At 35.7% G+C, this 72,089-nt stretch overlaps 2 protein-coding genes and 2 long non-coding RNA genes across 4 annotated transcripts; 1 reads left to right on the top strand and 3 right to left on the bottom strand.

Moving 5' to 3' along the window:
* Nucleotides 1–26,742: 26,742 nt before the first annotated feature.
* Nucleotides 26,743–26,979, bottom strand: LOC133819499 (uncharacterized). The gene is made up of 2 exons (XR_009886379.1): nucleotides 26,929–26,979; nucleotides 26,743–26,816 (listed from the first exon to the last, which is right to left on the bottom strand). It is a non-coding gene; the product is annotated as an uncharacterized LOC133819499 (long non-coding RNA).
* Nucleotides 26,980–43,451: 16,472 nt separating this feature from the next.
* On the bottom strand, nucleotides 43,452–44,696 carry LOC133819432 (uncharacterized). Its single transcript, XR_009886343.1, has 3 exons — nucleotides 44,571–44,696; nucleotides 44,177–44,268; nucleotides 43,452–43,546 (listed from the first exon to the last, which is right to left on the bottom strand). It is a non-coding gene; the product is annotated as an uncharacterized LOC133819432 (long non-coding RNA).
* Nucleotides 44,697–44,856: 160 nt separating this feature from the next.
* Nucleotides 44,857–50,257, bottom strand: LOC133803760 (DUF21 domain-containing protein At4g14240-like). The gene is made up of 9 exons (XM_062241901.1): nucleotides 50,234–50,257; nucleotides 47,342–47,425; nucleotides 47,120–47,233; nucleotides 46,781–46,864; nucleotides 46,568–46,639; nucleotides 45,965–46,032; nucleotides 45,309–45,396; nucleotides 45,090–45,163; nucleotides 44,857–44,998 (listed from the first exon to the last, which is right to left on the bottom strand). Exons 1-9 carry the CDS (start codon nucleotides 50,255–50,257, stop codon nucleotides 44,857–44,859), a joined length of 750 nt encoding a protein of 249 aa, XP_062097885.1.
* A 17,945-nt stretch (nucleotides 50,258–68,202) lies between these two features.
* Nucleotides 68,203–69,278, top strand: LOC133819363 (uncharacterized). The gene has a single exon (XM_062252621.1). It carries the CDS (start codon nucleotides 68,576–68,578, stop codon nucleotides 69,155–69,157), a length of 582 nt encoding a protein of 193 aa, XP_062108605.1. The 5' UTR covers nucleotides 68,203–68,575; the 3' UTR covers nucleotides 69,158–69,278.
* Nucleotides 69,279–72,089: the final 2,811 nt, after the last annotated feature.

Raw genomic sequence — 72,089 nt, 5'->3', positions numbered from 1 at the left:
TTCGCAGGGTCAAGTCGCGACCGAGTTCATGCAAGTCGCGACTTGGACCTATTCCAGAGCCTCCCCTGGGCTCTGTTTAGTAGGCGCGCTGCGACCCACTACCCCTGGTATCCCAGGCAGAGGGGTTTCTGCCTTGGGGGCGCGCCGCGGCCCTTAGGGGCAGGTCGCGGCCCGCCTCTCCCTTTTGTGGCATGATGGGTTTTCAAGGGTTTTAAGAGCGGATTTTCATTTCCTAAGGCTATGGATCGAATATGCTAACTATTTTAGTACGATTTGAGGTCCCGGGAGCGGGGTTTTAGACCATAAGCCTTTTATGATTTATTTTATTAATGGGATTTCATATTTGGTTATGACTAGGTGACCGCTAAGGGACTTAAGGACCGATCGTTCTCAAGGGTTGTTCTTTTATTATTTCACGCTCGAACCAGAGGTAAGAAAACTGCACCCAGTATGTGATATGCATGGTTATTGATGAGGCATGTTTAGTGCTCTATATATGGACATTGATTGCATTGTAAAAGCATAGCAGCTTTGCTTACTTGTGAATGGCACTAATATTAGTATCTGTCATGAACCTGACTTATCAGTCAAGATCAGCAGTAATAGTGAGCATTGGTCGTATGGTATTGGCTTATGAATCAAGAACGACATTAATGTGTTTAACACGGGCCGAAATGATTAGATCTAATCAACATGAGCATGAAATGCTTGACCGACCTAAAGGTCGAAGAAAACTAAAGCGCTTGTCTAGTCTTAAGGCTAGTTACTTAAAGTCAGGGACAGAAGGCTCAGGTGACTGAAACGTCACATGGCTTAGGGTGCGGAGCCCCAGAGTGTGACTCATTAGTCACCTATCCAGAGTGTGACTCATTAGTCACCTATATAGAGTGTGGCTCATTAGTCACCCATCCAGAGTGCGACTCATTAGTCACCTATCTGAATAGGGCTGCAAGCCCTAGAATGGTTACATGATCGTTTATTGATATTACATACATGCACTAATAAGTTTTCTTGTTGAGCCTTGGTTCACAGGTGTTATGTGGTGCAGGTAAAGGATAAGAAAGGTTCACCCAACCTTGAGTGAAGAGCTTAGGTGGCGATGTGAACATATGCAGCCACTTGACCACCACGGCCAAGGTGTTTCTCAAAGGAACTAGGGGTTAACCCTATTTTTGCCGCTTAGGTCAGCGGGTTGTAATTTTTATACTGTAATGACCATTTTGGATTGTAAATAATTTTGTAAACACTTTTATGGGCCCATGTACAGATTAATGTTTTAAATAAAAATATATTCATTCCTTTTAACCGCGATTTTTCACCCTGGCCTATTAATGACACCTAGATGCACGTTTATAACCAAATGACTCGTTTAGCTAGTTAAGCACTGTTCAAAGTCCCCAGTAACGGTCCTGGAGTAATCGAGGCACTACACCTCCTTAGCCAATGCAGACGACCTTAGGTACTACTAATCCATGAGTTATTACATTTTTTTAAAATGAAGAAGATTGTATACTAATTTCTCCTGTTATAGGTATGCGCAATAGACAGAGAATAGTGAGGTAGGATGACTATACTCCAGCAGCCAAGTGACCAAAGTTCAAGGACCTATTGTTGATTCATTCTTTAAAGGAATTGGATCAAGAAATGTTGACAACTTTAACCAATGGGTACTTGGTGAGATTGAAAACAGCAGACCGAGGAAGTTGGAAGGTTGTGATGGCACCCTTGTTTGGTTCCTGAAGTTAAAGGTGGGAAAAGAATGGTCGGCAGAATGACATTTAATAGTAATGGACATTTAATAGTAATGTACATTTAAAAGACTTCATAAATTAACTTACAATTCACAATCACATGCCTATTTCTAGGAAAGTAAGCTCGGGACCACTTATCAAAACCCATGCCTTCTAGATACTGAGTGATAGATGGGTCTTTTGATTTGGTTTTGTCGAAGTGAGCGTGGAACTCGAATTTCATAAAAGCATATGCCACATTACACATCAACACATGACAATGATCAGTCTTAAATTTAGCAATCACATCCATACTAATGTGGTGGTAGCAAGAACCGTGATAGAAATCGAGGAAAATAGTTTCCAAGGCAAGTGTAATACTTGCATGCCTGTCAGATACAAACGCCAGGTCCTTGACTTACCCAAGCGCTTCCTTTAGCTTTGACATGAAATAATTTCAAGAATCTTGATTCCCACTATCCAAAAAAGCAAATTCAATTGGATACAGATGGTTATTTGCATCCAATGTGACTACACATAACATCTGCCCACCATATTTTGTCTTTAAAAAAGTGTCATCCACACATAACACAAGGTGACATGTATGAAACTCTCTTCTATTAACTCCAAGTGAGAAAAAGCAATATTTGAATCGATCCTCCTTAGTGACAAAATCTGTCAACGTCTCGGGATTTTTCTATTATAGCATGAACAAGTACGAAGGTAACTTTTGGTAGGATGCTTCCAGTATCCCCCTGACATAAGTAAGAGCCATCTCTCGGCATCTCCAGCCTTTTCCATATGACAACTCAATGCCATAATCATTCTTAATGTATTCTCTTATGCTGTTTTCCATGTACGCATTCGATCCAGTCTGATATTTTATCTTTATGCAATGACCAATAACCCAAGGTGTAGCTTGGCGGTGGCCTTTATCTCGGAGTTCAAGTGAGCAAGTGTGTTTATTGGTGAAATGAGTGATTAGTGGTGAAAAATGCACATTTGTTGATTTTAATTGTCAAAATAAATTAAGTTTTAATTAATATTTCCATGGAATTAATGTGATATATTTTTACATTGGAAATATTTTATCTTAATTTAATTTATTTATATTTTGTAGAAAATAAAGTGTATTTTGGAACTTGGAAACAAAGAAAAAAGAAAGCAAGAAGGGAAGAAGTAGAACTGAAAATATAGTATAAATGTGGCATTTTTGAAAGAGGAAGCCCAAATAATAGCCCAGGCCCGCCAGCCTCCTTGCACCTCAGCACGCCACCTGGCGTCCTCTCAGAGCGCCACCTGTCCACAGCCTTGCACCTTCCAGCAGCTCCCTTCAAAGACCCACGTTAGCCTCCTTGCCTCCTCCAGTGGCCCAACAAAGCTGAGGCCCAACGTAGCTTCAACCATGCTCCCTAGCAGCCAATGCCTCACCCAACACAACAAGCCCAGTCCGAAGCAAGCCCAACGCCAGCAACCCTCTTCTTTCAGCTCCCCCTGTTGACGTGGCGTGCCCTCATTGTCTCAGCTGGGTCAATGGACCAGCTCCCAACCAGCCACCTTTGGCCCAACCTTTCATGCACCTTAGGCCATGCACATTGCCATTTTGAGCTTTAAAACTCATCTTTTTTGGTGTTTTTGAAAAAGAGTATTTTGACCATACACCAAAATAACTAGGTTAATATTTATAATAAGATTTGATTTTTTCAAAATCATATTTTATTATTAATATTTTAGATTTATTTTGTAAACCCCATTTTGTTGTTTAATTTCTTTTTAGTCATTTTCTCCCTCTATAAATAGGGACTCTTTCTTCATATTTTCTATGTAATTTTTAGGTAGCAAAACTCTACCAAATTTTAGTCTCATTTCTCATATTTTCTCTCTAGAATTTCATGAAAATGTCTAGCATAATAGGCTAACCTTCTTAGGAAGGTTAGGATGATCCTATATGCACTATGAATTTATTTGGTATTTTTGATTCACCATGTGCTTAAAGTTTATATATTTGAGTGATTTAGTTTCTTTCATCTTTATTTCTTCATCTTGTTATCTATATTTATGTTTACTAATAGTATATAGATTTAGTCAAGCACTTTCTATGTATTATCAAATTAGTGAAGATAATATCTTTATCATTTTCTCCATCTCATTCATATATATTTACTTTTGCTAAAATCTATATAGAATTAGTCATGCTCTTTCTGTGTATTTTATAAATAGTAAAAGTAATATTTGTGTTAGGTTTTATGTCCAATCTCTTATTGCATTATTTCCAATGGTATAATGTCATTTTTAGATTTCTCATAAGAATTATCTCATCTTTCCATGGTAAAGAATAATAATCACTTGAATACATTTTTGTAAAACATATTTGTGCTTTAATGTTAAATCTTCCAAATGAATAGTTGGGATGTGAACTTCTCATTTGTGTAACTTTTGTGAATCAAAGATCCAAATAAAAAAGTATGCATATTGGTGACTCTTGATCCTTCCTACTTGTTACCTATTGTTACATCACACTTTATTCTATCTTTATTTCTCATCTTTAAATTTCAAAAACAACAAAAATATCACTTGTTCTATTTTTCTCACATTATTTATCTCTAAACTTTATTTATTGATTAACTTTATTTATTTGCCTCCTTGTGGAATCGACCGCCCGATCTATACTACAACTACCGCTAAGTGGAAGTCACGTTTGGGCGTTAAACAATGAGTTATCTCGAACATATCAGATTTATGCATTCTCTTCCCCCTCAATCTCCACCCACAATCAGGATCCTTGCAAGTGATATACTAAACTTTAGTACCTGACTTCTTCACCATAAACTCGAAGTTCTTCTTCATTGCATACAAGTGGGCCTTCGTCTTCAACTCTAACTTGTTCTCAAAAACCTTCCCAACTTCTACTCTAGATAACGTGGGGATAACATAAGAGGGGCATGAGATATCTTCACCAGTATATACTAGAGAACTCCATCTATTTCTATCATTTTGTGTGGTTGGACGACTGCTTTCTGAGGCAGGAGTCCTGCGTCCTTGGCTTTCTTGGCATCTTGGCAAGGGTCGTACATATAAATTATCCACTTGCTCCACATGTAGCATGGGTAACTTATATTTGGAGTTATCATCAGAACTACTGCACCTATAACGACCCAAATTTACTAACAAGGCTTAAGGGCCTTGATTAGTGTGCCGGGAAGGCATAATTGGATTTTATGTAGTTTAATGATTTAAAAGCATGTTATATGACTATTTGAATATTTGTGATGCATGATTATGTGTATTAGTATGCATGTAGGCCCTAATTAGGTTGGAAGGGCATAATCATAATTTTGGCCCGTTGAGGGAATAATTGTATATATATGTGATAAATTGATGAGACCACATTATTATGTGGATATATTTGTAATCTGTGACTCAAGACGATCCTAGTGAGCGATTTAGCGGAAAAGTCACGGCGGGGAATTATACCCGGCTCGGGGCGAGCCTGGGGGTATTTCTGGGAATTGAGAGAATATATTGGGGTCAATTTTGACATTGAGGAATATAATTGGTGATTAGTTAGGAGTCAGGAAGTAAGTGTTAAATATTAGAGTCACTCGATGAATTAGCGGGAATTTGGTGAAATGACCAAAATGCCCCTAGGTGGATTAAAAGGCTTAGGAATTAGGGGAGGGTATTGTGATCATTTGGCTTATAAGGGATAAGATTTTGGTGCTGTTTTGGATTTATGCCTTAGGGGGAAGTCTAGAAACTGAAGGAAAGAAAGGAAAGAAAAAGAAAGAAAATGAGGAAAAAAGGGAAATAGGAAGTCTATCTTTCTCTCTCTCTCGGTTTAAGCTTTTCTCCATCAGCTCTTGAGGTCTTTTGGGGCAGAAACTCAGGGAGAGTCAGAGTAGAATCTTGAGGCTAAGGTCCTTGGTCTGCCTGAACAATTAGCAAGGATTTAGCAAGGGCAATCCATTCATTTGAGGTAAGGTTCAAGGTAGTTTTCAGTTCCTAGTATTGATGTTGAGCTAGTTTTCCTAAGCAAAATTATGTGGGAATTCTAAGGAGTTGAGTCTGAAGATTTGAGGAGGAGAAGGCTAAGCAAGAGTGGGACATAGCCTAGGCTAAACTCATCCATCAGAGGTAAAGAACTCTACCTTTAAGCTTTGTGATTTCTGTGGTTTTAAAGAGTTTTTGAGCTTTAGGTTCAGCCATGGTGAATTTTGTGATTTGGAGTGCATGTGATTGTGTTTTGCGTGGTTGGGATATTTGGGATGAGTGGAGGATGTTGGTAGGATTTTTTTTTTTTTTTTTTTTTTTTATGTTTGGTTGATGTTTGGAAGAGTTTTGGTAAGGTTTGGCTCGGGGAAAATCGAAGGAGGAAAAGGCAGGTTTTGTTGTGCTGTGACTAGCGCTACAACGCTAGCCATTGGGCGTTGTAGCGCTAGGCTGAGTGGTCTGGGGCACCTTAGGCTCTGTTTGTAGCGCTGTAGTGCTCTCTTTAGAGTGCTGTAGCGCTACCCTGTTTCCAGAAAGGGGTTTTTGGGTTATTTTCAAGGGTTTTCTCCCGGGGTTTCGGCGTTTGATTCCACCACCCCGTTTGGTGGAATTAGAGTTTTCCAAGGGCTCGGGATTGCTCCCGAGGCTAGGTTTTGGGCATGAGTTTTGGTGATGACTCTGATCTATGGTTGTGACTAGGTGTACGCTAGGGCTCGGACGGGATCGTGCTTGTGGATCAAATCGAACAAAGCTAGAAAATCTAAAGGTAAGAAAATTGCTCCCGGTTATGTGTTTGTGATGGGACTAAGGGCTCCCTATATCTGTATAATGTCATAGATGGTATTATGCCATGGGACATGTGATAAATGACCTAAGGGTGTCATAAATTATACTTCCGTACAGGGCGCGGCTCCGCCACTGGTAGCCGAGGACAGCTTAATATTCACTGAGCTCGGTTTAAGCGGGCCGAAGTCAGTGGGATAAATAGAGGGTGCGGCCTAAGGGCGTTAACCCTAGTTATCATATGTGGATTGATTATTGATGTGAATTGATATATTTGGTATGCCGAATACTTGATTAACATGAATGCTTAAACTGTTGAGTACATGCTTATGCGGTATGAGTTATTTGATTGTATGTTGAATGATTGTGCTCTGTTATTGTGTTTTCTTGCTGGGCCTTGGCTCACGGGTGCTACGTGGTGCAGGTAAAGGCAAAGGCAAGTTGGGCCAACCTTGAGGTGGAGAGCTGCGGGGCTGAATGTACATAGTCAGCTGTTCGGCCGCCACGGCCGAGGAGTGGAACAGGACGGGATATGCTTAACTATCTGTTTTGCCTTAGAGTGGCTAATCACTGTATTTAAATCTTGAATCTTTTGTAAATAGTCTTTAACTTATTACTTTTGGGATCCCGTGTAAAAAGCAAATGATTATTTATAAGAAATGCGGCTTTTGAGACCAAAATCTTTTAACCCTAGTTCAACCATAGTTTTAGTAACACGTTTTGTATTAAATGACTTGATTAGCAAGTCTTGCACCTTTATAAACACACAGTGTAACGGTCCTGGCTATCCAGGGCATTACAGCACCCCTTAACTCTTTCATCATCATCACCCAAATGGGCAATTGGATCCTCATTGACATAAGGCTCATACTCATACCCATCATCATGTAGGAAATTTGTTTGGGGAAAAGGGATTTCAATTTGACTAGGATCTCTGATGCATACATTTAGCCCAGGAGTTTTTTGTGGAAAAACTGTGCAAGATTGATTATGATTATCGTTATTAACACTCGCTCTAGGAGATGGATCAATAAGAGCAATGTTCTTTGCAATTGAACTGACGCATAAAGGAACTCGATGTTTTAAGGACTTCGAATTGTCAAGAATAATAGCACTCACTTAGGAACAGCCTTGGAACAACCTAATTACTTAGGAGCTCTCAGAAACTAAGTCATTCACAAAAATACATTCTCTCAGCTCACACACTCTCTCTCTCTTTCCCTTAGCTTGTTGGAGTTCTTGGGTTCTTTTGAGATTAGCTTACGAATTGAAGGAGATTAAAGTTATGAAATGATTAGGAAGTAGCCTGAGTTCGTATCTACTCCATTGAGGTAAGAATCCTCCTCTGTCTTGGTGAATTCTATAATGGGTTTAAGTTTTGTTAAGTTTTAAACTCAAAAGTGGGCATTGGGTGTTGTTGGAGTTTTAATGAAGTTTGTGGGTTTATTTTGATGTTTATAGTGTATTAGTGATTCTTCGGGGCTAGCCTAGCCCCACGGTAGTGACAGGCCAGCTTTCTAGTGCTTGCTCTCCTTTTACTGTATTGATTGACTCTGGTGCTACACACTCGTTTGTTTCTAGTAAGGTGATTGATAGATTGTGTAGACCTAGTGAGTATTGTACTTCAGAGTTTGGGACTATTTTCCCTACAGGAGAACTGGTAGTATCTAGGAGGTGGGTAAGAGCACTGCCAGTGATAGTAGACGGTAGAGAGTTGTCAGTAGATTTGATTGAGTTGAGTATGGAGGATTTTGATATGATTTTGGGTATGGATTGGCTGGTTATACCAAATTTTAACTAACCCTAACCACATGTTTTAGTCCAAATAACTCTTTTAACTAGTTAAGCACAATTTTAAACACATAGTGTAACGGTCCTGGTTTAGTAGGGCGTTACAATCTCTACCTTCACCTTGAGTACATCCTCGAGCTCCTGGCCTACCCGGGCTTCTTCATCCTCTCGAACCGCTTGGACGTTAAGCTTTTGAATGTTAGGAAAATATTGTTTTGCCTCAATGGAAATGATTATAATATTACAACTCTATGCAATAATATTACAAGTAAATATAGATTGATTAAATAAGGTTACAACTCTATAACTGAAAATACAAATAAACTAAAGAAAGGAAGAAGATGATGATGAAGGAAAGAATGGTGAGAATACAACTCTAAGCAAAAGATTACAAGTAAAATAAAGTGTTTAGACCAAATGAAAAGATTACAACTCTTAAACAAAATATACAAGTAGATAGAACAAGAGAATAAGAAGAAAAGCAATAGAATAAAAAGAAGAACAGAAACACAATCAAACTCTCACTTACACAACCTAAGTGAAGAGGATTGGAGATCACCAACTTGAACAAGGTTTAAAACATTTGTCCAAAAGCTTATTTCCCCCTAACTCAAGCACTAAGGGATCTCTCTTAGATATTGGAAAAGCTTTTTGGAATTATCAAGCCTCAAGGTGTTTCTAGCCAAGTGCTCTAGTGGATAGAAAAATTGTGTCTTTCAAGTGAGCTATAGGCTCCTATTTATAGAGTTTAGAGACACCCTTTGAATTTCAAATTCCACCAACCCCATGGCTGTTACCAATGTTTAATTGGATTAATATGGAATTAAAAAAGAGATTTGGGAGTTATTTGGGTTTTTTGAGCCGTTCAACAAATATTGAAAAAACTGAAAATTGGTCAGTTTTTTGGCCTGTGGCCGCGGCCACCGGTCTCTGTCCCACAGGCTGCGGCCACTGAATGTTGGTGGCCGCGACCACTGACCAATTTCAGCACAAAAAATTGTGCTGTTTTTCCAAACGATTTCAAACCCTCCCAAATGATTTTGTAACTCCCAAAACACATTATTGGGGTTAAAATCATATCTCTAACAGCCATATCACATATGGCTTTATGAAATTCATCTCAATATTGTGTAACAACAATTTTACACAATAAAGGGTAATATTTGGAAGTTACAAATTTGTAACACCAAATATGTTACATTATTTGGATATATCTCATATATCTAAATATTGTAACTCTCTATTATATGTTACAATATGTGACACACTTTGTCACATTTATTTAATCTAAAACATTATATTATAATATAATATAATTTTTACATTATATTATAAAATAATATAACATTCCCCCACAAGATTAAATAGTTATCTATTGTAACACTTATTTAATCAATCATTATATTTTGAAATATAACATGTCCTCGCTGATTCCATAATGTTTCATTATGTGCTCCAAGGCAAGAGAATGCTTAAGCTTGTTGAGGTATTGCTCCGCCTCAAAGCCCGCAGCTTCATACTTTTGAGTGGGATAAGGAATGAGAGTTTGGTTCACGTCCTCCTTAGTTAGTCCATGTTGTACCTATGACGCGGGCCTCTTGGCAGCCAAAGCCATTTGTCATACCACTGGCACTTGTGATGGTACTTGGGCCTCCACCCAAGTAACTTCTTGTGGCCTATGGTCTTCTCGAGTCATGGTCAGTATCTCATGATATAAAGAGTAAAAGTCTTGTTGGTGTAATTGTTGGAGCTCCTCGGACATGTGAAACAAAGCAAAGCAGTTAGCATCTTGACCAGAAGAGAAAAGGCCGAAATACGAGAAACCCTAAGACAACTACTCAGGAAGTGGAGAAGGAAGAGAAATCTAAGTTACTAGGGTGTCTCGGGAGCCTCTTGGGTCCTATTCCTTAGAATAAAATGGTTTAACCAGAGTCTTGAAATTTTCCAGATTCCGTTCGAATGTCTGAAAAATGAAAAAATAACGCAAAGAGACCTGAATGGTCTATTTTTCGTAGCCATATTGTGAAAATGGACCTAAAAGGACCACAAAAGGGTTGGAATGACCTCTAAAACTCTAAAGAGCATAAAATACCAAGGCATGCAAACTACAAATCGTCGAGAGAACCCTTGAAAAAATAGAGAAAATGCTTACCTGAGATGAACCAACGATAGGTGCTAAGTCGTGTCCGAACGCGAAAATATTTAGTGTCGTTGACCTAGAAATAACTTGCTTTTCTTCAGCCGTCCAGAATTGCTGGTGAGGAGGTTTCAGATGAGGATTTCGATCGTGGGACGATTAAGGGGTTTGCGTGAGATCTGGTTTATGGAAATTTCAAATGTTAGTGCAGAAGAATGGGAGGCAAATTTTAAGTTTTATATACCAGACCTTGGAAAGGAAGTAACTCTTTCCTGATCGTCGATAGCCTATGGAGTAGGTATCATAGTGTGATCCAGCGGTCACAAATATCAAGGCATGGATTGTAATTCCTAATCGTCGATAGCCTATGGAATAGGTATTCGAGCGTGATCGAACAGTCACAAATATCGAGGCAAGGATCGTAATCATAACACGAGAAAAGGACGACTTGAATGCAGTGTGAAAGGACACTTAGGGTACGAAATAGCTATATTGGGGTGTGGACTAAACCCCTTCATTAAATGGAGTCGGTTGATGGGTCCAGCAGTAGAAAGCCAACACATGGCATCACCTTTTGGTAAGTTTGATGTCTTCCCTCGAGTTCGTTCCAATACTGCTCTCAGTCTAAGTCTCCACTATCCAAGGACAAGTGAAGACTTATAGGGAAAATGTTGCCTGTGTCTTCATGGGCATGTTTATTATGATTTAAAAATATGTTAAACACTCCTTATGAGAATGTATAAGTTTTCTTGCTTGGCCTTGGTTCACGGGTGCTACATGATGTAGGTAAAAGGAAAGGAAAGCTAGACTATCCATGAGTTGGAGATCTTAGGTGGTGACGTGTACATATGCGGCGCTTGACCACCACGGCCAAGGTTTCTCATAGGAACTAGGGTTAAACCCTATTTTTGTTACTTAGCTCGGCGGATTATAACTTTTGAGTTGTAATGACCATTTTGGATCTGTAAACAACTTTGTAAATGTTTATTATGGGATCCAATGTACAGTTTAATGATTTAATGAGATATCCATTTCTTTTGATCGAAATTTTTAACCCTGGACAATTAGTCACATTTAGATGCATGTTTATGACCTAATGAGTCATTTAGCGAGTTATGCGCTATTTAATGGGTCCTGGAGTAACCAGAGTGTAACGGTCTTGGCTAACTAGAGAATTACGGATGGAAAATCTGAGGGGACAATTCAAATATTAGAGGACATGCTGAGAGCATGTGTGCTGGACTTTGATGGGTCTTGGAATATGTATTTTTCTTTGATAGAGTTTTCCTGCAATAACAACTATCAGTCGATCATTGGGGTTGTTCCTTATGAGATGATGTATAGTAAGAAATGCAAATCTCCCATTCATTGGGATGAGACAGGAGAAAGGCAATTCATGTTATATTATTTCATATAATATAATATTAGATTAAATAATGTGACAAAATGTGATTTGTCACACAAATGTGATTTGTCACACCTTGTAACATATTATTGAGAGTCACAAAATTGGACACATGTGTGTGTCCAAATGTGACATATTTTGGAGTTACAAAATCAGTTACAAATTTGTAACTCCCAAATATTACCCAATAATGTGTATATTATATGTTACACATTTGAGATTGGATTTCATAAAGCCATATGAGAAATGGCTGATAGAGATGTGATTTTAACTCCCATATTGTGTATGGAAGTTACAAAATCAAGTGGGAATAAATTGGAACGTTTTGGAAAAAACTAAAAAAATTGGTTGCTGAAACTGACCAAGGGCCGCGGTGCTTGAAACTAGCGCCGCGGCGCTAGTGGCTGACAGATTCATACTAAGTCGGTTTTTATCCAATTTTGAACGTTTCTAACAGCCAAGTAACTCCCAAATCTCTATTTTTCCATAAAACACCCAATTTATCATTGGTAACAGCCATGGGGGTTGGTGGAATTTGAAATTCAAAGGGGTATCTCAAACTCTATAAATAGGAGCCTAATGCTCACTTGTAAGACACACCATTTTTCATCCACAAAGCACTTGGCTGAAAAATACACCAAAGGGCTTGATAATTCCAGAGAGCTATTTCCTAGAGAGATCCCTTAGTGCTTAGAGAATAGGGGGAACTAAGCTTTTGGACAAAGGTCTTGAACCTTGTTCAAGTTGGTGATCCCCACTACTCTACACTTTGGTTGTGTGAGAGTTTGTTTGTGTTTTTCATTCTTGTGTTCTTCTTATTTACTTGTATTGTTATAGTATTGAGTTTGTAATCTTCTTCTTCTACATCTTTTTATTTACTTGTATTTTGAGCAATTGAGTTGTAATACTTATTTAATCAATATTATCTTGTCCATTGTATTTTTGCATAGAGTTGTAATTGGTTTTTCCATATTTCCATTGAGCAATAATATATATTCTCTAACAATTCAGAGGACCAATAAGGCTATTGAGAAGATCAGAGCTCGGATGCTCGCTTCTCAAAGTAGACAGAAAAGTTATGTTGATCCCAAACGTAGGAACGTGGAGTTCCAAGTGGGAGACTATGTCTTCCTTAGAGTTTGACCATGGAAAGGGGTGCGGAGATTTGGGAAGCAGGGAAAGCTAAGCCCTAGATTTGTGGGACCATTTGATATCCTGGAGATGATTGATCAGGTGGCCTATAGGTTGGCCTTACCTCCGGCACTGTCGACCGTACACAATGTATTTCATATTTCAGCTCTTTAGAAATATGTGTCAGACGTGACTCATGTATTGACTTACGAGGATTTAGAGCTTGAGACAGATCTCTCCTATGAGGAACAGCCAGTCCAGATACTAGACAGGATGGACAAGGTCTTGAGAAACAAAACTATACCTTTGGTTAGGTTATTATGGAGGAGCACAAAGGTTGAGGAAGCGACCTGGGAGCTGGAGTCAAATATGCAGGATTAGTATCCCGAATTCCTGTAAGGAGGGGATATTTGTAATGTCTCAAATTACTTAATAAGGCTTAGGGCCTTGATTAGGGGGTCAGGATGGCAAATTATGAAAATTATGTGCTTATGTGATATATATGTGTATTATGTATGGTCATGTGAGTTATATTATAATATGATTTGATATGCATGTTTAGGTGTATTAAATATGTGTTGTGTAAAATCGATACGCAAGTGCACGTAATCATAACAAGTAATAAAGAGTAAGTGAGATCGTTCCCACGAGGACTGTATATTAAGTACCAAAACTTAACTCCTATTTCTATTTGACTAACAATAATTGAATCACAAGAATTAACTAAAATTATAAAACAAAAACCTGAAATTAACTTTAATAACTGAAAATAAACAACGTTAAGAAAGTTCAATGGATTAAGAACTAGGGCAATCAATTTCATCAACCATCCTCTTTAATCCTTATTAACACAAATCTTACTATTCAATTTTTCTATTGTGATAGCAGGTCAACACTAATAACTTATATTCGTACTAGGATATATAAGTCTCAATCTTATGCAAATTTTCTACATCTCTGTGATAAATAAACATAAGATAGGCATTAAGATTAACAACCCTAAAACTACATAGACCATACATGTACTCTCGTCCTAATATGAAATCTATGTTTATTTAATTACAGCATATTCAATTCTCACTTCTCAGATTTCGAATCAAAATCATATATTTTATGTCAATGGTGATCAATCACTCACAAGCATTAGATTCAAATTGAATAAATCACAAGATAAAATTGAAATCATAAAACTTGCATTAATTTAAATTAAAGGTTCAGGAGAATCCATTAACACCCTAGAAAAATAGTTTAGTTCATGACAAAATTCATAATAACCATACAAGAAATAAGAAGCATCCAAAAATATAGAAAATTCCAAGTAGAAAAAATGAAAACTATGATGAATTCTTTGATTCCACTTGCAATCCTCCACAATGTGCCTCTAGCCGTCTCCTAGGGTTAATATCCCCTTAAAAACGTCATTAAGAAAGCTTTTATAATCCTTAATAAATTATGTGCGAAAGGACAAAATTGCCCTTGAAAAATGCCCATAAGTTGGCTTTCGTACGGACTGGCGCCGCGACTCCATGTGATAGAGCCACAGCTCTAATGCATTTTACGATCTGGATTCCGTCTCTGGATGTTGTAGCGCCGCAGCGCTGCTTGATAGAGCTGTAGCTCTAATTCGGATTTTAATAGAGCCTCAGCTCTGTTTGATAGAGCTGTAGGTCAAATTCTGGCAGATTTTTTTTCTCTTCTCTGAAACACTTAGGGCTGCGGCTCTACACCATAGAGCTGCGGCTCTAATTCCAACTTTTCACCAAATCATCAATTTGACCCCCGGTTTCGCCTAGTTTCCATTCCTTAGCCCGTTTAACATCGTTTCTTCAAGAATTAAGCACTTTTCCTCCAATTTCAAGATATTTCCTTAATAACCACACCTAATCCTGAAAACACAATAAACACCGGCATAATATCGCACAAAACCAAATAAAAGACTAAAATTGCATCTTAAAACATGCCATAAAAACATACCAAAACTAGTCCTAACAATATGCATGTGGGTCCGTTTCTTATCAGAATGGAAATTTTCATAATTTGGCCCGTTATGGGTATATTTGGCATATGTGTGATATATGTGTGAGACCACATTATTATGTGGATATATTTGGGTTACTCGGCATGAGGCGATCCTAGAGAGTAAGTTATTGGGAAAGTCACAACGGGATTAATACTTGACTCGGGGTGAGTGAAAGGGTATTTTGGGTATTTATTACATTACCGAGATATTAGGTAATAGTAATGAATATTTGAGGATATATTTGGAGTTAGTGAGATTAGGAGGCAATTCTCAGAATTTTGACTATTTTACCCTCAGGGGCATTTTTGGGACCCCACACCTTCGGTTTTACTTAAGGTTACTTGAGTTTGAAGTAACCTGACAGAAAGAGAAAAGTACGTTCAACTCTCTCTCTCTCTCTCGTTCTCCTTTTTATCGTTCATTGCATTTTCAAAGGAAACTAGAGTTTTAGGTCTCGGATTCAAGCAAGGTTAAAGTCGTAATGATTCTAGGGAAGATTAGAAGCTTGATAGCAGGAGGATTTAGCGCGAAACAACATAATCAGAGGTAAATTAAGATTTAAATTTCTGAGTTTCCATTTTCTTAAGTTTTGAATTGGATTTCACGGTTTTGTGAGTTTTTGACCCATCCGAACCGCAGGGTTTGATGCTTGAGAGTTTCTATGGATGTTATGTGATTGAATGGTGAGTTTGGTATGGATTTGGGGATGATTTTGAGAAGATTTTGGGCTGAGAAATCTGAGTTCACGGGGTCGTGCTGCGACCCTCATTAACTCAGTCGTCTAGGCTGGGCTCTCTGGTTGTGAGAGTCGCAGCTCTTAGCGTGGGGCACTGCAGCCCTAATAGGGTGAGTCGCAGCACAAATGGCAGTTTTTGGCCAATGGAGGTTTTGAGTGTGGGAACTCAAAATTTAGGGCTCAGGATCGATCCTACTTCCCGATTTAATAGAATTCGATGTCCCGGAGGCTAGGACTTGGTCCTAAAGCCTGTGTTTGCTTGTTATTGATGGGATTCTATACTTGTTTGTGACTAGGTTATCGTTAGGGGCTCGGGATCAGGATAGTGCTTGAGAGTCATTCTTATATTACATTACACTTGGACATGAGGTAAGTAAACTGCACCCATTACGTGATGTACATGATTAGGGCTTGGCCTGAATGTTGAATATAGTTTAGATTGGGCGTTGGCCCCTGCAAATGCGGATGATTATGCCTGATATTATTGATTAAGCATGTTGAGTGCTCTTTATATGGATATTTGTTATGTGATGAATGCTTGTTAGCATTGTATAATGGGAAAAAAAAAAAGCATTGACTTATCAGTCAAGGACGGCAATAGCGTTGAGTGCTGGTCGAACAGCATTGACTTATGAGTTAAGGGCGGCAATTGCACGTAGAGCGCTGGTCGATATGGTTAGATCTAATTAGGAGCACATTATATGCTTGTTCGACCCAATGGTCATGGAAAACTAAAGCGCTAAGAACGTTGGGCCAACTCCAAGGCTGGTTATTTAGAGGATAGGGCAATAGGCCCTAGGGTGACTTATTAGTCCCAGATCCTAAGGCGTTGAACCCCAGTGTGAATTATTAGTCATGTACTTGGGCAGTGGGCCTCGATATGATTCAGTTATTAATTTAATTAGGGCATTTGGTCCTATATGAAGTTGTAGTCATTTTTATAAATAGTATGCGTGCATGAGCAGGGTTATTACTACAGGGCATGTTTATTATGATTTGGAAATGTGTTATTAACTGCCTATGAGCATGTTTAAGTTTCCTTGTTGGGCCTTGGCTCACGGGTGTTATGTGGTGCAAGTAAAGGGAAAGGAAAGCTGGACCAGCCATGAGTTGGAGGGCTTAGGTGGCAACTTGTACATATGTGGCTGCTTGACCACCACGACCAAGGTTTCTTAGAGGAGGGTTAAGCCCTATTTTTTCCGCTTAGGTCGAAGGGTTCTAACTTTTGAGTTGTAATGACCTTTTTGAAACTATAAACAACTTTGTAAACGTTTATCATGGGATCCCATTTACAACTTATCATTTTAATGAAATCTCCATACCTTTTTATCGAAATTTTTAACCCTGGACCGTTAAACACATTTAGATACACGTTTATGGCATAATGACTCGTTTAGCGAGTTAAGCATTATTTAAAATACACAATGTAACGGTCTTGGCTAATCAGGGTGTTACAGTCACTGTGCAGGAAGTCCAATTTATGCTTCAAAGCCAGGAAATGAGGCTAGAACAATTGAACTCCTCCACTGACATTCCAGTGTCCCAAGCAAGCTTTGCTACCGCAACCAAACGAGGTTACAACAATGATGGCCACCATGGTTTTGGCTCCTTTTCTCATACTCGTGGCTAAGGTAGAGGTCGTTGTGGTGGACGATCTAGCTCTAACATACCCATTTTTCAATTGTGCTTTCCTTCCGGTCACTCCGCTCCAAAGTGATACCACCGATTTGATGTGCAATATACTGGTCCGCCACATCATTCGTCTAACCCACCCATTAATAGCTGACCTCATACCACCAATACAACATTCATACATTGTAGCTACTGAACCAAATGATAATGTCTGGTACTTTGTCAGTGGTGCCTCTGCCCATGTCACCAATGATCAAGCCACACTCACTGACACTCATGCCTACAAAGGCAAAACACAGCTGGTCTTAGGTTATGGTTTGTCTCTTCCTGTATCTTACACTGGCTCTATGCTATTCCATTCACATAATAATCACCCACCATTGCATCTTTCTAATGTTGTTTGTGTCCCACAAATTACCAAGAATCTCATCTCTATTTCCCAGCTCACTAACTCCAATAATGTTGTTGCTGAATTTTTTTCTGACTGTTGTTTCATTAAGGATCGAGCTACGAAGCAGGTGCTCGTCCATGGGCAGCTTAGCAATGGTCTTTATCAACTTACATCATCACGTGCAAAGTCATGCCATTCACTTTCTCTTTCTTACTCCACCGATGCGTTTAATCCTAAGTATGTTGTTAGGTTTTTATCTTTCCATCAAAAACTAGTCTCATCCAATGTTTGGCACATGAGACTTGGACATCCCATTCAAAATATATTCCACAAAATCAAAATCAATGAAAAGTTAGCTTGTGCTTCAACTTTTGATTTTTGTTATGCATGTCGTATTGGATAATCTAGGCACTTGACTTAGAAACCATCTAATAAACACACCACAAAACCATTTCAATTAACCCATATTGATGTATGGGGGCTTACTCCATCACTCTCTCACAAAGGATACATATATTATATGCAATTTATAGATGACTTGACAACTTTTGTTTGGATTTATCCAAGGTGTCTCAAATCTGAAGTCACCACAATAACTCTTAATTTTCTATCCTATGTTGAAAGACAATTCAACAGCCCATTTTCACCTCAAAAGGCATCAAATTCACTCACCCATGTCCACACACTCATCAACAAGGAAAGCCTAAAAGAAAGAATCGCCATATTATTGAACTAGGTCTCACACTTTTTTCCCATGCTCACAAGCCTCTCTTGTGCTGGTGGGAAGCTTTTCACACTGATGCCTTCTAATAAATCATCTTAGTACTTATACCCTACGTCATAAGTCACCTATAGAACTCATCCACAACAAGAAACCAAATATTCATTTACTGTGAGTATTTGGTTGCACTTGTTACCCTCACCTTCACACTTATAATAAACATAAACTTCAATTTCAATCAGTCCCATATGTGTTCATAGGATATAGTCCTAATCATAAAGGGTATAATTGTTTGCACCCTAGTGGCAGGATATATATTGCACAAAGTGTACACTTCAATGAAGCTGAATTCATATTCAAGAATGGTTTTCCAACACCTCAAAGTAAGTCATCCTTCACTCATGTTTCTGACTCTTCATTTAGTTACTCTCAATGGGTTCCTAACTACACTATATCTCCAAGTGACTTTGCACCAAGTGATGATGTTCCTAATTCAGCCACATGCTCTACCACCCCTGTAACATCACCAAGTTTTTATTTTAACTCAGAACCTTGCAACAATCAGTCAAAAATTCAAACATCATCACCCCCTGTCGTCCCTATACACATCCAACTCCCATCAATCCCATCCCCACCCAACCCTCTCAATCGCCTCACATCTTCAAACCACCAACTCAATCCATTCACCTAATGACCACCAGAGAAAAGGCTGGCGTCTATAAACCTCGGGCCCTTATTACATGCCCTCACGCTTTTACTGTCAATACCATATTCAATACACCATCATTTGTCTCTGAAGCACTTGGACAATTGTAATGCCCGAAATTTCCTAATGAGGTTTAAGACCTTGATTAGGAGGCCGGGAGGGCCATAATTGATTTATTGTGTTATTAAATGATCATATGCATGTTTAGGTGCATTAAATATGCATGTGAACTCATTTCTGAGTAATCGGGTGATTTTCATATTTTGGACATTTCAGGCATATTTGGCATATATGTGATATGTGTGTGGTGCTTTATTATTATTTGGTTATGCCAGGGTTACCCAGCACGAGACGATCCTAGGAGGTAAGCTAGTGGGAAAGTCACAACAGGATTTCTTCTTGACTCGAAGTGAGTCAAGGGGTATTTAGAGCATTACCGGGTTATTGGGTAATCGGAATTAATATTTGGTGATAAATTGGGAGTTAGTAAGATCAGGGGGAAATTCTGGAGGTTTTGACTATTTTGCCCCCAGGAGTGTTTTCGAGACCCCGAGCGTTAGGATTTGGTTGAGGCTACTTAAGCTTGAAGTAACCTTTTAAAAGAATAAAAGAACGTTCTGTACGTCTCTCTCCCTCAAGGTTCCATTTTTGTCTCCCGATATCATTTTCGAAGATAACTTGAGTTCTAGGACTCGGAATCAAGCAAGGATTGAGGCATAGCGATCCTAGGGAAGATGAAAAGCTTATTAGCCGAAGGATTTAGGTGGAAACAACTCAATTGGAGGTAATTCAAGTTTTAAGTTTTTAAAGCTTTTAAGCTTGAATTGGACTTTGTGTTTTGATGAGTATTTGTTAGATTTGAATCTTGGGTTTTATGGGTTTTGGATCATGGGGATGTTTGGGAACTTTGATTTTTGGATTTAGAGGTGTTTAGGTATGTTTTTGGGAGGTTTTAAAAGGTTGGAAATGGAGAAAAATGGCTGGTCCGAGGTTGGGCCGCGACCCTGTTCTTGGGCACTGCGGCCCTAGCTCGAAGAAGCAGGTGGAGGCATTTTGGCCTTGCTAGGCACCGCAGCCCTGAGTGAGGGGCGCCGCGGCCCTTGCTCCTGGTGTGGCTGGGGGCCGTGGCTCAAGGTGCTAGGGCCGCGGCTCAGGCAGGGTGTTGAGCCCGTTTGGATGTTTTGGCCTCGGGAACTTGGTTTTAGGCCTCGGGATCATTCCTACTACCCGGATTGGTGGGGTTTGTTGTCTTGGAGGCTAGGTTTTGGTTCCGTGGTGGGTTTTAGAACTTAAACTCATTGGATCATCATTTGTGGTTGTGACTAGGTTATCGCTAGAGGCTTGGAATCGGGATCGTGCTTGTGGCTCGTTTATTGGTAACCTGTGCTTGGACCAAAGGTAAGAAAACTGCACCCTGTGTATATATGACATGCATGGTTATTCTTGATGCATGTTGGATGTTTAAATGTGACATGCATGGTTATTGTTGAGGCATGTCAAGCGATTAAATGTGATGCACGAGAAACATGTGATTAGGGCATGCTATGAATATTGAATATGAGATGGTTCAGAGCTTGAGCCTCTGTGTTTGTGCATGGTCCTAATTATGTTAGCAATTGTTAAGTAAGCATGTTGAATGCCCTGTACTCGGATATTTGACATATGGACATTGATAAATATGGACATTGATTGCATATTAAATGCTTGCGAATGTTGTTTACTTGTATATGGCACTGATTAGTCAGGGACGGCACTGGTCACACATCACTGACCTAAGAGCCGAAAATGGCATAAGCGTCATGAACGCAGGGCCGATAAAGATTAGATCTAATCGATATCAGCGTTGAATGCCTCTAGGGACATTAATGTTGGATCGACCCTAAGGTCGATGAAAATTATAAGCGCTTGACTAGTCTAAGCTAGTTACTCAGAGCCAGGGCCAAAGGCCTAGGTGGCTGTTTGTCACATCGCTAGGGAGCGGAATCTCATGGTTATGACTCTGTGGTCATGAGGTAGGTTATCTTGGTGACTAGTCATCATGCACCTATCCTGTTTAAGCTAGTGAAAGGATCACTTATCTATAAGCCTCGATGACCCTATCGTCACATGGCTATTGGGAACGGAATCGACCTTAGTGACTATTACAACTATCACTCTTCTATTTTGGGATAAAAGCCCTGGATGATTATTATGATCATCGGTTGATGTGTTATACTCAACATTACGTGAACTCATTTTCCTGCTTGAATAAGGATGTATTTGCTAGGCATGTGCCTTATGATTTGATGACATGTTATAACTGTTCATGAGCATATTGAGTTTTCTTGTTGGGCTTCGACTCACGGGTGCTATGTGGTGCAGGTAAAGGCAAAAGAAAGCTAGACCATCCTTGAGTTGGAGAGCTTAGGTGATGATGTGTGCATATGCAGAAGCTCGACCACCACGGTCGAGGTTGGAAAGAGGAACTAGGGTTAAACCCTGTTTTGCCGTTTAGATCGACCTGTTGTAAATATTTTTCTTGTAATAGACTCTTAAATTATATTTTTGGGATCCCAATGTATATAATAAACGTTATATCTTAACCAAAAAATTTAATCCCTAAACTGCTAATCATACTTAGTGTTTACCGAGTTTTTCGAAAACTACAATAGTAAAAGATAAGAGAGACTAAAGAGAAAGGGTTTAGAAGTTGTAAGCCAGATTTTTACGTGGTTGGGGCGTTAACGAGCCTTAGTCCACGAGATAGTTGTATTAGAGCTTAGAGAATCTATAACAATGAAGTTTCTTATCATTTTCAGCAGAGTAACTGTATACACGCTAAAAAGATCCCTTTCTCCAGTGCCCTGTTACATGTATTTATAGGTTCACAGGTGCACTAGGCTGGGGCAGGGCTGACCCAGGCCCAATAAAGGAATAAATACTACTGGCTTCTCTATCGGAAGCCCAATACAAAGGATTAAAACATAAAAGAAATACATTAATCTGAGCCCACTGGGCCAGCCCAAACCATATCTATCATGTGACAAATTGGAGCTTTGGTCTGGGCATCTCGAGTTATGAGGCAGATTCAGGGGACAAGATCGGTCAGAGTAGTGGCGGTGCAAGTCTGAACCAACGGCGTGCAATCCCGAGGTGGCCTTTTCTACAGGTGAAACGTGGGGACAACTCCCCGCTTCATGGGAGGAAGTCAGGGTCACGGATGCTTTATCCTGCCGACACTACTACAAAAAATGATTTTTAGGACTAGCATTGCGAGTCTTAAAAAAGTTTTTAGGACTCGTGGGGCGCGAGTCCTCTATGTGAGAGTCTTAAAAACTAAGGTTTTTTAGGACTCGCGTTGCCAGTCCTAAAAGAATGTTTTTAGGACTCGTGTTGCGAGTCCTAAAAAATCTGGTGTGAGTCCTAAAAAATCTGATTGAGTGCCTTTAATTAAGTTTTTAGGACTCACATTGCGAGTCTTAAAAGAATGTTTTTAGGATTCGCAATGCGAGTCCTAAGAAATCTGGTTGAGTGCTTTAAGTAATTTTTTAGGACTCGCTTTGCATGCCCTTAAAAGTAATTTTTTTTAAAAAAAAATGCTTCTACAATTTTCATTTTGATTTAGAAAAAATATATCTCTTTGAGTGTCCAAAATGTATTATATATGTTAGATTTCTAAAATTTCAAAAGAAAATACAACAAAATAATTTTTTATTAATTACTCAAAAATATCATTTCAGTATTTAGTCTACTCGGCTTACAAAATCATATTACATGATAGTTTATACTACAATCAAATTTTATCATCACCAAATATTAAACAAGAAATGTATACAATGTTAGTGAAATATATTTTTTATTCTAAAAACTTCAACTGTCAATGTTGTCTAGTATTGCGCCAAAGAAATGCATCTCAATAGACCTGCACATTATAAAAAAGTTCTTTAATTATAAATATATTATAATTCAAACTTATAAATAAGTAGACACACACAACAATTATAAATATATATATATATAATAAATGCAAGAATTAAACTATCATTATCATTATAGGTATTCATATAGTCAAGGAGCAAACAATATCTTGTTAGATAGTACTATTTCATAAAATGTTATTCATCCAGTACATAAATGGCAGAACAAACACCGTTGAAGGATCTTTCTAAGATTAATTTTCAGAATGTTATATTATATGTATGATTCTAAAATCTCACGGATGGTGTTTATTCAGCAACCTGTTTTACTCATTTGGGAGAGAAAAGATGAGGATTTTATTCAAATTCTAGAAAGACCTCTCCTGCACTTATAATCTCGAAAGCACAAATCTGTGATAGCATTAGATCACATAGTTACTCTAAATCGGCTCTTTTGAGGCTCGGATTAAGCAAATTTTGTGATTAGTAGCAAAATTTAAATTCAACTTAATTATTAATTAGGCGGTCAAATGTTAAATATCCGGATCACAAATTTATCATTGTGGCAGCCATATTTTTCATATTTCCACACAAAACTAAGTACAAAAAAATCTATAGAAAATCGGACAGCACATCCCCTAATTTACTAGCCTAGCCATATGTCACAATCAACACCAACATGTCAAACAAATCAAACAACACACAGGTTTTTATCCATATATCACCGCAGCACACAAAATTCTCAGAACCTACTTCACTAAGACATGCAAGTTTTCAACCTTCCGTTATCACCGCAGCACACAGAATTCCCTGAACCTACTTCACTACGGATGAATATCTAAGATATTCAAACTCCACTAAGTACAAAAATATTTGACAGATAGCCATAATTAAGAAGTCTTAACGCAACAAGGAAACTATTTTTTTATAATTCAAACTCAGATAAGCTCTAATAAAAATCTTTAAAATATATGAAAGTAAAACTGCAATCAATTTTGAATTACATGAAACATGTTTGGTATTAATTACCTATTCTACACCTTGAACTGAGGACCTTTCCTTTCTGGAAGCATCACCATGTTCAGCTTCAGCAGCTAAACTGTCATGGACGTCCACATCATCCTATTAACAGTGGCAAACGTGAGAAGTAAAGGCAGTGAGAATATTTACAAAAGCAATTCATAGTGCTTATAATAACAGACCAATTTCAAGAAAAAAAATAGTCTAAATGTTATTGCTGCAGTGCAGGAATAAAATCCACAATAGCAAGAACTACTAAAAAAGACTCCAGCAATCAAAACCATCACACAAGAAAAAGAAACTAACAATTTATTCTTCCTTATGATACTACAACAAGTAGATGTAGCTGTTTTGCATATGTATATGTAGAAAGAAAAAATTCTAACACTGTACAACTTCTAGTTCTCGTGCTGCTCAAAATAATGAGTTAATGAAAGCATCAAAATATAAATTAGTAAAATATAACCATGGCATGGTCCAAGATATTCCTATATTAATTATTTATAATTACACTTATTAATTTAGAGATGAGTAGTCTGTAGACCACAACAATAATTAAGGTAAATCAAATCATAAAGATTAGTTAAATATTAATTGAGTTTTGAGTATAGCTAAGCTAAGGAGGACTGAGTCCACTTAAGAAGCTATATGTGATTGTTTTACAGTAGTACTACTAGTTGTACATTTCAAGAAAAATTACATAATCCTCAGCTCTACAAATTCATGTTATACAGTTACAAAGGAAGCCAAGATATGAATAACAACTAACATTTTGTGCACACAAGTTTCAAATTTGGACTAATATACAGTTTAAAGAGATCACTAATTTGGCATGAAAAAGATCACTCATAAAGCCTCCTTAGGACATTCCTATCATTGCCGACATAACTCACTTAAAAATAATAAAATTGTTAATAGAGATTGAGTGTACCAAACTTCAATGGCGTGAAGTTTGCATTCTTAGGCTTCACTTTATTTTACCAATCCTTATTTATATTCTACATTTAGGATTGACTAATTTCTAAAATTACATTCACATGAAGACAGATATTTCAGTACCAGATGTGTAGTAGAGTTGTGCTTAATTATACCTGTTCCATTTCTATACGAAAGATCTAATACTTTGAGCTTTGCTCTCAGAATTTGCATGATCACCGCGAGTAATCCAAAATGCCCTTTCAGGTCTCCAATCTGAAAGTTTGCATTAAAATCAAATGAAGTTTGAAACTAATAAACATTAATTTGAAATCTAAGCTCAATTAATTAAACCATATTTTGTAATCTTACAACTCAGAAATTACTTTGGACACTGTAATTAATCTTTCATAAGCATTATTATTACAAGGGAGAGCCAATAATTTTGAAGAAAACTTTGATTTCATGAATATTCAAACACCTGACAACTTGAGCCTAAATGATGATTGAAAATTAATCAAATTCTTAAGTAATTCTTGTTATTATTACCTTCATGAATTTGGGAGCTTCAAAGTATTCTTCTTGTTGAAGACGTCAATATATATACTCATTAAATAAGTTCTTAGAATAATGAAGTCAATATATATACCCATCTCCATCAAACCTGCACACAGAGCAAAGGAAACAAAATCAGTGTCCAAATCTGACACCTAATATACAAGTTAGTTTCAAAGGATCAAGATGACAACACTCAATTCAAGAAGACTTTATTTTTATATAAAATACAAGGTTGTTTATTCAGTTATTAGTCCTAGGTTTACTAATTTTAGTAAGTTTGGTTAAGTCCTATGTATAATAACCAGATCAGTTTCTTATCTGTAGACTAGCATTTTACATTATTCAAAGTAAGAAAATCATTGAGAGAGTTTTGAAAGCTCAAGACTTGTTGTTACTCTTTTCTCTTTTTTATTGCTTTCAATTAAGTTAAATCTTTTGTTTCCAACTATCAGATAACCACCTAATAATCGTTTTACACCTGAACTAGTTTATTTATTTATTTATTCTGAAAAATTATTAAGCTATGATTTTTCCAATAAGGAGGTTAAATGACAAAAAGAGAAATGTGACCCTTCGAAACAAAATAAACTAAGCTCAAAATCTATCAAAAAAATGGTTTTCACTACCTATAATTTGATTAATACAACTTATAAAATGATCAAAAGAAAAGATGTGAAGATACCAGTGATATCCAGCTAGTGGAGCAAACTTGAGACCAACTTGAAGAAATTCTCCATTTAAGCACTCCTGCATATGTATAGTATAGCATATATATATATATATACATTATATACACACAAATAGCTACCATGTTATATACTAAGAAAAAGCTCAATATAATAAAGAGAGGCCACGAAAGAGTTATATAATTATAAATATATATTATATAACAAAAGGCAGTAGTAATTTGAGCACACAATAACTAGAATCACTCATAGTTTCATTAAATCATATTCTGTAGTTTCTTTGCATCAATTTCTCAAACACTTGAAGAGCATCAACCATTAGTTTAAGAGATTTATATGCCCTGGTTTCCTTACACTACTTTCCAGCTCAAGACAAAAAAACATCCAAAAGATAATATCAGAAACTAACCAGAAAATATCCTAGAGTTACAAGAAAATTTTAAGATAAACAAGCAAAAATTTAAATCCCAAATCACACAGCCACCAAGCCAACGAATCCCAAATCTCAAAATACACCAAGCCAAATAATTGGAATACATCAAAGCCTCCAAACAACTTCATACGAAACCTTACAAAACAGAATATATAGGCATTATAAATCTATTCATATATATAATATTTATACATATATTTCTCAAATCTATATACATATGGAAAAACAAATGTTAAAGAAAGCATACTTAGAGCAGAGACCACCGTCGCGACCCCTGCAAGGCCACCGCTCCACCAGCTGGAGGCTTCTGCTTTCAGCGGCGTCTGGTACTCCTGATCGGGTGTCTGCACACCGGCGACCATCGGAGGGCAACCGTTCGGCCCTAGCAGAGCAGAGAGCATGTGTGAGAGAGAGATGGAGAAAGGCAAGTATGGATCGAGTAGGGTGGGAGAGAGAAAGGGATTTTTAGCACTTATATTTTATTTATTTATTTATTTTATAAATAAAAATAAGAGTATATTATTCAGATAAAAAAAATGTGATATTCCTAATATTATAAAAAATAATTTTAAAAATCAAAACTATACAAATTCTCTTAAAACTTATAATAATTGTTACCGAAAATAATTTTATGCTTTTTTACCTAACAATTTTAAGGACTTGCTTCGAGAGTCTTTAATATTCTTTTAGGACTCGCAAAGCGAGTCTTTAAAAGTCACCATTCCTAATTTTTCAGCCCAAGTATTTTTGGGACAAGCAAAGCGAGTCCTTAAAGAGTATTAAAGACTTCCAAAATAAGTCCTTAAAATTGTTAAGTAAAACATTCATTTTTTAGCCTAGATTTTTTTAGGACTCGCATATTTTTTTAGGACACTCATTGCGAGTCCTAAATTGTGTTTTTTCAGGACTCTCATTGAGAGTCCTAAAAATTCCATAATTATTTTTAAGGACTTGTATTTATGTGCGTGTCCTAAAAAAGTGTCCCGTAAAGGGTATTTTGTAGTAGTGCGACCCTGGAGAACAGACCCGGGTTCGTTTACCCATGTCCTTCTCCGTTCGTCGAGGTCCCATACCATTTACCATGGGCCCGGATCATTCACCAGGAGCCCGGACCGTTTACCAGGCTTCAGGATTATCCACATCGATCCCGACTGTTATCCGGAAGCCAAACATACCATCTCCCGGATAACCGTCCCGAACAATACTCCCCAGACGCCTTTCGGGCCTCACCCAAAATTAGGCTGTCGATATCTATTATAATTTTTGCCAAACGGGCCTGGGCTGGGCCCAAACTCATTTGGCCAGCCTGTGGGCCTGAAGCGCAGACCCGGGCGCCTAGCAGGAAACGGGGATAACACTTAGTTACACAATTTTGGCCAAATGACTCGATTAGCGAGTTTAGCACTGTTTACAAGGCACACCGTAACGGTTCTTGGAGTTTAGGGTGTTACAACAACCACATTGGAAACAAGATATGTGTGAAGAATTTGATGCTTTTATGAGGAATAACACATGGACTCTTGTTCCTCCTCATCCTAGTATGCATATTGTGTTGGGGTTTAATGCCCTAATCAAAACTTAATTTCTTTGTAATCTCATTTATTATGAATAAAAAAATAGAAATCATTTTTTTACTTAGTCAATCACTTTGCTCACATGTTTTATTTTCATGATTATTTTTTTAAATATAAACTTCTATTAAATCCCAAGCATATATCTAATCGTATTTATAGTGATGTAATCACAGTGGAATATAAATATGATTATGTTGACCTGTGAAATTGGCCAATGGTCGTATGTACAGTATACGACACCTTTTGAACGAAATAAATAGAATAAATGACAGAGTACGATTATCTTAAATAAACACACAGGAATTTTATAGTGGTTCAACCCTGTTCTGATGAACAGTAATAACCTAATCCACTTAGCTTATAGTATTGAATCACTCGACAATTACACTTTTAAACCAAAGTATTCACTCGTTCTCACTTTCCCAGAATTTCTCCCCAAATTCTCTTTAGATCTCCAAAATTCCAGAAAAATCCCTCCTTTGCAATGAAGCCCTGGGTCCTTTATTTATAGTACCCAGGGGCTATTACATGACCAGTAGTACTGGGATCGTGGTTTGGTACACGATTATCAGGTAGTGGAGATACGTGTCCACCTCCCCATTATTATGAGATTGTGGGTCTTCTCATTGTTTCTCTAGATCGTGGTGGATAATGCATGATAGAAACCTTTGGGAAGATGTTAAGTCTCTACTGGTATGTGAGCCTTAGGTGCTAGGCCCAACGACCCGAGCTTGGGTTCTAGGCTTGTGACCTTCTGTCATTACAAGAAATCTGATCTTTACCTACCAATATATATTGGTAGGTAAAGTAATGTTTTGCATACCAATATTTATTGGTAGATAATATTAGTAGGTAAATGCTAGTCCATTATATTATATTTCAGAACATAGCTTTACCTACCAATAATATCAGTAGGTAATGATCTTTACCTACGTATATTATGGAGGGAAATTTTTTAACCATTCCCGCTCAATTTTCCCCCCATTTTTTATTTTCATTATATTATTTTATTATTATAAATGCTTATTTGGAAGCTTATGTGGAGTAAATAATATGATGTGTACGGCATTTGCCAACCAATTCCTTACCTACTTATATTTATTTGTAGGTAAATGTGACTTTTACCTACCAATATTTAATGGTACGAACTATGCGTAGGTCAATATTACAAAATATATAAACTATTTCAAATATATTTTTCGCTACCAATAAAGTTGGTAGGTAAAGATTTTTACCTACGTATATATTGGAGGGAAAAAATTAAGCTTTTGGAGCTCATTTTTCCCTCTAATTTTATTTTAATTTTTAAAATTTTATTAAAATTAATGCTGATGTGTTTACAACATTATCCTAATGTCTAACCATACTTGTTTTATAATTTACACATCATTTTATCCATACATACAATATAATAAAAACATAAATAAATTTATTATTAAATATAAATATATACTTATAAACCTAAACCCTAACACTTGTCTCTCAAAGCCTCTTATCTCTTCCAAACACCCAGTCGATCGATCCCAAATGCACCCATATAATAGGCTGCCGAGCAGTGGCCACACCACGCCTTCGCCGCCTCAGTCGCCTCGGTTGCGCCACGGCCGGTCCAAGACCGGTCGGTTTAATCCACCTGGTCGGAGCTTGCTCCAGAGATTCACCTGGCACATTCTTTCTGTACTTATTCGCCGCCAGGGAGTTTTTCTCTTCGCTCCGCTTCTTTACATCTCTGGCATGTTGCTCTACATGGGTTCTGTCTCCTTTGACGTCGTTCCAGTCATCAAGCATCGACCCGCGACTGGTTCTTTGTATCGCAGCCCTCAGCTTTATGCTAAGCTCCGACCCGAGATGGATGCTGATAACAATTCTACCGATGCGGTTTGTTTATTTATTTTTGCTTTTTCTTGATTTGGGTTTCTGTTATTTATTTTGATTTCGCACTTTGCCAATGATTGTGATTTAGTTAGTGGTAATTGGTTCTTCATACTTTTCGGTGTTTCTTGATTTGACTTTGAGTCAGTTGTTCGATTAGGGAGGATTTAGAATGTGGGTTTTTGTTTAATTCTTGATCTTAGGAGTGAATTTCTTGATTCAATGAGATTTCATATTTGGTTTACTATTATTGAAATCATGTTGATCTTCTGGGTTTCTGTATCTTTTCCGAGTTTGATCTTGTTCCGTTTGGTTAATGAACTTAGGAAAAGAGTTACCCGAAAGAGAAAGACGAAAAGTATATTTCTTTTCTTTGTTTTCCGTACTTGGCTCATCAACCTTTCTATATAGTTTTTTAATAGATTTAGAATATATAAAGAGAAGAGAAGAAAGGAACGGTTTTGAAGCATATACTTATCTTTAGCATTACTCATTCTTAGGTCTGAACTTTGATGCAGATGCTGACTGTTTTTGGTGCACACCCAAAGGTAATATTAGTAAAGGTGAAGTTGTTCAAGTTCTTAAACTCAGGGTTAAGCGAGGGGTCATGTCTATCTTGTAGCTGATTGAATGTAAACCTCTGTTTTAGTGATATATATTGGATAGTATGGTTGTTCATTTGTATTAAATGTAGCCATAACGTTAATGTAAGCTTAATCCTATCTTATGTGGGAGGATATTAGTTGATATTATGTGCATTGATGCAGTATGTTGCATGTTGACTTTGGAACAAGCAAACATTAGGAAGAAGAAACCAATCAAGGCTTTTGGATCCAAAGTGTTTAAAAGTGAGAAACAACATAGGGAAAGAAGAGATATAATTAACTAGGAGAAAAAGTTCATGTGCATAGTTTTGTAGACTTTTTTTTTTCATCTTCAGTCTACTGGTGTTTTCCCATCAGGAAGAATGAAAAAAGTGGGAATGAAGTCTGATTTTTATTCTTTGTGTGTTCAATTGAGACAGAAATATAGTGCCTTTAGTATAACTTAATTCCAGTGTCCAAATTGGAAAAGTGAAAGAAAATGCTGTTGGATTTGTTAGTTTTAAAATTTATTATCTATGTGAAGGCAATTCATAGAATAAATAAGCACACCGATTGGAGTGTTATAAGCATAATGTTAAGATAATCCTTTAGTTTTCTGTAACTTGCATTACTACATACATGATCAACCATACTTATGAAAGGGAAAAAGAGCCCAAGATTACTAGGATTGTGAAATTGAGTCTCCTAATATAAGCTTCCTCTGCTTCCAATTTAATTATAAAAAGACTATATTTCTATACTAAGTGGAGAAAGGTCAACTAGGAGTGAGTGGAATTCCTTACTTGATTGTTAATGATGCACATGACTGGTTTTAGTTTATTCGTTATGTCTATGTACCCAGATGGACTTCTATCTGTACTAGAGCTCATTATAGAGTTGTGTTCCTCTCTGAACCTGAGTTATTCATAGATATTTCTTGTGACAGACTTAATCAATCACCTCCTGAAGCTCCTTCTAGTTGAAGGCTAATCATGATTGGCTCCATCTTCCTCTGGAAGTTTGACAGCAGAGTAGACCCCTGCACCGCAAAGTGCTCCAAGAATAGGAGCATGATAGGATGAACCTGCAATTCAAGTGACAAATAACCCAGAAACAGAATAGAAAATGCAATAACAGAGTGGAAAAAATGGATGAGCCTTGATTGTATTGATAGCTAGGAAATTCGAGAGCCTAGTTCTCTCCCAAACAGGTTACAATTTTCTACTTTCTTCCTACCTCTCCCCATCCCTGCTGGATTAGAATATACCCCTAACAGTTTCTTACTGTGCACCCTTTCCTAGACAGTCCTTTCTCTTATAACTAACTGTCTAAAGTCTCATTCCCCTACATCAGCAACACGTGTACCCTTTATACCCTTCCTACTGTAGACATAAGTCAATGGAGACCTAACAATACCGTCCCCTCGAAGTTGCACCTTGTCCTCAAGGTGAAAATCTGGAAACTGCTCCTGTATGACGCCAAAATCTTCCCACGTAGCTTCGAATTCTGGCAGATTTTTCCACTTGATCAACGCTTGTGGGGCTGTCTTGTACGTTCCTGGCCGTATCTCCAACACCTCTTCGGGTTCTAACATCCATTCCATATCAGCTTTCAAACCTGGGGGAAGTGGGGTGGCTGTTTGAGTTGGTCCCAACGCTGCTCGCAGTAATGATACATGAAAAACAGGATGTATCGCTGCTTCAGGAGGCAGTTTCAGCTTATAAGCTGCCTGGCCGATTTTCTCCAGCACCTGAAATGGCCCAAAAAATCTTGGAGCCAGCTTCTCATTCATTCTTTTGGCTACTGTTCGCTGACGGTATGGCCGCATCTTCACATATACAAAGTCCCCCACGCTGAACTGAACATCCCTTCGCTTCTTATCGGCTTGAAATTTCATTTTCTGCTGAGCCCGCTGCAAGTTCTCCTTTAACAACACCAGAATATCATCCCGCTCTTTCAGATTCTGCTCCACTGCGGAAACGGGCGTGCGGTACTGCTCAAGTGGAATGATTGGAGGAGGATCACGATGGTAAACAGCTTTGAATGGTGTCATACCGATCGAGATATGAAAGGTGGTGTTATACCAATATTCGGCCCAAGGAATCCATTTAGACCACTTGCTGGGTTTGGAACTCACAAAGCAGCGAAGATAGGTCTCCAAACACCTATTAACGACCTCCGTTTGGCCGTCCGGTTGTGGGTGATAGGCTGTGCTGCGATTCAATGAAGTCCCTTGTAACTTGAAGAGCTCCTTCCAAAATAGGCTGAGAAAAATCTTGTCCCGATCCGACACAATAGATCTAGGAATACCATGTAATTTAACTATCTCCCTGACAAAAATGGTAGCAACTATAGCTGCTGTAAATGGATGCCTCAATGGTATAAAATGCCCATACTTACTCAATCTGTCCACTACAACAAAAATGGAGTCAAATCCATTCGAAATGGGTAGTCCCTCAATGAAATCCATTGAGATATCCTCCCAAATCTGGTCTGGAACCGGCAATGGCTGGAGTAAACCTGCTGGAGATTGCGCGGTATATTTTTGCTGCTGACAAACACTACATTCTGTTACGAACTTATGAATATCTCTGCGCATTCCTGGCCAGTATAGATGCTCTGCGACTCGCTGAAATGTGCGAAAAATGCATGAATGACCGCCCAAATTGCTGCTGTGGTACTCTTGTAGAATGATTGGAATGAATGGCGATGTTGCTGGAATTACCAAACGCCCTTTAAACTTGAGACAGCCCTGTGATAAAGTGTACCCGCCCCCATCTTTGCCCTCGTCCAGCTCCTTTAATACTTTGGACAGCGTCGGATCCGAAGAAATATGAGCTTGTAAATCTGGAATAGATATAATATTAGGGGCTGAAATGGCCAGCAACACTGGTTCTTCATGCATTCGCGAAAGCGCATCAGCTGCCTTGTTATCACGCCCCGGTCTATATACTATCTCAAAGTCATAACCCAATATTTTCGTCAGCCATTTTTGATGCTCAGTCGCCATGAATCTCTGCTCCAACAGGTATTTCAAACTCCTTTGATCTGTCTTCACAATAAACTTCCTGCCTAGTAAATATGGTCTCCACTTTTGAATGGCTAACACAATAGCCATTAACTCCCGCTCATAGACAGATTTTGTGCGCCCCCTTGCCGAAAGTATTTGGCTGAAAAAAGCTACTGGTCTGTTCTTTTGCATTAAAACAGCCCCCAAACCCGTCCCGGAAGCATCGGCTTCAACTATAAAAGGGGCAGAAAAATTAGGAAGAGCTAATACTGGCACTGTACACATTCTCTCTTTTAGCTGTTCAAACGCTTCTTGAGCCTCTGCATTCCAGCCAAACGCATCCTTTTTGAGCTGATCCGTAAGTGGTCTAGCTATACTTCCATATCCTTGCACGAATTTCCTGTAATATCCTGTTAGGCCAAGAAACCCACGCAAGCTTTTGATGTTCTTAGGGGTCGGCCAGCTGGCCATTGCTTCCAACTTTGCTGGATCTGCTGCCACTCCCTGTTCAGAAATAATGTGCCCCAAATACTCCACTTGTGACTGTCCGAACAAACACTTTTTTGCATTAACATAAAGTTGCTGCCCCTGTAATTTTTGTAAAACCAGCTCCAAATGCTTTACGTGCTCCTCCAAAGACCGGCTGTAAATCAAAATATCGTCAAAAAATACAAGTACAAATTTATGCAAAAATTATCTAAACACCTCATTCATCAATCCTTGGAAAGTGGCTGGGGCGTTTGTCAGTCCAAATGGCATTACAAGGAATTCGTAGTGGCCCTCGTGAGTGCGGAAAGCTGTTTTTTGTACATCTTGAGCAGCCATACGAATTTGATGGTAACCGGACCTCAAATCCAACTTAGTGAATATTCAGGCTCCATGTAACTCATCCAATAATTCATCTATCACTGGTATTGGAAATTTGTCAGCCACCATTTCTCTGTTGAGTGCCCTGTAATCGACACAAAACCTCCAACTCCCATCTTTCTTTCGAACTAGTAAAACTGGGCTGGAAAATGGACTTGCACTTGGGCGTATTATTCCAGCGTTCAGCATCTCTGTCACGAGCTTTTCAATCTCAACTTTTTGTACCTGTGCGTAGCGGTATGGCCTTACCGAAACTGCCCCTACTCCCTCCTTCAGCGTAATGGTGTGCTCCTTGGGTCGCGATGGTGGCAGGCCTTGTGGCACAGAAAAAACAGGCTGATATTTTTGCAAAATCTGGGCAACTTCAGTCGGGATCTTCGCTGAATTTGTCTCTGACATCGCTGCCAGCGAGTATAAGTGCACCCAAAAACCACCACCCTCCTGTTCGACGGTATGAATCATAGCCTTCAGCGATATTGGTGATTTACAGAGGCTTGGGTCTCCTTGTAGAGTAATCCAAGACCCCGCTACTTCAAACTTCATGACGAGCGTCTTCCAATTAACATGCATATTACCCAAAGTCTCTAACCACTTAATGCCGAGTATTACATCCACACCGCCCAATTCAAGTGGTAAGAAATCCGTTACTACCCGCAATGGCCCAAGGTCCAACTCAACTTGAGCACAAATGCCCTCTGCCCTTACTTTGCCACCGGTGCCCAGTAATATTCCGTAACATGATGTGGGTGTGATGGGTATCGCTGCTGCCGAAACGATTTCTGTCGAAAGAAAGTTGTGCATCGCCCCACTATCGATTAATACTGTCACCGTTCGCTGTCCAATACGCCCCGCTAGTTTCATGGTGTGCGCCGATGAGATCCCCACCAACGAATTGAGAGATAGTGTTGCAAGAGTTTCATCCGATCCCCCTGCCTCCTCTGATTCTGGCGAAGATGGTGGTGTTTCCCCCATGACTGTTTCGTCTTCGTCATCAACTGTGAGCAAAATCTGGAGTGATTTTTGGTCACACTCATGGCCCCTGTGGAATTTCTTGTCACATTTGAAACATACCCCTCGGGCCTTCTTCTCTTGGTATTCTGCTTCAGATAGGCGGCGCACAGGCGGCAGCTTCCCCGACTTAGCCACGCTGGGTACGGTGTTCGGCGATAGGGGCGGTTGGAAGGGTGCCGATGGGGGGTGGAAACTCGATCCCGAACGACTCGCATGGGACATCGGCATGGGTCGGCCAGAACTGATTGGGCCCCAACTGGAAGTGGGCCTAGAAGGGTGCGATCTAGGGCTCGGACCCGAAGCCCAGAACTGGTGGCCTTCTTCCACCCTTTGTGCAGTCTCCATGATGTTAGCCAATCCTAAAGGCTGTAGAATATGCAGAGCACCTCTAATGTCATCTCTCAACCCTTTCACAAAGCTTCCTTCCAAAATATGTTCAGGTACGTCTGGAACTCTGGATGCTAATGCTTCCCACTTCAGCCTATATTCTCTGACAGTAGAAGTTTGAACCAGTGACATAAATTCTTCGGAAACGGAACCGATAGGTGCGGAGCGAAATCGCATTAACAGTCTTTCCTTAAGGGTCGCCCACGACGTAATCGGCCGCCTTTGGTGTTCCCATTGAAACCACGTCAATGCATCACCTTCCAAACCCACTATGGCCGCCTCAAGCATAACAGGTTCCGACATACGACTTAGCAGAAAATAGCGTTCCACTTTATAAATCCACCCTTCCGGATTCTCTCCAGCAAAAAGTGGTAACTCCATTCGGGGAGGCCTATAGTCTTGACTGTGTTCCAGACCTGTATATGCAGAATCGGCCTGGCCGACTGCTTGTGGTGGCTGTTCAGATTGCCTCGAGTGCGATGGACTTGGATGAGGCATCGGAGAAAGAGTAGTCGGTAGCTGGTGCGATTCGCCCTCAACTGCGCGCCTTTGACGATCAATGGTGGTCGCTGTCCCCTCCACTATCGCCTTCCCTGCTACTTGCATCAGCTGAGCTAAGTGAGTAACTAGATAGTCCATCTTCTTCTCAATCGCAGGTAGCCTTTGAATTTATGTTTTCAGCAAGTCGATTTCCCTGGGTAATTGCTGAAAATCAGATCTAACCTCTGTGAGCCCTTTCTGAAATTCTGATTGCACTGCTTCCAGCTTGTCCTCCCACATCTCATTCGGATTGTCAGCCTTCTTAGGTCCCATCTGGATCTAATCTCTGATACCAATTTGATAGGATGAACCTGCAATTCAAGTGACAAATAACCCAGAAACAGAATAGAAAATGCAATAACAGAGTGGAAAAAATGGATGAGCCTTGATTGTATTGATAGCTAGGAAATTCGAGAGCCTAGTTCTCTCCCAAACAGGTTACAATTTTCTACTTTCTTCCTACCTCTCCCCATCCCTGCTGGATTAGAATATACCCCTAACAGTTTCTTACTGTGCACCCTCTCCTAGACAGTCCTTTCTCTTATAACTAACTGTCTAAAGTCTCATTCCCCTACATCAGCAACACGTGTAGCCTTTATACCCTTCCTACTGTAGACATAAGTCAATGGAGACCTAACAGAGCAATGAGGTAGACCCATATTGCTTCATAGTTGTTTGCAGCTACTGCAGGCCCTAAAGTCCTCACAGGGTTCATTGAAGCTCATGTTGTCTCCCTACAAAATTAAAGGTTGATGAGTTCAAGTCATAGTTGAAGACATCTTTACCTTCCTTCAAAAAAATATATAATTATATTTCTTATCCCACATGCATGTATATATGCTATCTGCTTTGTCTGTATGAGTTTAAAAATGTGCTAATGTAGTTAATTATGTGTACTTATGTCCTTACTCAAGAAGCTAGATAGAAGGTCGGAGTTCAAACATACCCTGCAACAAGTATATTGAGCATAACAGTTGCTCCTACCACGATTCCTGCAGCTCTCCCACCTACTTGACAATGAACATTTGATCTCACATTCAGCCATGTTAGGAGATTATTTTCATACCCTTCTAATTTAATTTCCTATTATTGATACATCACGTTGAATCAGTGAAGTATAAATTAATTGCTTAATACTTAGCTGCTCATTTTCAGTGAAAGTTTTTCTTGTCTTATTATGGCAAGTTTTGATTGATGTCTAGAAGAGGGATGCCCATCCTGACCATTTGTTTAGGCGTTAACTGTTAAGTTGACTTTGGTCCTAGAGATTTTTGGATATGGACAAGATTGAACTAGGAGTTATTATTAGTATAATATAGTATTGGAAGTAGTACTTAGTATAATATATTATTCAGTTTCAGTATTACTTAGTTTGTATATCTCTTATACTTGAAGAGCTCATTATTGTATGTGTTTGTGTGTTCCTATGAAAATAATATTTATAGTATATGTTAATATGCATGGTTGACTTAGGGAATCCCTATGAAAAGAATAACACTTAGAAAATAAAAGTTTTTGCTATTGTTTGCAATTGGATCTACTTGGGTGGTAGGGGTATAATTGAAGAGAGACTTGCATTGCATTGAACCTATCTATATGTTATTTTTTTAATGTAAAAATAAATTGTTTTTTAACTACTTTAAACAATTAATAATTTCTAAACTACTCCCTCGAGAAGGTGTTTATAAATAATTTCTAAAGTGCTTTTCACGATTGATTTAACTGAACCTGAATTACTTGTTTATCTTTTCCAATTTGCTTTCTGCATCTAAATCTCATTTGTCATACTTGCCTTATGTGTTTTGATCCCATGACAGCTCGGGTTGGAACTTGTTGGTGAAAGCCTCATCTTTTTTCTTTGTTTTGTTTGCAAAAAGGTTAGGTTCTGATTATTACATATTTGTCGAGCATTTTTTTTTATGTAAACCCAGTTTTCTTCTTTCCACTTGATGCTGAAACTGAATTTTTTTCAATGGTTTTGTGTTAGTAATACAGGTTGCCAATTAAGAGACGTGTTTTGGGGTTGAAAGAGATTTCTTTGTTTGCTTAGAGAAAGATTGTCCTAATATAGTATTTATATGAAGGATTTAATTTAATGCATTACTTTTGTAGGGTCTTGAGTATAAAGCTTAGCAACAAAGCAAAGTAGTGTTCAATTACTTGGTGCAATGGCCTATTGTGCTCCTGAGCAATTGTCCCAGTGTCTCCATAAGATTGTACCAAAACTGACAGAGGACTCTCTTTGTGTTTATGAATTTTTTAATTTATTATGTAAAATATTTCATGCTCATTCTTAATTTTGTTTATCTTTGTCTTCTTTAAACTCTTAGGAATGCAGGTTTAACTAATGTCCATCCAAGTTTTTGCTGGTTATGCAGAAGCATAGTAAATATATGTGAAACTTGGCTTTTTATGCGTGTCCAGTTCATTAAAATTTTGTATTAAAATTCTGAGGCAATTATTTTTATGCTCTGTTTGAGGTAATTTTTTATAATATGTATCGATCTTTTTTTGTTGCTCTCGTTTGTTGTTAGGCAATCTGTTGTGGTAGGTGTCATTGTTACTTTGAATTATTTTGGCCTATGATGTTCAAGAATAAATATACTTATTTTATGTTGGTGATTATGACACTTGATGTGCTCATATTTTATTTTTATTTTTATTTTTAATATATGTTGGTATCTCAAGTGTCGTAAATGCCCATAATAATAAGTCATATTTTCTAAAATTCTTATGATGATTAAATTGGGGATATTTATTTTGCTGAAATTAATTATAAACTTCTCACTGGCGCCAATTCGAACCCCACCTCCGGCCATTGTCGGTATCCACCTCCCAAAGTCATCATCGACATTCACAATAAGTTCAGTCAGAGAAAAAGAGGCTCTCATGCAATGATCCCAAAGTGAAGAATAGGAAGAATGTCAAGAAAAATGACATTATTGAGTTTTCAATGACCTAAAAATAATGTATAGATATTTTTTTTATGAAATGTGCTTTTTAATAAGTAATGAATATTGTATAATATATGTTTGCTTATTTTTTTTATTAAAGTTAAATAATTTATTTGATTAATAATGTTAAATATTTTTCAAATTAATTACTTTCATTTATTATTTATATTAAATAAAATTTATATATAATTAAAATTACCTACATAGAAATATTATATTTACTCACAAATAAATAAGTGTAGGTAAAAATAAGTATACTACAACATGTCACGTGGACCAATCATTTAGTGCCACATAATCGATAAAAAGGGGATAAGTAACACAATCATTCGAATTTCTCGTAGCACATGGACAAATTATTGTCTGACATGTGGCGCAACCACAAGATGCCAAGTGGTGGTTTTGATGTATGCCACGTAGGATGCCACATCATCAGACACATAAACTATGGACACCATGTCAGCAGACATGTAGGATGCCACATCATCAAACACGTCATCTGCTGACTCATCAATTGATTTATAACTTAGTGGGGTCCACTGATTCTTTTACCTACCAGTATTAATAAGTGTAGGTAAAGACTCTTTCCCCACTAACCTTTACCTAACAATCTCTACCAATTCAATATTGGTAGGTAAACCATATTACCCACCATTAGACTAGTTTTACCTACACTTACAATTGGTAGGTAAAGACCCCATTTTCTTGTAGTGTGTGTGCTGGACCTGTTGATCCTCTGGGTGCTAGGCACGTGACCTTCTGTTTGACCGAGAGTGAGTATTTCTCAGTGAAGTGTACTTGGGGGTTTGAGTCAACCACCCTATGAAGAATAGGGTGGGCCGACCATCCAGGTGGTTCTTGAGCATGTCAGGCTAACCACCCTAGGGGTAAAGGTCAGGCCGACCACCCCTAGGCTCTTGGGCTTGCATAGGCCAACCACCCCTAGGGGGTTTAGGCTTGGTCGACTTCCCCATAGGTCCCGGCACTACAAGAAAAAACAATATTCATAACACTTAAAAACTGCTAACCGGGACTATTGATAGCACTTCTGAAAATACTAACATAGCCCCTGTTATTAAAAGTCTAGTATTTTCTATAACAGTTTTTGAATGTTATGTTCGGTGTTATCTTAAACTATTCAATAACACATTTTTAGGTGCTATAATATTGAAATAATAACATTTAGATAGAGTTTTGGTTATAAATTTGAAGTTTAATCTTGTACTTTTTTCATAACACTTTTCAACTGTTACATTTGATTATTTTGATAGTATTTTTAGTTTGTTATATTATATAAACCATAACTATTTTTTACGCTTATAATATGTTTCTAAATCATAACATATTAAGGTTTTTTATTGTGATAATGGTACTTATAAGTTTTTTTTTTTAATTAAAAGATTTTCATAATTGTATTTTGATAAAAAAAAAAATCAAAATTAATCATAAAATATAATTCTCAATAGATTGATAAACCATAAGTATTACATTAAACAATAACTAATTCAAACTCTGAATGTGTCTATTTCATGATATCTTAGTTCTAACTTAAGTTTGAAAGCATAACATAATAAAGTTTTATAATCTTGAACATTTTTTACTTCAAAAATGAAAAACAAAAAATTACAAGATACACAAAAGTAAACCATGCATGAAACTTGCTCCATCCTTCAATTCATTATCCTTTGTGCACTTGTCTTTGTTGTGAGTGCATTTGTTGTGCACTTGTCATATACCTGTTTCCCTTTCTTGTTTCCCTTTCTTCCACAAGTCCATGTGTAATCCTCTTTGCAATAAAGCCAGTTGTAGTCCACAAAAGGTCTATTGCTGTCAAGCTTATGTTAAGCTCCGTCTTTAGAGCACTGTAAGCTCCAGTCACATCTACACACCTGTAATATTCGAGTGTAATAATGAAATCACACCAGCAATTACTTAAAGTGGTAATTCTAGGGCTTTTATAAAAAAAAAAAAAACAGAACCAAATTGCCTTGTATTAATTAAAAATGCATGAAAGTTGTAATTCTAGGTTTCTATGTTGGAAGTAATGAAATTATAAGATTTTATCAGTCAATCCAAGTATAGGTGTCAGTGTGTGCCTATGCATGTGTGTAATCGGTCACTTGATATATTATGTCACTGCACAATATAGTATCTGATAAAACTGGAAGATTAGAACTTATTAAAGTGGTAGCTATAGTCATCCATGTTGCATTAATGAAATTATTAGCCATTATTAAATATATCTGTATTATACTTTCAAAAGCATCAATCAAGCAATCAAAGAATATGTACTATTATCTGATAGAAGTGTCAAACGTAAGCATGAAAAATCATAGACAACCTATGACTTCAATGCAGTAATGTGTATAAAAAGGAAGAATGAAAAGGCTAATAAAAGCAAACATTACATTTATAGGCTAATAAAAGGCTAAGCAGAAACCTCCTGTCAAGATAAACTAAAGCTTAATATACTTAAACAATTAAACTCTATAAGAATGCTGCAAGAAAATCCCAAACAAAAATACTAGTTTCTAGTTACCAAATAGAGATTAACAATTTTCAAATAAATATGAATTACAATATAGAGAGCAAACCTTATTTACATTCAATCCTAAGGCCTTGTTTCCTTCATCCAAGTCTTCCAACTTTTTTAATCTTTCACGCTCCAACTTTAGTGCAGCTTCTGCAGCTTTAGTAATCTCACCTACCACCAATAGCCCCTTTCACGCATCAGATAACAGAAAAATTATTAAAAGAGTACAGAGAACATGAATAAACTGAAAAAAAAAAACAGAGGGGAATACAGTGGAGTGTCAAAAATGAACTATTGCCAAAACCTAGCTGATCTTTGTGAAAACTAGGGCTAAACTAGATTTTTAGATAAAAGGGCAAACACGTACATACACGTACCCTTTCCCCCCGAACCCCACCTAATTAACACACTAGACCAGATATATTTCAAACACAGAATGAAAACAGAAAGATAAAAACTTGGGGTCGAGAAACTAAATATAATGATAATGGAAAAATAGTAGCCCTACAGAGCATTCAAATTTAAAAACCATCAGGATCAAAGCTCAACAGCAATGATAATCACTGCATAGAATATATTTATGCACACATAATCTGTCTATAATTTGTTCATTATTCAGCTCAATGATATAAACACCTTATAAAACTTCAAAAGAATTTAAAATATATTACATTAATGTTTTCCATTATTGTAAATGCATTATTCGCCTAGTTTTCCATTATGTACTAGTGCATTCCATTCATCAACAACAACCATATACTTCACACTAGTTAAAACAGAACATTTCACAAATGACAAATATGGAATAGAATATAGAAATAAGTTGAGACAACTGGAGTAATATAAATATATAGAGAGAGAGAGAGAAAGAGACCTTTTCTGAACTATGAGGCCTTGAAAGTGAGTATCAAAATCTGAAATTCCAGAGCTTAACTGGTCAGAATCCATTGATGCTTCTGCTGCTTCAGCAACGCCCAAAAGCTTTAAACATTCATTCCAACACACAGCACCCCTCCATAGAAGCTTAGCTGCAAGACCATAATACCCAACATCATTAACATCTTACATGAACACCCTATTACATTAACTGCGAATTGTCTAAGAATTTGGCCAACTAGAACTAAATAAGTTAATCACAAATTTAAATGTTGTATTTATCTTTCCTGAAACTTCATAGAAAAAAATAAAAATACTATTCAATGCAAAAATATAAACCTAAACTTCAGTTTTTCCTTAAAACTACTGTATTTGAGACTTAAAACCCATTATCATCTCTATCAAGCCATAAATCCAGATAAACAGAAGAAAAAACCAAAACTGTATTATTTTTCTTCAAACTCATGAGTTATTTTAATATATAATAATTATTATAAAAAATAATCAAAGATGATGCCTAAGAATAAAAAATCGCCATTACCCTTTTAGATAAGTGGGGATGTAATCAAAATAAACCATTTTCTTCACGCCAACGGTACCCTAGTCGCATTGAAGTCCCCGCTGTTACAACACCATCCCCACAGTCCCACCTCCATGCTAACATCTGCAACAACAGAGAAAGAAAGAGAGAGAATGAGATCGTGGGTGAGAGGGAAAGAACTAAATCTGGAGACACAAACAGATGTACATATATCCTTGTATATATATAATACCTATACATGAAACGAATACATCAAAATAGAACAACATCAGAGCATAAAGAACTAAGAAAACTTAAGAAAAAATAGGACAGAAATGGCAAAATAGACAATGAGAGTCACTAAGGAGGGACAAGTGACTAGCATAACAACCAAATAATAATCGCACCACACTTAATTCATAGTAACTGCTCTTTAAAATTTCTATGCATCTGCCTTGATATAATATGCAATGTCCTAATGGGAATTTATATTTGGAAAGACAACCAAAGAAAAAAAAGTTACTTTTTGTAAACAAAAGTAGACCCTACAAACAAACAAAATTAACATAAAACAGATGAAAATATTGAATACACCATAACAGATGGAAATACTCATCGCAAGCTAAAATGACATGGTGAAAACTTATAAGAAATCAAGCTATAGAATCATGCCTTGTGTAGTCATGATAGCAACAAAAAGGATTATGCCAACAGGTTGCACCTTAAAAAAATGCCAAGCTTGATCACTGGTTAGAAGAGATACATACCATCGAGCCTACACCTCGCCTTGCCAAGCCCTGCCACCATCAACATCATCATTAGAGAGAATTAAGGCAGTCTCTTTGATTGATTTCCTAACCTATAAATAAGAGACCAAAAATTGAATGAAAGTTAATAGAAGAATTAATAAACAAATCATCAAATAGCTATATATGAAGATAAAACTCCAAAGTAAATTAGATAAAATATAATCACGTGTGAAGACCTGTTGCCATTTTTTCCTTTCTGTTTTATGTGCATCTGGTTGTTTTTTATGCTCTGTATTCTGAATTAGTTTTCTATTTCTGTTGTTGCTCTTTCCAACTGCTTAGAAAGACCTTAAGGCATTAGTTGATTAATATATACATAAATAAAGAAACCCATGTAAGAAAGCTCAAATACCTTGAACCTGAATATTAATCAAAGAAACTTCCAACATTGAATGTTGCTTTATGCATTTTAATTTCTCATTAAGACCTGGCTAAAAGCATTGAAGCAATCAATACAAAATATTATATTACCACTGTGTCAAAAAGCAATCAGTTGAATATTTATATTATATGAAATTAGCGCATAAATGATCAACTCTTAATAATGGACCCATTCTAAAGATACTTTCATCTTTTACCAAAACATTGATAAGTGCTTATAGTAACTCTTAAAAAAACCATATTAATTATCAAAAGCATCAAACAAAGAAGCCTAAATAATATAAATATGCATATAGAAATAGCTTGCTTTTCCCTTTAGTCTTCACCACAGCTGCCATATGACTGCTGCCCTTCTGAAACTCGTTTAATATATCGTACAGTGGCATATCGGCAGGAACTCTGAGTATACAACATACAAATCAACACTGGATACTCTGACTGAATGTATTTTCTGAAAAATAAAAATTAGTAATTGAAGAGTTAAGCAAACCGTGGTATTCTCCGGATGGAAACGGCACTGACTGGAGTCTCTGTTTCAGGTCGTACAGTAAGAAGACTTTTCACCTAACAATAAGCAGAATTGAACAAGTTAAAGAGCAGAGTACAAAGTATGTTGCCCGCTGTTAGTTCCTTTGATAAGTCAAATTTAAAATGCATCTAGTATACAAACTTCTTCTAAACATTCACATTATACTATTCTAGCACCCACCAGAAGTAGTCCAATAACGTTCTTCGGATTCCCAGAATAGACAGGAACTCGACCATGCCCCCAAGCAAGAACTTTTCCCATAGCCTCCCTATGTTATTGAATAAAAAGAGGAGAAAAATGAGAAATACAATAAAAAAATATAATTTTTTTCTGCAACAAACTTCTGCTAAGAAAACAGAAAATAACTGTACGACAAGAAAACACATTGAGCTGTCATGTGATTCAAACATTCCTAACATTTCAATTGCAGCATAAGACATGTTTCAGTAAAACATGGGTCATGCCATTATGATATGCCAGAGCACTGTATGCGAAAATAAAAATAAAATGTACAAACTATCCTCAGTGAAACTTTGTGTAAAAAGGTTACAGAACCATTGACAAGCCAGCAACTAATTGGGATAGTGTTCCTAAGATGATAGGCTAGGAGCCTAGGACTGATATCACAGCTAAAATATCCTTCTTTTAACACAATCTATCACTACAACAACAACAAAACTTTCTATATTTTCTTCTTTTATAAAAAAATAGTTTCTAAGGTCGAGTGACTGAATCTTTGAAAATCAGCTAAAAACAGCATGTAAACAAAAATTGTGAAAACTAGTAAAATCCAATTGACAGAAAGAAAGAACAATGAATTCATGACCAAAACTCACCAGTCCAACTTTGAATTGACATCTAAGGAAAACGTTGATTCAATGGGTGTCATAGCCTCCTCAGCTGTCTGTTTTTTAAGATTTAAAAAAATTTATAATAGAAAGAAAGTAAGATGCTGATTTTCTAATCATGACACATTATTGCAAGCTTACTAGCATATTCAAGTTACAATTTCAGTATGAGCATAAAGAGTGAAATCATTATACATCAAAATGAAACTATAATGACAAGAAAAGTTTCAGAATGCTCTTTAAACCAAAAGATAAGATGACTGGGGAGTAAAGTAAAAAAATCCAAACAACTTTAAAACAGAATATTGAATAAGCAAGCTCGAGAGAGAGAAAGATTTAGCATGAGCACAGAGTTTCAAATAGCTATACTTCAAAATGAAATTACAATTAAAAAAAATAAGTTTTAGCCTCTTTGGTATAGTTCTAAAGACTCAGAGAGAGAAAGAAGTAGAAGAAGTAAAATAAACTTTCATATTCACCAGGATTTACGTCCACCTCATATAATAGTTGGATATAATACTATCGCTGGCATACATGCAAATTAGAAGGAAATGAATGTAAGGAATAATGATATTTCTGTTAAGACCTTACCTTCTCAGTTAAATCTAGTGCCCCACTAATAATTGTTGTCTCATCATGTGTAAGCTCACCACCCTTGCCGGCCTATTATGACAAGATAAGGAAATCAGAACTAATGCCAAGATATATCTGTGGTAGATGATAGCAATAATTCGTATTTTCAACTTGTAAAGCTATTCCTTAAGTTAAAGAGCATATTAATTATCCTCAACAACTTTACTTTACCTCTTGGCTGTGGATGGAGACAAGGACTTTTAACTGAGCTCGCCTAAATAAAGCTTCATTATGTCCTAATACCCAATCCAAAATCTGCATTGTGTATATCTCAAGTCAAAAAATAGATATAAATCCCTTATAATCTGATATCATTAAGAATCCATCGTTTTGCAACTAGATTCCACAGTTTTGCTTTACATTTATGATTTATTTTTAACCACTGAAAAAATACTTAAATTCAATGACTAAAACACCAATTTAAAATAGTATAGATTAGAGGGTTGATAAATGCAAATTCCAAGTTCACATTTAAATGTTTAAACATCAACTTTCCAGTGGAGATTGTACCTTTCCAATTGGGTATGAAATTGGGTAGCAAATTATCATCAAAATCCGAACAAGCCAAACAAAGTTGGAACCTACTGCAAGTCCATATCTAGTGCATATAGTTTGTGGGATAACCTGATTTAGAAAAACGAATATCAAGTTTCCATCATAATAAGCCAACAAAAATATTGACACTTTACTGTTAAACCAAGCATGAAAGTTAATGGAACAAAAATAAAATACCTCTCCAAAAAATAGAACAAAAGTCACAGAGAGAATTATAGCCACATACTGATTGAACATTTTATCCAAGTAAATTGGAAGGGCCTGCAAATTTGTGAATCACCATATCAAAACATCAATCTGGATTGTGAATACTCGATAAATATATAATCCATGCATAAAATCGCATCAAATTCCAAATGCCAATCGAAAAAATTATTCCAACACAAGCATATATATATATTGATAATATTCAAAATGGTTTTTTGATATTAAATTGAAATCTGAAAAAAAAAAAAACAAATTATACCTCACAGAGACAAACGAAGGTCTCCAGTTCCTGCTCAAAGCCAGCGGGAGAGATAAACAGAGAGTGGGGGACGAGAGACTCAACGACTACAGCACGGGCGTGGTCGTGGTGTGCTTCAGTTGCGTGAGTACCGGCGTGAGGGAGGCTTCAGCAGGGGTGTGGTTGTGGTGTGGTTCAACGGCGCGAGGGTTAGAAAGCCGAGAGAATGTGAGAGAGCGAATGAGAGAAAGAGCAAGGGAGAGCGAATGAGAGAAAGACTGAATGCACTGAGAGATTAGGGATTAGGGATTAGGGATTTGAGACTGAATGCAATTAGAGAAAGACTGGTAGAGATTAGGGATTTGAGAGAGGGAGAGGCACGCTAGTAAAGATTAGGGATTTGAGAGAGGGAGAGGCACGCTGTTCTCCTTTGTCAATTTGCCGTTCTCTTTTGTCAATTTCAGGCGGCAAAAAGTGTTTCATTTGCCGCCTAAATTTTTTTTCCCGTGTCTTTTTTTCTTGTCTCCGTATCAATAGCACTTCTAAAATTATGTTATATTTTAATGTAATATTTGAGAAAAATTGTTGTAGTGCGGACCTATCTTTTTTGCCCGTCGGTCTTTTCTCAATACTTTGTCTTTTTTTCTCTAATTTGTGATGTCACGTGTCGCATTCTCATTCGCCACGTCATCCTCGTATTTTTTAGGGATAACAAATTATATGTTCAATTATGAGTTAGTTCTAAGATTAGTTAGTGCACATGATTTACAATGACTTGTCAATCTACGATATGATCTACTTACACATTGCTGTGTTATATTCTTTCCAGAACATTAGCAAAGTACATAAGATTGGATGAATTTGTTACATCGGACAGGACCGATATTGACAGTAGATAGGATAAGTAAACATATTGTTATTATCTATTCTAGTCATATCATATAGTTGACCATAGGCCAATTCAATCTTAATTCTTAGTGGTTAGTATTCTAACTGATTGTATTATTTGAGTTCTTTGAGTTGTTCGTTACCAGTTTACCCTACGAACTAGCCCATACTTACATCTTGGGAACTCGATAGTATAATTGAGTGGGAGTATTAATCATAGATATGAACATCTATAGCTTCTAATGAAGAAGTGAAATGATGGTTTCCTTTTAGTTTGGTTCAAGGTGCTAAATGATAGAGATCTCATTTCAGTAATTAATATTAGTTTATTGAAATATCATTTACAAGGAACTAAGTACATTAAGGATAAAATACAATGAGGGGAAAAACGGTATTTTAGTTTCATCTCATTGTAGACCCTCTATAGAGGATTGAGTGACAATTATGGTTGTAACAATGGATAATTAATAATGTATCTATATTTCTTATAGAGTGTTCTATGAATTAATAAGTTAGTGGAGTCACGAGGAATTAATAAGTTAGTAAATTTATTTGTTAGATTTATGATAACTTATTTGATCTTGATTTCATCGGCTCATGGTCCCCACTGTACCTTGGATAAAATCATCTAGATAGTCTCAATTAATTGATTTTATTATCAATTAGAATTATCAAAGTTGACCAGGTCAATTTTGGATAGTTTCACAGAGTTATGTAATTTTGAGAAGAAAAGATAAATTAGGAAAAATTTGTTAATTAAGATAAATTGGTATCTAAATTAATAAATAAGTTTAAATCAAGGTTCAAATTATAAATAATTAATTTGATAAAATATTTAAATAATTATTTAATTAATTAAATCAATTAAAAATAATACATGCCTTGATTTTAAGTCCAACGGGCTTATAATCAAATGAGAAATTTCACGAGCCTAAAGCCCATGATAATTTCGACATAAGACTGATATTATCTATTATTTTATTGATTTTTTAATTAAATTAAATGGTCTAATTGAGTCTATAAAATGAGTGCTAAGTGAGAGATGAAATCAGATTTCTGAAACTGAAGTTTCTGATAGGTTTTAGATTCTCTCTAAACATAAGTCATTTTCTAAGCCTTATTGTTCTTTTCTCTTCTTCTCTCTCTATCTATCTCATGTGTTGAAAATTTCTCACTCTAGTCTAGGTGATTCTAAGGATACTTTGGAAGGTTGTGAAGAAAATTGAAGATCAGTTCAGCTTGTTGGTAATGCTCTGTGACAGAAAGAATACAAGGGTTAGAGATCCTGAAGGAATGACTCTATTATTCTGCAACGTATAATGTAAGTATTCTTATCATTATTTCTCTTTGAATTCAATTTTAGAAATATGTTCTAGGTTGTCTCATATTAACTTGTTTAATATTAGATCTACATGAAAAAAAAAATAAAGATCATGTATAAGTTTCCTAACAACTGGCCTCAGAGCCTTTGGTAATCTTTATTTTCATGCATGAACATGTTAAAAATGGAATTATTTGATGTGTTGAGTAATTGGATGTATTTCTTGATTTTATGAAGTATATTGAATTTTATGTGACTATTAGCAATTTTAAGGTTATTTTGTTGTGTTTTCTATGCCATTAATTTTTATATATGATTTATTTTTCTATAAAACATGGTAAAAATTAATTAGAAAATATTTTTGGTTTGAAAAAATTGCACAATTTTTTTTCGGAAATTATGCATGGCTGCTCACCTGTGCGCGCATCAGTGTGCCCATCGCCTAGCCACCGCACGCACCCCTCGGCAGCCACACCTCGGCCACAGTGAACTGTTCAACCAGATTTTTTTTTTTTTAATTTTTTTTAAATTAAAGAAAATAAAAATGTGAAAATTGATTATTTATAATCAAAGCCAAAAATATCAAATTTGTTTTATCATTTAAAAATATTTTTAAAAATAAGATATTTTTGTTGGTTGAGTTTTAAATAATTAGATATTTTCTACAAAGATTCAAATTCAAATTTAAAAATAGACTAACTTAATTTTAAATCTTTTAATGTGTTAAAATATTATAATTAAGATATCAGATATTTAAGATATTTTCTTTTAAATACTTGTTATTTTTATTAAATCTTTATTTGAAAATAAAAATATATGCATATTCTATAGTTTTTAATATTTAAATTATTTGAAATTTGTTAGTTAGATATTTTCATGGATATTTGAATTTGTTTAATTGTTTTGAGATATTTTAGGGTTGTTATAACTATTAATATTTTATTTTTTTTAAAATAGTTAAAATATTAACTTATTGGTGTAACAACACAAGATATTTTTTGAAAAACAGGTAAGATATTGATTTTGAAATTTAAAATTGATTAAATTTTGAAAAATATCATTTTTTTTCAACCAATTAATAAAATATTTTTTTTAAAATGGGACATAAATTAACTTTGGTTAATTGTTGATAAATCTTATTTAAATTAAATTAATATTTTTCAAATTAACCTAAACCAAGTTGATTGTTGATAAATGAAATTTAAATTAATAATTGTTAATTGTTGATAAATTTCATTTAAATTGACTTATTTTTTGTAAAAATTTAATTAATTTGAATTGTTTTGATAAATTCTAGATAATTGACTGCAGTATTTTGCAAATAAAATAAATTATGGTATTTTTGCATAAATTTATAGACTTACTCATATAGTAACATGATTATGTCATCCAATTATAACATGTCTGTTTGTACTATATGTGGTATTTTTGCAATTGGGCTTAGATGCATACAGTGGCCCATATGTTTGCTAGACATATGGATTTTTTCCCAATAAAATATTCATAAAATGATAGGTTTTATTTGGGCCCATTAAAAAATGTAAAGTTTAAATTCCTCTCTTGTGGATGATTCCACTTGTGAAAGCTCATTTGCTTTGCATGACTATAGTGAGCCTAATCAATTAATAACAATTAATAAAATGAATGTTTAAATTCCTGTCTTTTGGACCTTGTATGGAAGTAAGGGGGTCTTAGTAGTGAGAATGACATACGGGACTCAGCCCTCCTCCATACAACCCCAATTGTTAAGGCTCATTTACCTGAGTTGGACTTAATTGTATAGGTTCATTATATTAGATAAACATAAATATTGATTAGCAACAAATTAATTCTAAATTAATTGAATTTGTTTCAATGTGACACTTTAGAATTAATAGGAAATTATAGGACTTTGGTTTTAAAAATTTAATATTTTCAATTTTTTGGAGAACCATGGTCATTAATTTTATAAAAATAAATAATAAAAATACTATTTTTAATTTTATAATGAGCTTATTTTTAAGAATTATATTCGATCTTCACCATTGGTTTAACAAGGTCAATAGCTTAATGAGGCCTCGAGACGCTTTGATTCGTCCCCTACGGAAGGTGTTCATTAATTATTTTGAAAATGTTAAATTTCGAAAGATAGATAATTATAGGTCAAATTCTATTAGACTCACCCCTACGGTGACTACTAGGACTAAATCTATGATTATCGAAACCATGGGTCTAGCTAATAAAATAAGAGATTTTGTTTTCTTATTTTGATCGAATAGTAGGTTGTTAATAATGATGTCCATTATTAAATGAGTTTACAACTCTATTTTACTAGTGGTATTTTTTTACTCTCACCAACCCGGACAACGATATCATAGATTAGTTAAAAACCTAAAGAAATAGAGATATGATTATTTTGGTATTTTTTCTCACATCTTACATAATTTTTGTATATGTTGTGTTATTTCTTGAAATTTGTGTGAATATGAGTTTTATTGAGAAAAAGTGATTGATTTCTATTTTATTGATAAATTGTAGTTTTAAGTATGGTTGTGTCTACTTCCATCCTTTCTCAACTTTATATGGAGAAAACTTTCTTAAATGGAAGCAGAACATCAACATTGTGTTGATTGGTGACAACTCCGAGTTCGTCATGAATGAGGAATCCCCAGAACGAGCACCGTCTACGCACGTTCGTGATGGCAAGGTCAATGCTCGGATGGTGCCATGTCCGCACGTTCGTGATCAACTCAGCTATGGTCTGACGCAGCTCATGAACGAGCTTCAGATTTTGAGCCTATCATGGGTGGACCTAGTAAAGGAGGAGAAAATTAGACTATTGTTGTTGCTGCTAATCCAGCTAAGGCTGAAGCTAACCCAAACCAACAACCCGAAGCCTGCAAAGGCTGCAAAGACGAGTGCACAACCTAATGCACAGACGCCTAAGGGGAAGAACAAGAAAAACAAAAAGGTAAAGATAAGTGCTTTCACTACAAAGAGAATGGGCATTAGAAACGAGATTGCCCTAAGTTTCAAGCAACAAAAAACAATGGTAATGATTATAGTTCATTTATCTTGGAAACATGTGTTTTTGAGAATGATAAATCTGTTTGGAATATTGATTCTGGATCTACCAACCATGTTTGCAACTATTTATAGCTTCTTGAATCGTGGGAGAAAGTGGATGAAGGCGACTTAAAGCTTAGAGTTGAGAATAAAGCGTTTGTTGCGGTCCAAGCTAGAGGAAGAGCTCGTATGAAGTTTGGAAATAGATTTTGTGTTTTCAATGATGTATTTTTTATTCTGGATTTTAGTAGAAATTTAATTTCAGTTTCCATGTTGCAATTAGAACAATTTGTTATGACTTTCACAAGTTCTAATATATATATTTCTTTCAATGGATCACAATTGTGTATTGCATGTTTAGAAAACAGGCGTTATATTCTACAACCTAACGAACCCCTCGCTCTTAACAATGATTTAATCAAAGTAGCTAAACCTAGGACCAATAAATGTCAAAAGACCGATCACGACAACATGACGTATTTATGGCATTTGAGACTAGGCCACATTGCCTATAATAGAATTCAAAGACTTACAAAGGATGGGCCTTTGAGGGAACTCACCTTAGGTGAATTACTTGTTTGTGAATCTTGTCTAGAAGGCACTGACCAAGCGTCCATTCTCTGCAAATGGTGATAGGGCTAAAGAACCACTTGGACTTGTGCATTCAGATGTTTGTGGACCTTTGAATGTACAAGCCAGGGGTGGCTTTGAGTATTTCGTCACTTTCATTGATGATTACTCTAGATACTCATGTCTTTACGTAATGCATAGGAAATCAGAAATATTTTCAAAGTTTCAGGAATTCCTAGCGATGGCTCAGAACCAATTAGGTAAAACGTTAAAGATCTTGCGATATGAACTTGGGATCATTTAACTGAACTTGTTATTTTATTACAACATACTGCCCCAAGTACTCCGCAACAAAATGGTGTAGCGGAACATCGGAATAGAACTTTATTGGAAATGGTTAGATACATGCAATTGAAACCGCGATCGACATTCTCAATGTCGTTCCATCTAAATCAATCCCCAAAACACATTTAAAATGCTGGAATGGTCGTGAACCTAGTTTACGCCATTATAGAATCTGGGGTGTCTCGCCCACGTCCTAAGGAAAAAGGAGGGAAAGCTAGAACCACGAACTGAAGTTTGCGTGTTTGTTGGCTATCCTAAAGGTACTCGGAGCGGACTTTTCTATAGTCATTAAGAATAGAAAGTTCAAACCACATAGTAAAGTAGTTTTAGAGGAGATAATTAAAGAATTGAATCCAACCAATGTTCCATCGTCATCAACGCGAGTTGATGATGAAATTCCCACTCTTCATGTCCAACCAACACAAGTCGATTTAAATGAAGAAAGTACCATTGTTCCTGAGCAAACAGTCGCGGAGCCTCGTCGTTGTGGGAGGGTTTCTAGGAACCCAGTTCGCTATGGTTTGGATGGTGAAACCAATATGGTTGTTGGTGAAACTAGTGATGATGATTAGTTGTCTTTCAAACAGGCAATGGCTAGCCCTGAAAAGGAACTATGGCTGGAAGCCATGAAACAGGAAATGGAGTCCATGTACTCAAATTCCGTCTGGGATCTTGTGGAAGCACCTAGTGACTTTAGGGTCATTTGGTGCAAGTGGATCTACAAGAAGAAACAAGGTGTTGATGGAAATATCGAGACTTATAAAGCTTGATTAGTGGCAAAGGGTTATACCCAAAGAGAAGGCGTGGACTATGAGGAAACTTTTAGTCCGGTAGCCATGTTCAAGTCCATACGCATCCTCTTATCCATAGCAGCCACTCTCGATTATGAGATATGGAAAATTCACGCCAAGACAACTTTTCTTAATGGAAAGCTTGACGAAGTCATTTATATGGATTAGCCAGAAGGATTTAAAGTAGCTGGACAAGAAAGAAAAATTTTCAAGTTTAATAGGTCCATTTATGGACTTAAGCAAGCTTCTCGTTCCTGGAATCAAAGGTTTGATGAAATAATAAAAACCTATGGCTTTGAACAAAATATTGATGAGCCTTGTGTTTACCAATTGAAGGGAAATCAAATAGTGGTATTTCTGGTTCTTTATGTAGATGATATATGACTCATTGAAAACAATGTTTAGAATTTGTCAGATGTGAAGAATTGGCTGAGCACTCAATTCCAAAGGAAGGATTTGGGTGAAGCAAGTTATGTTCTAGGTATACAGATCATTGGGGATAGAAAGAACAGACTCTTAGCTCTATCTCAAACAGCTTACATTGATAAAGTACTTGAACGATTCTCAATGACAAATACCAAGAAAGGACGTTTACTGTCCCGCCATGGAATTCATCTGTCAAAGAAGCAGTCTCCCCAGACTTCTGAAGAGGAAGATGGAATGAGAAAAGTACCTTACGCATCTGCAGTTGGAAGTCTGATGTATGCTATGTTGTGTACTAGACCAGATATCTGCTATGCAGTGGGAGTAGTGAGCGGGTATCAGTCAAACCCAGGACCGGAACATTGGATAGCAGTGAAGCATATCCTGAAGTATTTAAGGAGGACAAGGGATTATATGTTAGTCTACAAGGGTGGTGTTCTGAACCTTATAGGCTACACCGATTAAGATTTTCAGACTGATGTCGATGACAGGAAGTCTACTTCTGGAATGGTGTTTACTCTTGGGGTGGAGTTGTGATATGGAGAAGCATAAAGCAGTCTGCAATCTCAGATTCCACCATGGAGGCTGAGTACATAGCCGCGTCAGAAGCAGCAACGGAAATAGTTTGGCTAAAGAAGTTCTATTCGAATATTGGTGTTATTCCAGAAATCTAGCTAAAGAAATTATATTCGGATCTTGGTGTTATTCCAAAAATGGATAAACCGCTAGTGTTGTTTTGTGACAATACAGGAGCGATAGCCAACTCGAAAGAACCTCGTAGTCACAAGTGCAGTAAGCATATAGAAAGGAAGTATCACATTATTCAAGAATATATGGCCAGGGGAGATGTGAAGGTTATGAAGATTGCATCTGAAGACAATCTTGCGGATCCGTTTACAAAGACACTACCAGAATCTATATTTGATAAACATATCAAGGAAATGGAATTAGTAGAATTAAGGCATTAGTTTTAATTAGTGCAAGTGGGAGTTTTTTTGGGTTTTATGCCCTAATTAAAACTCAATTTCTTTGTAATCTCATTTATTATCAATAAAATAATAGAAATTGTTTTTTGACTTGGTCAATCACTTTGCTCACATGTTTTATTTTCATGATTATTTGTTTAATATAAACATCTATTAAATCCCAAGCATATATCTAATCATATTTATAGTGACGTAATCACACTGGAATATAAATATGATTATATGTTCAAATATAAGTTAGTCCTAAGATTAGTCAGTGCACATGATTTACACTGACTTTCCAATCTACGATATGATCTACTTACACATTACAGTGTTATGTTCTTTCCAAAACATTAGCAAAGTAGATAAGATCGGATGTATTTGTTACATTGGACAGGACCGATATTGACAGTAAATAAGACAAGTGAACATACCGTTATTATCTATTCTAGTCATATCATATAGTTGACCATAGATCAATTCAATCTCAATTCTGAGTGGTTAGTATTCTAACTAATTGTATTATTTGAGTTCTTTAACTTATTTGTTACCAGCTTACCCTACGGAATAGCACATACTTACATCTTGGGAACTCGGTAGTATAATTGAGTGGGAGTATTAATCATAGATATGAACATCTATAGCTTCTGAAGAAGAAGTGAAATGATGGTTTCCTTTTAGTTTGGTTCAAGTTGCTAAATGATAAAGGTTTCATTTCAGTAATTAATATTAGTTTACTGAAATATCATTTACAAGGAACTAAGTGTTTTAAGGATCAAATACAATGAGGGGTAAAACGGTATTTTAGTTTCATCTCATTGTAGACCATTTATAGAGGATTGAGTGACAATTATGGTTGTAACAATGGATAATTAATAACATATCTATATTGTTTATAGAGCGTTCTATGAATTCAAGAGTGCAATTCCGAGTCTTTAGTGGAGTCACGAGGAATTAATAAGTTAGTAAATTTATTTGTTAGATTTATAATAACTTATTGGAGCTTGATTTCATAGGCCCATGGTCCCCACTGTACCTTGGATAAAATTATCTAGATAGTCTCAATTAATTGATTTAATTATCAATTAGAATTATCAAATTTGACCAGGTCAATTTTGGATAGTTTCACAGAGTTATGTAATTTTGAGAAGAAAAGAGAAATTAGGGCAGATTTATTAATTAAGATAATTTTGTATCTAAATTAATAAATAAGTTTAAATCAAGGTTCAAATTATAAATAATTAATTTGATAAAGGATTTAAATAATTATTTAATTAATTAAATCAATAGAAAATAATACAGGTCTTGATTTTAAGTCCAACAGGCTTATAATCAAATGAGAAATTTCACGGGCCTAAAGCCCATGATAATTTTGACCTAGGGCTGATATTATCTATTATTTTATTGATTTTTTAATTACATTAAATGACCTAATTAAGTCTATAAAATGAGTGTTAAGTGAGAGATAAAATCATATTTCTGAAACACAAGTTTCTAATAAGTTTTAAATTCTCTCTAAACATGTGTCATTTTCTAAGCCTTATTGTTATTTTCTCTTCTTGGATATGGAAAAAATTGAAGATTAGTTCAGTTTCTTAGTAATACTCTACGACGGAAAGAATACAAGGGTTAGAGAAACTGAAGGAAAGATTCTATTATTCTGCTGCGTATAATGTAAGTATTATTATCATTATTTCTCTTGGAATTCAATTTTAGAAATATGTTCTAGGTTGTCTTATATTAACTTGTTTAATATTAGATCTACATGAAAATAAATAAAGATCTTGTATAAGTTTCCTAACATATTGTCCACAACAAATGGATATTTCGCATCAAACAAAAACCAAACGAAGAAATTGACAGGTTCAAAGCACGCCTAGTTGCCAAAGGATTTCAACAAGTTCCGGGAATTGACTTTGTGGAGACATTCAGGTTGTTGGTAAAGGCACCAACCATTCGCATATTTCTCACATTAGCAGCCACACATAATTGGCCAATTCAACAAATCGACGTGAACAATGTGCTCCTCAACGAAACCATAGACGAACAAGTATTCATGCATCGAAGGCTTTATTGACCCTCAAAGACCAACTGCCGTATGCAAACTCAATCGATCCCCTTATGGTCTACAGCGTATGACAATTTTCGGCACTTCTTACTTACCATTGAATTTCATGATTCTAAATCAGACAATTTCTTGTTCATTCAAAAGAATAACGACCACTTGGTTCTCCTTCAAATGTATGTCGATGACATATTCATCACGGGCAGCCATTATGATGTTGTTCAACATGTCATTCAACTACTGGACACTAAATTTTCCTTGAAACATCCATGGCATCTTGCTTATTTTCTTGGGTAGGAAACATTGAGGGGGCCATTCAGTATTCATTTATCTCAAACAAAATATACTATCGAATGACTCAAAAAGACTCAAATGATTGATGTCAAACCATGTGCTACACCAATAAATCAAAGTGACAATCTCTCCATCAATGACAGTGCCCTATTTGATCAACCAACTGAGCACAGGACTAGTATCTTAGAAGCTCTACAATATCTAACACCATCGCTTATGTCATAAACAAATTGAACTAGTTCATGCATTCACCAACCACGTTGCAGTGGACCGCTTGCAAGCGTATACTTAGATATTTGAAGGGAACATTGGGTCAAGGACTTCTATTTGCTCCAACAAAACAACTAAACATTGAGGGTTACAGTGACTCTGGTTGGGCTAGCTCATTAGACGATGGGAAATCAACAACCGATTACTGCATATATCTTGGGGGAACTTAATAGCGTGGAGTTCGAAGAAACAAAGATCCGTAGCTCGGTCGAGCACTGAAGCCGAATACCGAGCTATAGCTCAAGCAGCCACAGAAGTGTCGTGGATTAAATCAATTCTTTCTGAGTTGGGAATAGCATCATCAAGTCCTGTAGTAATTGGTGTGATAACTCTGGTGCCAAACAGTTAGCATCTAATCCAATTTTCCACTCCATAACCAAGCATGTGGAGATTGACGTCCTTGAAAAAGTTCAAAACAGAGAAGTGGAAATTAGATATATACCAACAGACCAGCAAGTAGCATATATACTCACCAAGCCTCTTACCATTCAGAAATTCAATCAATTAAAGAACAAGTTAGTCGTAGTCACCTCACCACAACTTAGCTTGAGGGAATATTTGTTGGATTAAAATCTTATTTTATGGGCACATATGTATAATGTATAATGCTATTATAAAGTGTGATATAAAATTAAGTGACCAATTATGTTATAAATATCATAGGGTATTAAAGTGTCATGGATTTAATGTGTAGAAACAGGAAAGTGAATTTTTAATTTTATAATGGGCAAAATTGGAAATCACTAATTATAAATTAGGGTTGTGGTCCCCTATATATATGTATCATTCTATTCTGTCTATCATCCCATTAATAGAAAAGAAAAGAGAAACTATTATCTCATAGAGATACATATTATATAGGAAGATCTAAACCCTCTATGCAATCTCTAACAATGGCCTCAAGTTAGTGCTTCCGCTCTTGTGTTAGTCTTCTTCTTTAATTTAGCAAAGGATCTATAGAATTATGATTTAGGATTTCTCATATATGCATTTATAATGACATGATTTTGGATTATGTGTTGGAGATTATTGTTTATTCATGTTATTTTAGTGTATTAGAAATTCTAACAAGTGGTATCAGAGCCATCTTTGCTGAATTTATTGAAGATTTGATGATTTTGTTCATATAAATTTGGGGCTTTTATAAAATTAGGGTTTTGATTATCAGATAATATTGTTGTTTTTGTTATTCTTGATCATATTTATGTGCATATTTTTATGTTTGGATATAATATGCACATATAAATTAATTGAATACTTTTGTGCTGCTATGTGCCATTAAAAATTATGATAGTATATTGTAAATAGGCTTCAACTTTAAGTCTCAGGTTTCATTATTTTGTGACTATATATATATATATATAATTGTTTAATAGATGATTGTTTCTATTCTCTCATCACGTTGGCTTCGTGATATATATATATTCATCTCATATAAAGTTTGTTTTTTTATGAGATTATATATAAATCATTGTTTAATATATATATATATACATAATTATCAGATTTGTTATATTCCGTTGTCAACATTGTTTATATATATATATATATAAATCATTGTTTGTGTGTGGGCTGGGCTATTGTTTTCCTGAGCTTGCAAGGCTCACAGATTTGTTCCTCCACGAGAGATGGAGTTGAGTCATTCGTCGATGAAGTCGGTCGAGGACAGACTAAAGTATTGATTTTTTGTTTTATTATTATTATTATAAACGAAACTATTATATTTATAATAATAATAATAATACAGTAACAATTAAATTTAAATTTGGTTTTGGTTTTAGATTTTATAAAGAATATTTAATATTTTAAATTAATTAATTGAAACAAAATATCACCAAAGTGATCTCTTTTGTGTAGATTAATTTAATTAAAATATTAAGATAATTGTGTGTATGTAATTTATGCATTTATTAACTGGCCCAAAGGAAAGTTAATAGTTTCATGCATACCTGTGGTGATAAATATGTGACAATTATAAGGCATTTTGTGTGAGCAATATGTCAGTCCAAAGATTGATTTATTGTTTGACATAATTTATTGTCAATGTTTGATTGCTACAACAAGAGTATTGCTTACAGTTAATATTATTGTCCAAAGACTTAATATTAATGTTGTGCTTGGTATCTTGAGATGAGATTAACCAAATTTTGAATTTATTGTTTGATTATGCAAACTGATGTGAGCTTGTTTTTTTTTGTTCTATATTCAGCTAGTTCATCTTCTGCTGCCTCAATATCTGCTAATATTAATTCTATTCCTATGCTTAATGGGACCAATTTCAAGGATTGGAAAAGAAACTTACTTATAGTTCTGGGATTTATGGATTTAGACCATGCATTAAGGGATGAACAACCTGCACCTCTCACTAAGGAAAGCACCCGTGATGAGAAAACGGATTTTGAGAGGTAGGATCGTTCAAATCGCATGAGTTTAATGATTATGAAACACAGCATTCCAGAAGCCTTTTGGGGCACAGAATCTGAAGGGATTAATAAGGCCAAGAATTTCCTTGAACAAATTGAGGAACGTTTTGCTAAAAACGATAAGGTTGAAATGACAACACTTCTAGGTTCTTTGATGACCATGAAGTATAAGGGTCAAGGAAATGTAAGGGAGTACATTATGGAAATGCATCATATTGTCTCAAGACTTAAGACTCTTAAGATCGAGCTTTCTGATGATGTGCTTGTGCTTATGGTTTTGTTAACGCTTCCTGCACAGTTTAACCAATTTAAAATTAGTTATAATTGTCAAAAGGAGAAATGGACTCTCAATGAACTCATTTCTCACTGTGTGCAAGAGGAAGAAAGGTTAAAAAAGGACAAAACTGAAAGTGCTCACTTGGCCACTGCCTCTAAGGATAAGGGCAAGAAAAGGAAATCTGAGAATGAAGCTGCTAAGGGTCCAGCCCAAAAGAAACAACAGAAGGATTCAGAAGGTTGTTACTTTTGCAACAAGCCTGGACATGTGAAGAAAGATTGTGCCAAGTATCACGCATGGCGTGCAAAGAAAGGTATGATTCTTACTTTGGTCTGTTCTGAGGTTAATTTAGCTTCAGTACCTATGAACACTTGGTGGATAGATTCTGGTGCTTCTACTCACATAAGTGTTTCTATGCAGGGTTGCCTGAGCTTCCGAAAGCCAAGTGATGGTGAAAGACACATCTTCGTGGGCGATGGAAAATCGGTGGAAGTGGAAGCAATTGGGCATTTTAGGTTGTTGTTAGGAACTGGTTTTTATTTGGATTTGAAAGACACTTTTGTTGTACCGTCTTTTAGACGGAATTTAATTTCTGTTTCTTTGTTGGACAAATTTGGATATTCTTGTTCTTTTGGAAACAATCAGTTTAATTTGTCTTTAAATTCAAATGTTATTGGAACTGGTTACTTGAATGCTTATGACAGCCTTTCTTTGCTAGAAACAATTGCATCCTATAATGAAACCTTGCATGTGGAATCACGTGGTACTAAACGCAAATTAAATAAGGACAATTCAGCGTCATTATGGCATAAGCGCTTAGGTCATATCTCAAAAGGTAGAGTTGAGCGCCTTGTGTCTGATGGCATTTTAGAATCTCTTGACTTCACAGACTTTGATGTTTGTGTCAATTGTATCAAGGGAAAATAGACCAAAACTAAGAGATTAGGTGCCAACAGATCTTCAGATGTCTTAGAATTGATTCATATAGATATTTGTGGGTCATTCCCTACAGCATCATGGAATGGTCAACAATATTTCATATCATTCATAGACGATTACTCACGTTATGGGTACCTTTATCTCATTCATGAAAATTCCCAGTCTCTGGATGTGTTCAAAGCTTATAAAGCTGAAGTTGAGAATCAACTCAACAAAAGGATTAAAAATGTAAGATCTGATCGTGGTGGTGAGTACTACGGTAGATATGATGGCTCAGGCGAACAACGTCCAGGACCGTTTGCTAAATTCCTAGAGGAATGCGGTATTGTCCCATAGTACACCATGCCAGGATCACCTAGCATGAATGGTGTTGCTGAAAGATGCAATAGGACTCTTAAGGATATGGTAAGAAGTATGATTGCTTATTCTACCTTACCTGAGTCCCTCTGGGGAGAAGCATTAAAGACAGCAGCTTACATTCTGAATAGAGTACCAACTAAAGCAGTTGCAAAAACACCTTATGAGCTTTGGACAGGTCGAAAGCCTAATCTAAAACACTTTCACATTTGGGGATGTCCAGCTGAGGCAAGGCCTTATAAGCCACATGAACAAAAATTGGACTCCAAAACAGTGAGCAGCTACTTTATTGGTTATTCTGAGCGATCTAGGGGCTATAAGTTTTATGATCCCACAATTAAAAATATTTTTGAGATGGGAACTGCAACATTTTTTGAGGATGTTGAGTTTGGGGGGAGAAATAAGGTTAGAGACATTGCTTTTGAGGAGGAATTGAGTTCAAACTCAATTCCTACTATCATTTTTGACAATGTTCAGGCTTCTACACCTGTCATTGTTCAAGAAATGAATCCAGGACCTCAACAAGACAATGTTGAACAACCCCCAAATCAAGATGAGGTAATTGTTTCAGAAGAACAAACTCAACAACCTCAAGAACCAGAGCCATTAAGAAGGTCCACAAGAGAAAGAAGAAATGCCATTTCAAATGATTATGTTGTATTTCTTCAAGAACATGAGGATGACAATGGAATGATGGAAGATGATCCAATCAATTTTCATCAGGCCATTAAAAGTTCTAACTCTCAAAAGTGGATTGATGCCATGAAAGAAGAGTATAAGTCTATGCAAGACAATAAAGTTTGGGAACTTGTCCCATTACCAGACGGTGCAAAACCAATTGGTTGTAAATGGATATTTAAAACCAAGAGGGATGCAAATGGTAATGTGGAGAGGTATAAAGCGCGTCTTGTAGCTAAAGGCTATACTCAGAAAGAAGGCATTGATTATACAGAGACTTTCTCTCCAGTTTCATCGAAAGACTCTTTTAGAATACTAATGGCACTTGTTGCTCACCTTGATCTTGAGCTACATCAGATGGATGTTAAAACTGCATTTCTCAATGGAGACATTGACGAGACAATTTATATGGTGCAACCAGAAAACTTTGTGTCGGGAGACCCAAAGAATATGGTTCGCAAATTGACAAAATCCATCTATGGACTCAAGCAAGCTTCTCGTCAATGGTATCAAAAATTTCACCAAGTAATTATCTCATTCGGTTTTGAGATGAATGTTGTTGATGATTGTGTATATCACAAGTTCAGTGGGAGTAAGTATATATTCCTGGTTCTATATGTCGATGACATATTGCTTGCCACTAATGATATAGGCTTATTGCACAAAACCAAGAGATTTCTATCTAAGCATTTTGAGATGAAAGATCTTGGGGACGCCTCTTTTGTATTAGCAATTCAGATACATCGAGATCGTTCTCGAGGTATTCTTGGATTATCACAAAAGAGCTATATCGATAAAGTACTCAAAAGATTTGGCATGCAAGATTGTAGACCAGGTGATACCCCTGTTGCTAAAGGAGACAAATTCAGTCTTAGTCAGTGCCCTAAAAGTAACCTTGAAATTCAGGAAATGCAAAAGATTCCCTATGCATCAACTGTTGGGAGTCTGATGTATGCTCAAGTTTGTACGCGTCCGGATATTGCGTACATTGTTGGAATGTTAGGCAGATATTTAAGCAACCCTGGTATGGACCATTGGATAGCAGCCAAGAGGGTTATGAGGTATCTTCAGAGAACAAAAGGTTACATGCTCACACATAAGAAATCAGATCGTTTGGAGGTCGTAGGGTATTTTGATTCTGATTTTGCTGGGTGCCAAGATAGCAGAAAGTCTACATCAGACTATATTTACATGTTAGCTGGAGGAGCTATTTCTTGGAAAAGTGTCAAACAGACACTTGTAGCTTCTTCCATTATGGCAGCAGAATTTGTAGCATGCTATGAGGCATCGAATCATGGAATATGGCTGCGAAACTTTGTCACTGTGCTGCGCATTTTGGAGAATGTAGAAAGTCCACTCAAGTTATTTTGTGACAATAATTCAGCAGTATTGTATTCCAACAACAACAGGAGCTCATCCAAGTCAAAGCATATTGACATAAAGTTCCTAGTTGTGAAATAAATAGTGCAAAGTGGACAAATATCCATAGAGCACATTGGGACACACTCCATTATAGCGGATCCGCTCACAAAAGGATTACCACCCAAGGTATTTCATGAGCACATTGCTCATATGGGTGTGGTATTGTTTGAGGATATCATGATTTGGTGGGAGTTTGTATTTTATTTGCTTTATGTTTATTTCAGACATTTATGTATTTGGTTATTTTCTGATCAGAAATTAAGTTTTTCAGTTCATTCACTCTGTTTTTTGTTATTCTGACCTCAGTAAAGTTTAAGGAGGACCAGTTGGAAATAGGCATGTTTGGTTCACATTGCATGTAATTTCCATGCTACGCATTCATGATTGATCTATGTCATTTGACTATATTTGTATATGTGACCATTGATGGGTTTAGTCATGATTAATATGACAAATACCGCTTTGATCCTATATGGATATGGTTGATGGACGAGATTGTTAAAGAATACCTTTATATGATAGCAAATTTTGAGCTCATAAGGTTGTACATTTATAAGGAAACATATGTTGCCCAAGTGGAAGATTGTTGGATTAAAATCCTATTTTATGGGCACATATGTATAATGTATAATGCTATTATAAAGTGTGATATAAAATTAAATGACCAATTATGTTATAAATATCATAGGGTATTAAAGTGTCATGGATTTAATATGTAGAAATAGGAAAGTGAATTTTTAATTTTATAATGGGCAAAATTGGAAATCACTAATTATAAATTAGGGTTGTAGTCCCCTATATATATGTATCATTCTATTCTGTCTGTCATCCCATTAACAGAAAAGAAAAGAGAAACTATTATCTCATAGAGATACATATTATATACGAAGATCTAAACCCTCTATGCAATCTCCAACAATGGCCTCAGGTTAGTGCTTCCGCTCTTGTGTTAGTCTTCTTCTTTAATTTAGCAAAGGATCTATAGAATTATGATTTAGGATTTCTCATATATGCATTTATAATAACATAATTTTGGATTATGTGTTGGAGATTATTGTTTATTCATGTTATTTGAGTGTATTAAAAATTCTAACAATATTCTCACGGTACTACACGGATAGTGGCTTTTCCACAATCTTTGGGAATTGTCTGGACACGTATTGTCCTCTGTAACTATTCTAGATTATTCCTATAACATGTATAAATATGTAATATCCTTTACTGTAGCATCGAAGGAGTAAAAACAAAAATACAAGTTTTACAAAAAAAATTCTTTGATATATTTTCTCTTTTCGACTTCGCAGGACCCATGGTTCGATTTTGTCCTTTAGTGAAACGTGCGTTTCAATATCCCTTCTGCAACTCAACATCTTTTGCTAATTCATTAGACGTTTCTTTCACAGTATACATTCATACATTTAACTTATATTGTTTCAGTAAACACATATAAAAGAAAAATAATAATTACGTGGGCAAAATGCTCTCACATAAGATAATAATTTAACTACAAAAGGGATTCAAGAAAAAAAACAAGAACCAATTAAGATTAACATTATTTGAAGAAAGATTAACAGTTCGAACATCATTTATCCAACCTCAAAGTAACCCCAAAAAAGCCTCATCATTAAAATTTAATAATTAGTTATTTTATATCATATTAATTTTGTTTTTTACCTAGTCTTCAGCTTTAACCTGCCAAACGTTGGTTGAAATTAAAAAAATAAAATAAAATACCAACCATGTATATATATAAATGTAATAATAATTAGTCAGAGGAGTTAACCTGTGGCTTTCATGCTTTAATTAGTTCTATCGTAATGATCATTACACGCTACAATTTCTTATAAGAATATTAAAGTTAAAGGCACTTTCTTCGTCTGTTCCAAACATTTATAATTGTGTTATGTTTACACTTTTATGCTCATATATATATATATAGAAGAGTAAGTTTCCATCCAAAGTGAAATAAAAATAATTAATCAAGACTTTTCCTAAGTATATGTAATATAATATATCAAGAGCTTAGTTAATCATCACAAAATAATTAAATATTAAATACCCTTATCATCATTATAAATTTATAAGATTGTTCTCTTCCTATGCTGCCAATTCAAACATTGAATATGACGTGTAATATTTCTTTTTTAATTTTTAGAGTGGTGTTGTATTTCGAAAACACTATATATGAAATAAAAATTCTAATGCTATTGTTTTTTTCTACAAGTTTTTCATGTTATCTTTATATAATTTTCAAGATAAATAAATGTATATATATACAAGTAATGTTTGTGTAGTTTTATTTATATAATTTATTAATTATATTTATTAAATTTGTATCATTATCATATAAATATTTTAAATAAATAAATAATATTATATATAAAAAAATTGCATAAACATATCATTAATGAAAAATTAAACCAAAACACTGTTTATGATTTTTTTTAAATATATATGTATAATATAATAAACTTTTTAAACTTAAATGATAATTTTTTTAAAAAAAAATTAAGATTATACATTATATATTATTATTATAATAATACTTTATAATATTTAAAATTATATTGATATAAGTATTAAATATCTAGTTTTGTATTAAATATTATTATAATAATAATATTTTATAACATTTAAATTTATATTAGTATAGTTATTAAATATCTAATCTTGTTTGATAACTTTTTTTAATAAAAATTAAGATGATGTATTATATATTATTATAATAATATTTAAATTTATACTGATATAAGTATTAAATATTATTATAATAATATTTTATAATATTTGAATTCATATTAATATAATTAATAAAAAAAATAGGATTATATATTATTATCATAATAATATTTTATAACATTTAAATTTATATTAATATAGTTATTAAATATCTAATTTTGTTTTATATATATTTATAATAAGGATATTTTATAATATTTAAATTTATATTGATATAATTGATAAATATCTATTTTTAAGTTATTTTTAAAGTTATATTCTGTTAAATATTTAAAATATTCCATTAAAGTTAACAAAACAAACGGTTAAAACTAAAAATTTCTTTAACTATACACTTATTATATAAAAGAGATTTCTAGTTTTTACTTTTATATCTTCTTATATATATATATATATTTTTTTTTTTTTTTTGTCTGCCATATATTATACATATTTTGTATTTTTATTTTTTTTAAGGATATGTAAGAAAAGATGAAAAAATAAATAAGGTAATGCATAATTTTTTTTTAAAAAAATGTTTGATTTAATTTTTTATTAATCATAGATAGAGTGTCTCTATAAAACGTTGAAGTGCAAATATAATTAACACTATTTTTTAATATTCGTTTTTATATATGAAGAACATCTTCCAGAATGTTTACATAAAACAGCATGCTTATTGTTTACAATATCAAATATTAGTAAACCATTACGTTACGTACTACTTACATATTAAATAAAATAACTATTATACTACATAGTTATAACTAGTTATAGTTGAACGGTTCATGACCTTTTTTCCTTTTTCTTAAAATTAGTAACCTGAAAACTTGGTAGACGAATCAACAACCGTACGATCAAGAAGTTCAATTATCATATATATATGTTTATTCAAGTACGTAGTATAGTAGCCATAGTAGAATTGTAACTAAAGAGAGCTAGTCAAAACGGTGAGACCAAATCCACCTCCAAACTCAACGACCCCAAAAACGAGACACATGAAAATTAGTTAAACTCACCAAAGATGGAGCGGTTTAACAAATCCTACTTCTGCCTGTTTAATCATATTTTTCACTACTAACATATATATATAGGTATATATATATATACACATACGGTCTTATAAGATTTTCTTCTTCTTATATTATATAGGTTTTGTTAAGAAAAATTTGATGGGAAATTCTATGTCACAAAAGCCACCATGTCATGGGAAAGTTATTCTATGGGATGGTTCGGTTCACGACTTCGAAAAACCCATCACGGCGGCGGAGCTCATGTTGGAACACCCTCAACATGCGGTGGTCGAGTTCCAATCCGCCGTCACTGGAAAACGTCCGGCGGCGTTACCGGCGGACAAGAAGCTCGAGACCAAGAAAATATACATGATGGTTCCGATCAAGCGAGGGAAGACGGCGGCTCTTTCTTCCGACGAAATCCACCGAGTTCTTCTCGTTGCCAACTCGGTTCTGAGAACTCGTTATTCGGTGAAGTTTTTGCCTCTGTTTGCGAGGAGTTGCCCGGTGGATTATGGCGCATCGCTTGGGGTTTTGGTGCCGAAGAAGGAGAAGAAGATCGAAATCGGTGAAGAGAAGACGAAGTATGTTCCGTTGGAAAGTTTTGTTCTGCCGGAGAGTTCGGAGGAGACGCCGGAATATTTGAGCAGGCAGTTCTCCGGCAGGGGTTGGAAACCTAGTTTGGACACCATTGTGGAAAAGGTAACGGTCGAAAAGAAGATGAATCATTGGTTGTTTTAGATTTTATGTATTCATAATAATATAATTTGAATTACTAAGAATGTAAAATACAAATATAGAGTAATTGGTGAAATTAGAACTTTTTAATGCTAGTTTGCAAAGTTATATTCTTTTGAAATAATATTTTGCAAAACAAGAAGAAGTTATTTTTATAAAGAATTAAAAAAATATACACTAAACTTTCCATACATATATACCCAATATAAGGGGAGGTAGAACATGGAAACTAAGCATATTTTTTATTAAGTTGATATGACAGCTGAAATTAAAATACATGTTAATGTTATAATTTTAGTATTAATTAGCCAAACAATGCTTATTGCAATATAAAATCTACGACAAAAAACGTGTATATCTATTGAGCTATCATATACCTATGTATATTGTGCTATATAAATATGTGTTGGAGCTCATATTAAGGAAATGTATTAGGTATAATTGACATGCATGCTTACCTTGTTTTTCTAAGGAAAAAGAATAGTTCCCCAAATTAGAATCTACGCGTGCGATTTTAATTTCTTGGATTGTGAGATATTTGGTTATGGTTGACAAACACTCTGTATATAGTGTTAGAAACAGAGGTTTAAATGGCTGAGGGTAGAGAGTCAGAGTCTCAGAGATTCTATATTAATGTAGAAAAGAAAAAATTAAAAAATATATTTATAATTATAATATTATCAATAATGAAAAATGCATAGTTGGGGTCGACAATCGACTGAGGAAATTTCATACTCCTCATATTGATCAGCTAGAATATAATCCATTTTATGACACTTGTTGATTAATTGTTGTGGTTGACCATATACTATAAATATATATATGATGTCAGATGGTGGTAATTAAAATAATGTATCAATCCCAATGGTGATAAAATTATAGAGCTACATAGAGGAATTCTACTAATTAAAATGTAAAAAACAAAGAGTAGCTTGGTCCTCTGTTCCTTGCAATTATTTATAATTATATATAAATTAATTAAAACAGAAAAGGAGATCTAGTCAGAGTATATAATAGTGTAAAACAAATTATTTATTTAATTAAGAAGGATCAGAAGAAGTGATTTGATTCTAGTTTACAATATTATCTTATAAGTGATAAGAACCAAATAATTGAGAGAGAAAATCCTTTGGGGTTAAGAGCCAAACAGTTATCCTTAATTATCGTGATCTTATGAAGCCAAAGGGGCATTTCATGATTTTTGTTTTTTTGTTTTTTTATTTACACCCTCATCTGTATCTCTTTATAAATTTATAGGTGGATATATATATATAAAAAAAATTAACTATTGTATATTTTTGTGGGAAATTATAATGCAACATTTACACCAGTTCGGTTGACCAAATTGAGAACCACAATTAATAATTACCACTGTATAATTATGTTTTCTGTCTCTATCTATTAACCACTTATTAATTTGCTTTTGATTTTGATAAGGGTCCCCTTTCCCAAGGAGAATTTGGTCCATTAACCAATTCAAATCCATCCAGTTATTATAATCATGATATTCTACTTTCTATTGGTCATTAACCTCATTATATTATTCCCTTAATTAATTACCATCACTCTCTCGAAAAAGTCGTTGCAAGTTGCATCAAAATAGAAAGAGAGTTTCAAACAACCGTAGCTAAAGTGCTAATTATTGAACTACCTTCACATTTTTAATGCACCGGTAAAATAATTAAATTATTATAATATGAGTGTACTATTGGTTTTAAAGAACTAATTCGAGTTCGACCACATCACAACCTTGAGTAATATTAAGGATATTCACAAATTACATATAACAAATCAGTTTCCAGGCAAAAAAAAAATTACAGTGTATCATTAATCTTAAACTTTTATTATCTTAAGATAAAATTTCATAATTTAAATTATACTAGATAAAAGCAGTCGTGCATGTTTGCTTAATTTTAAAATTTTAAATATTATCTATATTAATTTTAATAAAAATAAGTTCATTGTTTTGTTTAATATATATTGTTGACGCGGTTCTTCGCCAACAGGTAATTAAGAGAAGAAGAGAAAGAGATTAGTACTGAAAGTAGAACCGTCACAGATATGAAATCTTAGAGAATGAACTAGGTGACTCCAGACACGTTTTTTAAGTGGTTCAAAAGTTAAAATCCTTCTACTCCACTAGTCAATATTATTCATATATTCTGGGTATTTGGTTTACAAAGTATATGGCTCTTCAGAGACTATTTTTTCCAACCCCTATCAACTCCCAGGGTCCCCATATTTATAGGAGAAGGCACCTGGAAGTTGGTAGGGAGGTCATCCCGTGACCTTACCATTTGTCATATCAACTCTGTGACAATTATGATTAATTCCTAAACCTGACACATAAGTGTGGTCTAATCAGTGTGTAAGGAGATAATGGGACGCACGGCCCAACACAGCCGTGGGTGTCTGAATGCGCACGTTCCTGCTGCGTGTCCGAGAAGTCAGGGGAATATCGGACACGTGATGTCAGATATATGCACGTTTATCTTGCGTGTATTGACTTTACAAAGGGTCAGAGATCCATGGCCAGCTCGTACCACGAGCTTCTTCCCTGAACCGACCTTCAGCCTTCAGGTCTTCTGATGCCTTCCTCCAGTCTTGGGGGCCCTTGGCGAGCCTTTGAGGATCCCTCGAGCTAAGAAGGTACGATCTGGAAACAGGATCTCCGGCCTGGGGGAGTCCTCCGACTAAACCATGATTAGTCCGAGACTCGACCTGCTAATAAGCCCGGGGGAAAACCAGGGCGTACACCTGCCCCCCAAGGCCCTGCTCGTGGTATATGACGTCATATATAGGAGACCATAGTAGGGGCTTTTAGACTTCCCCACAACCCTTCACATTCCATTCTTTGTGCAGGCATCTGATACGTGGAACGTCGTGGGTGGTGACGGTACGTTTTACAAGAACCGCATTTAATGGCCTAGCCTAT

The sequence above is a fragment of the Humulus lupulus genome, chromosome 1, assembly GCF_963169125.1.
Source record: "Humulus lupulus chromosome 1, drHumLupu1.1, whole genome shotgun sequence".
NCBI classification, from domain to species: Eukaryota; Viridiplantae; Streptophyta; class Magnoliopsida; order Rosales; family Cannabaceae; genus Humulus; species Humulus lupulus.
Note: the sequence above shows the minus strand (reverse complement) of the source record. Positions and strands in the feature narration are given on the sequence as shown.

Bases quoted from the DNA above. Each gene is read 5' to 3' on its own strand.
- LOC133819363 (XM_062252621.1), top strand. From the start codon at position 68,576: ATGGGAAATTCTATGTCACAAAAGCCACCATGTCATGGGAAAGTTATT.
- LOC133803760 (XM_062241901.1), bottom strand. From the start codon at position 50,257: ATGGGCACACTGATGCGCGCACAG. The intron at 47,426-50,233 runs GTGAGCAGCCAT...ACAAATTTGCAG, and splicing joins GCACACTGATGCGCGCACAG to GCCCTTCCAATTTACTTGGA. The intron at 45,397-45,964 runs GTGAGTTTTGGT...TCAATAACATAG, and splicing joins GTCAATTCAAAGTTGGACTG to GGAGGCTATGGGAAAAGTTC.